The sequence below is a fragment of the Schistocerca serialis genome, chromosome 5 (genome assembly GCF_023864345.2).
Source record: "Schistocerca serialis cubense isolate TAMUIC-IGC-003099 chromosome 5, iqSchSeri2.2, whole genome shotgun sequence".
Lineage (NCBI taxonomy): Eukaryota > Metazoa > Arthropoda > Insecta > Orthoptera > Acrididae > Schistocerca > Schistocerca serialis.
Window position 1 is genome coordinate 536,591,873 of NC_064642.1, and position 72,089 is coordinate 536,663,961.

Sequence of the window (72,089 nt, forward strand, 5' to 3'; positions counted from 1 at the left end):
ATACGCTGGGGTCAACCCGTCTCCTATGGCCATGGCGACCGATTTGGCGACGTTGAGACAGCTGCCCGAAGCCACACCGTACGTGGTAATCCATTCTAGTGCTCTGTTGACATCGTCGCGATTGCGGAACACGAGAACCAGGTCGTCTGCATATGCTGTACAGCGAAATGTGACGTCACGTAGGGTAAGACAGGTGAGGCGTAGACGGAGGCCACAGAGGAACGGTTCCAGTGCCAGAGCATATAGTAACGTCGACAAGGGGCAGCCTTGACGCACGGAGCGGAAAATCTGGAGGGACTGCGAGAGACGCCCGTTAACGAGCACTTTGGAAGTCGCCCCTCGGAGGAGGCGCACCACGACGTCTGTGAATTGCTGTGGGTACTGCATGTGCTGGAGAACGGACGTTAGGTACCCGTGATCCAGTCGATCAAAAGCTTGGCTAAAATCTAGTGATGCCAGCGCTCCCGGGATGCGGCGTGCCCTGGCTAGGGCTATTAAGTCACGGTATCGACACAGTGCTGTGTGGATGTTGTTGATACCCCCTAGGGAAGTCTGATCTGGCGAGATGACGTAAGGTAGGGTCGGTCGTAGACGGTTTGCTAATAGTCTGGTGAATATCTTCATGTCGCAGTTGACGAGTGTTGGCGGGCGGTAATCTTGTATTCGAGCCCCATCTTTAGGTTTGTGAACCAGTATAATTATTCCTTCTACGAAGCTCGCTGGGAGCAGCACCGCGGGGGACATAAGCTCCCGACAGATATCTGTTAACTTGGGAGCAGTAAATACTGGAAAGTTCTATAAAACTCCACAGGGAGCCCGTCGGGGCCAGGGGACTTATTCGCCGCTCCTTTACCGATGGCGTCGATAACTTCGTCTTCCGTAATGTCGTTCAATAATTCAGTTTGTAAATCCTGTGGGACAATGCCGTAAACCGGTTGTGAGACTGCTGTCACCGTCGTCGGGTCGGAACATTGAGCAGAATAAAGTCGTGCGTAATGGTCGAAGAAGGCTGCAGCAATATCGCGTTGTGTGGTGTGATGACGGCCGTCCTCAGTGGTGATGGCATGTATCAGCGCCCGTCTTCGCAGTGTACGTTGGGTCGTTCCGTTGCGAGTCTGTCTTGTGTTCGTGCTCGGGCGATCGTCCCTTCGAGGTGTCGTGCATATGGGCTACGATCTGTGCTTTCGCATGCTGAACTGTCAACTGTCGTTCCGGTGTGGGTGGCAAGGAGGCGCATTCGCGAAGGACGGTGAAATAAAAATCAAGGTGCTGCCGCCTCCAAGCAGCAGTCTCACGACCATGCGTAATAAAGGTTCCCCGTAGGGCCGGCTTGGCGCAGGTTAACCACCAATTAGTCGACGTAGGATACGTTTGGAGGCGGCGAACGCACAAACTCCATGTATCTTCGATGGTGCGTCGACAATCCGGAGAAGCGAGATGAGCAAGGTTTAATTTCCAGGGATGTCGGCTGCACAACACCCGTTGGCGACGAAGGGTGACGGCACATATATAGGCCACGTGATCAGAAAAGGCTACTGGCCACACCTCCGCGTCACTCACCGTTGCCGCGAGAGAACGGGAGACGTAAATCCTATCGATGCGACTAGACGAGTGACTCGTGAAATGGGTGTGTCCCGGTCTATTTCCTCGGACATGTTCCCATGTATCTACCAGCTGGAAATCGCCGATGAGTGTCCCAAATTCGGGGCACGGTGAATGGCGTGGCAGCTGATCTTTAGGTGCTTGAGTGTAATTGAAATCGCCCCCTAATATCAGGTCATGGTGCCTGCCCTGAAAAAGCGGTGCTATTCCTTCGGCGAAGAAGAGCGATCGGTCACGACGGCGATTCGTTCCGGAAGGGGCGTACACATTGATAAACCGGACACCATGCACCGTTACGGCCATTCCTCTAGCGTCGGGGAGATATCGGACTTCGTCCGCCTCGAGGCCCTCTCTGAGGAGAATTGCGACTCCACTGTTAGTTGGCGAGGCGTGGGACACATGAGCCGTATAATCATACATACCCGGGAAATCGGCGACGAAGACCTCTTGAAGAAAGACAATGACAACGTCTGCTGGATTGAGCATGTCTTGGAGTAGCGACAACTTCGTACGTGTCCGAATGGTGTTAATGTTGATGGTCGTTAAGCGATAGGTCTGTAGACTGTCTCCTGCGGTGGGGGCCGCCGTCAGTGTCGCCGTAAAAGGTGGGGCCTGTGATCTGCTGGCCGCGTCCGCGCCATCTGTTCTGTTGCTACTTGGGAGGGGCCGAGGTGTGGGAGGAGAGACCCCTCTCCTCATACACCACAGCGGCCGTAGAATCGTCTTCAATGTCAACCGCCCAAGGTCCGTAAGTTAACGGTGGCTGCGGTAGAACACTTGTGGGCTGAGTGACTAAGGGTGAATCCGCAGTTGTTTCCGGTTGTGTACCAACGGCGGGCGCTGTGCTGGACATCCGTTTGACCGAGAGAGTGGAATTGGGTTTGTCAAAATCAGACAAAGTGACCGGTGAGGGCGATCTCGTGTCATCCATTTTCCTCGTCGTTTCGTCGGCCGTCCGGTCGTCAACTGGAGAAGACGTCCGCTGGAGGCAATCGTCTGAGGGTGTGCGACGTCGCTTTTTATGCTTTCTCGGTGACCTTTGTTTGCGGACGTGGGTTTCTGTGTCCGAAAGAGTTTGTGGTTCCCGTATAGCATCCCCATCAGGTAGAAAGGCAGAGGTCGGTACAACCGTAGCGTCGAGTTCCATTTTCTCGTCCGAATCTTCATGTGGAGTCGATGGGCGGCGTTCTTCAACCTCTGCAGTCACCGTAATGGTGTTGGTCAATCCAGGACCGGCGACAGGCGCATTCTAACGCTTCCTGTCTCCCGGGGGGGGGGGGGGGGGGGGGGGTTGTCGTCTGTCACGACGGTCGATCGTGTCACCTCTGCGTAATTGAGGAGGAGGGCCGTGAGCGTAGGAGGTGGTGTCGTGTCATGTAATGGAAATTGTGTAACCCGACGTTGAATACACGCTGAGCGCACATGACCCTCCTGGCCGCAACCAGAACAAGTACGAGGTTGTCCGTAGTACATTACTATTGTTCGACAGCCACCTATGACTAAGTAGGATGGCACATGTTTCTTTAATTCAGTTTTCACTTGAGGACCTGGTACATCTCCAAGGTGTTACATTTTTCGGCCACGTGGCTAATTACCGTCCCATAAGGGTGGAAAGCTGAGGCAACGACGTCCGGTGGTACTTCGAAAGGGAGTTCGAAGACTCTTAGTGTGCGTAATCCTAGTCTAGCATGGTCAACAGTAACCTCTCCGATGTGACCATCGGAGTGTTGAACTTGAGAGTGTTCGCGCATCTGTTCACAACTGCGTGACATACCTCGTCATCGACCATCCTGACGTAAACGACGCTACTTGTGATGGATAGGTGGATACCGATGATGTGCTGTGTTGGTATTTGAACTTCGTCACGGATGAATCGTTCGACTTCAAAGGCTCCTGGTCGTGCGCAGTCGGGCTGGAAGCTGATCTTGATGGTAGCTTTTCTGTACGAATGAGCCATGGCGACAAAGTGTAAACGGACACGAGTATTAGCAGCGGCGAGGAAGTAAACAAACTATGTGCGCTCGCGACTCTGCGGACGGGACGTAAACAAGACGTCATCGCCGCTCACCGGCCGAAAGCAGATTCAACCCTCTGAGCCACCGAGGACACAGAAGAGAGTGCGACTGCAGAGACTTATCTCTGGCACGCCTCCCGTGAGACCCACATTCGCAACTGATTGTCCTGCACTATAATCATAGTGCCCCTGCCCACCGTACTCATTACTCGCGGCTTCACTGCCGATTCCCGTAAGAGTTCGGCCACTGTTTGTGCATCCGCACGGAAGAAGATGGTCAAATGGCCTGTGAGCCTTAACTATATATACATGAAGGTGGTACGAAAGAACAAATACCATCTTCATATATATATATATATATATATATATATATATATATATATATATATATATATATATATAGGGTGTTACAAAAAGGTACGGCCAAACTTTCAGGAAACATTCTTCACACACAAATAAAGAAAAGATGTTATGTGGACATGTGTCCGGAAACGCTTAATTTCCGTGTTAGAGCTCATTTTAGTTTCGTCAGTATGTACTATACTTCCTCGATTCACCGCCAGTTGGCCCAATTGAAGGAACGTAATGTTGACTTCAGTGTTCGTGTTGACATGCGACTCATTGCTCTACAGTACTAGCATCAATCACATCAGTACGTAGCATCAACAGGATAGTGTTCATCACGAACGTGATTTTGCAGTCAGTGCAATGATTATAATTGCGGAGTTGGCAGATGCCCATTTGATGTATGGATTAGCACGGGGCAATAGCCGTGGCGCGGTACGTTTGTATCGAGACAGATTTCCAGAACGAAGGTGTCCCGACAGGAAGACGTTCGAAGCAATTGATCGGCGTCTAAGGGAGCACGAAACATTTCATCCTATGACTCGTGACTGGGGAAGACCTAGAACGACGAGGACACCTGCAATGGACGAGGCAATTCAGTTGACGATAACCCTAATGTCAGCGTCAGAGAAGTTGCTGCTGTCCAAGGTAACGTTGACCACGTCACTGTATGGAGAGTGCTACGGGAGAACAACTTGTTTCCGTACCATGTACAGCGTGTGCTGGCACTATCAGCAGCTGATTGGCCTCCACGGGTATACTTCTGCGCATGGTTCATCCAACAATTTGTCAATCCTCATTTTTGTGCAAATGTTCTCTTTACGGATGAGGCTTCATTCCAACGTGATCAAATTGTAAATTTTCACAATCAACATGTGTGGGCTGACGAGAATCGGCAAGCAATTGTGCAATCACGTCATCAACACAGATTTTCTGTGAACGCTTAGGGAGACATTGTTGGTGATGTCTTGATTGGGCCCCATGTTCTTCCACCTACGCTCAATGGAGCACGTTATCATGATTTCATACGGGATACTCTACCTGTGCTGCTAGAACATGTGCCTTTACAAGTACGACACAACGTGTGGTTCATGCACGATGGAGCTCCTGCACATTTCAGTCGAAGTGTTCGTACGCTTCTCAACAACAGATTCGGTGATCGATGGATTGGTAGAGGCAGACCAATTCCATGGCCTCCACGCTCTCCTGACCTCAACCCTCTTGACTTTCATTTATGGGGGCATTTGAAAGCTCTTGTCTACGCAACCCCGGTACCAAATGTAGAGACTCTTTGTGCTCGTATTGTGGACGGCTGAGATACAATACGCCATTCTCCAGGGCTGCATCAGCGGATCAGGGATTCCATGCGACGGAGGGTGGATGCATGTATCCTCGCTAACGGAGGACATTTTGAACATTTCCTGTAACAAAGTGTTTGAAGTCACGCTGGTACGTTCTGTTGCTGTGTGTTTCCATTCCATGATTAATGTGATTTGAAGAGAAGTAATAAAACGAGCTCTTACATGGAAAGTAAGCGTTTCCGAACACATAACATATGTCCACATAATATATTTTCTTTCTTTGTGTGTGAGGAATGTTTCCTGAAAGTTTGGCCGTACCTTTTTGTAACACCCTAGATATATATATATATAGTGTGTGTCCCGACATGTCAGGCCAATAGATGTTCAATGTGGTGGCCATCATTTGCTGCACACAATTGCAATCTCTGGCGTAACGAATGTCGTACACGCCGCAGTACATCTGATATATATATATATATATATATATATATATATATATATATATATATATATATATACAGGGTGAGTCACCTAACATTACCGCTGGATATATTTCGTAAACCACATCAAATACTGACGAATCGATTCCACAGACCGAACGTGAGGAGAGGGGCTAGTGTAATTGGCTAATACAAACCATAAAAAAATGCACGGAAGTATGATTTTTAACACAAACTTTCGATTTATAAATGGAACCCCGTTAGTTTTGTTAGCACATCTGAACATATAAACAAATACGTAATCAGTGCCGTTTGTTGCATTGTAAAATGTTAATTACACCCGGAGATATTGTAACCTAAAGTTGACGCTTGAGTACCACTCCTCCGCTGTTCGATCGTGTGTATCGGAGAGCAGCACCGAATTACGTAGGGATCCAAAGGGAACGGTGATGGACCTTAGGTACAGAAGAGACTGGAAAAGCACATTACGTCTACATGCTAACGCCTTTTTATTGGTCTTTTTCACTGACGCACATGTACATTACCATGAGGGGTGAGGTACACGTACACACGTGGTTTCCGTTTTCAATTACGGAGTGGAATAGAGTGTGTCCCGACATGTCAGGCCAATAGATGTTCGATGTGGTGGCCATCATTTGCTGCACACAATTGCAATCTCTGGCGTAATGAATGTCGTACACGCCGCAGTACATCTGGTGTAATGTCGCCGCAGGCTGCCACAATACGTTGTTTCATATCCTCTGGGGTTGTAGGCACACCACGGTACACATTCTCCTTTAACGTACCCCACAGAAAGAACTCCAAAGGTGTAAGATCAGGAGAACGGGCTGGCCAATTTATGCGTCCTCCACGTCCTATGAAACGCCTGTCGAACATCCTGTCAAGGGTCAGCCTAGTGTTAATTGCGGAATGTGCAGGTGCACCATCATGGTGATACCACATACGTCGACGCGTTTCCAGTGGGACATTTTCGAGCAACGTTGGCAGATGTATGTTGCAGCTGTTTGGGCCCCTGCAATGAAGTGAGGACCAATGAGGTGGTCGCCAATGATTCCGCACCATACATTTACAGTCCACGGTCGCTGTCGCTCTACCTGTCTGAGCCAGTGAGGAATGTCCACGGACCAGTAATGCATGTTACGTAGATTCACTGCCCCGTGGTTTGTGAAACCCGCTTCATCGGTAAACAGGTAGAACTGGAACGCATTCTCTGTTAATGCCCATTGACAGAATTGCACTCGATGATTAAAGTCATCACCATGTAATTGCTGATGTAGCGACACATGAAACGGGTGAAAGCGGTGACGATGCAGTATGCGCATGACACTACTTGACTCAGTCCACCGGCTCTCGCAATGTCCCGTGTACTCATGTGTGGGTTCATGGCAACAGCAGCTAACACACCAACTGCACCCGCTTCTCCTGTGACGGGCCTGTTACGGACCCGTTTGCGTGCTACGACCATACCTGTTGCATACAGTTGGCGGTAGATATTTTGCAATGTGCGGCACGTTGGATGCTCTCTGTCCGGGTACCGTTCTGCATACACCCTGCAGGCTTCAGCTGCATTTCGTCGACACTCGCCATAGATGAGTATCATCTCCGCCTTTTCAGAGTTCGAATACACCATGGTCACAGTTCCTACAACACTACACTACCACAGACGTCTGGTAACACGGTGTACTACAGTTGGTCTGCGTGCGGAGACGAATGCAGAATAACAATAGCAGCAAGCGCTACATGCGGACACTGCGACAGCTAGACCAAACCACAACAGTGCACTATAGCCACACTCGTAAACACGGTCGTCATCGTAAACATGTCCCTACAGATGCTGCTCGCCGACCGTGGCTCGTGTTTGTTACAACAAGCAACTGAACGTCGCAGGTTTCAAGCGTCAACTTTAGGTTACAATATCTCCGAATGTAATTAACATTTTACAATGCAACAAACGGCACTGATTATGTATTTGTTTGTATGTTCAGATGTGCTAACAAAACTAACGTGGTTCCATTTAAAAAAACGTAGGTTTGTGTTAAAAAACATACTTCCGTGCATTTTTGTATGGTTTGTATTAAACAATTATACTAGCTCCTCTTCTCACGTTCGGTCTGTGGAATCGGTTCGTCAGTATTTGATGTGGTTTACGAAATATATCCAGCGGTAACGTTAGGTTACTCACCCTGTATATATATAACATTGTCGGGGACACTTTCAATGAAGTGTCTGAATGTCTGGAGGAGTGACAGACCATTCATCCTCAAAAGCCGAAAGCAGCGAGGGCAGTGATTTTGGACGCTGGAGTATGGAACGAGGTTGATGTTCTAACTCATTCCAAAGGTGTTCCATTGGATTCAGGTTGGAACCCAGGGTGAGTCAGCAAAAAAAAAAAAAAAAAAAAAAAAAAAAAAAAAAAAAAAAAAAAAAAAAAAAAAAAAAAAGAAGGTTCAAATGGCCCTGAGCACTATGGGACTTAACAGCTGAGGTCATCAGTCCCCTAGAACTTAGAACTACTTAAACCTAACTAACCAAAGGACATCACACAGCCAATGCCCGAGGCAGGATTCGAACCTGCGACGTAGCGGGCGCGTGGTTCCAGACTGAAGCGCCTAGAACCGCTCGGCCACTTCTACCGGCTGAGTCAGCCCGCTTCAGGAATGTTGCTGTCGACAATCCATCGCCTAACAGATGATATTTTATCACAGAGTGCATTGTGATGCTGACACAAACAACCATCGTCACTGAACAGTTTACACAATGCTGTAAAATGTATTCATATCCTTCCGCATTTGGCGTTTTCTTAAGCGCAATAAGAAGACGCACACTATCTACGAAAAACACTCCCATAAAGTAACACCACCTCCTCCTCCCCCCTACTCCAGTATTAGCGCTACACATGATGGCAGTTAATGTTATCCAGGCGTTGGCCAGACCCAAACCGTTCCATGGGACTGTCTCAGGGTATAGCAAGATTTGTCATTCCAAATCACTCGTACCCAGTCATGCACTGTCCAGTGGGGCCGCACCTCAAGCGCCGGCCGGGGTGGCCGAGCGGTTCTAGGCGCTACAGCCAGGAACAGCGCAACCGCTACGGTCGCAGGTTCGAATCCTGCCTCGGGCATGGATGTGTGTGATGTCCTTAGATTAGTTAGGTTTAAGTAGTTCTAAGTTCTAGGGGACTGACGACCTCAGAAGTTAAGTCCCATAGTGCTCAGAGCCATTTGAACCACACCTCAAGCGTCACTTATCGCTGATTACAGACATGTGTGGTTCATATGAGTAGTTACTAGGTCATTGGGTCCCATTCCTTTTAAGTTCCTATGGACAGTCATTGTGCTAGCTGGTAACACCTTGGAACTCACGACTGATTCCTTCCGCTGGTTTCATGCGATTTTTTTATAAACACACTGCGCAATGGTCGACGGTCCCCGTCCGTCTCGACTTGAGGTCTGCCTGGTCTGTTTATTATTCCTTCACGTTTCTACTGCACAATCACGTCAACAACAGTCGATTTGGATAGTTTTGAGAGATGAAATGTCCATGATAGATTTGTCACTCAGGTGACATCCACGGACTGGTCCACGTCAGAAGAAGCACTGACCTCTCCCGGCAGACCCAATGTGCTGCTCCTGCTTCTCTGCTCACAACGCTGTACTCACCTCGTTCTTTTATACTGGTGGTTGCGGTCTTCGTCACATCTGGTTGTCAGTTCCGTATTACATGGGTGCGTCCTTATGCATTTATTCTCATTGTGTATTTCTCAATAATGCTTCATATTTATTAAACCTACTTATCTATGCTACTGTTAGCAAAAATATCTAAAAGTACCTGGCTTCAGGTTTGTCAACGATGCTGTAATGAACTTTCGGACGGACATGGGCTATTATTTGATAAATAAATGTGTGAGTAAAATTTAAAGACAGAGCGTTTCCTCAAAGTGATCTTTCAACTGTTCATGACTTTCCAACGAGCACTTCATACATAATTTGAACTGAACAACATTAGCACTAACCGTTGTCTGCTTATATTTTTAAACTATAATGTACACGTTTTCTGTTAAAGCCGACTGCGAGATAGAAGTTTCAGCTACGATCGGAAGGGATGTAAGACAGAGTGCTGTTTTTTCCCTCGCTTTAAGGTTCTACAAAAAACAGGAAAGTTTTGTTTATGGCTTGTTGGCTTATGATTAGAACACTACTAAGCAATCTGGATCTTCAGAAACTTTGTAATCCTACACATTCACAGATTAAAACTGTGTTAAATGCTGTCAATGAAGAAAATTCTGCGCTGAAAGATCCACCAGCTGGAGAGGTGTTTCTCATACCTTGTATAGCAATGCCCCATCTACCGAAGATCCCATCTACATCTAAGTGATGTATTTCCGTGCAGTGGGATCTGTATCAGATAGGAGGGACGGAGAAACATCGAAAAAGTCCACAGTAGGGCAGTTCGTTTCGTATTATCGCGAAATAGGAGAGAGATTGCCACGAATATGATATGTGAATTGGGATGGCAGTCATTAAAACGAAGGCTTTTTTCGTTGTGGCAGAATGTTCTCACGAAATTTCAATAAGCATCTTTCTCCTCAGAGTCCGATGAACCCTCCGTCAGGCACTTAATTGTGAATTCTGAAGGTTCGCCGAACTCTGAGGGGAAAGTTGCTTATTGAAATTTAGTGAGAACATTCTGCCACAACGGAAAACGCCTTCGTTTTAATGACTGCTATCCCAATTCACATATCATACTCATGGCACTCTCTCTCCTGTGTCGCGATAATACGAAACGAACTGCCCTACTCTGGACTTTTTCCATGTTTCTCCGTCCATCCTATGTGATGCGGATCCCACACCACACACAAGTACTCCAGAAAAGGGCGGATAATCGTGGTGTAGGCAGTCTCTTTAGTAGACCTGTTAAATTTTCCAAGTGTTCTGCCAATAAACAGCAGCCTTTCGTTTGCTTTTCCTACAACATTATGCATGTGATTGTTCGAATTTAAATTATTCGTAATTTCAAACCCTAAGTACTGAACTAAATTTACAGACTTTAGATTTGTGAGTTTTATCGTGTAATCGAAATTTAGCGGATTACTTTTGGTTTTTATTATTATTCTCGAGTCAGTAACATACAAATTTACAGTAACCATACACATCAATCAATATATATATCAATCTTCGTGCAGGATGTTGGGCACAAAGGGCACTGAATCATGTCTGTTGTGGTTTGTCCTTGTCCACAATCACAGGACCTATCTTTTGTTATGAAGCCCCATCTCTTCAGGTTGGCTCTGGGTCGTCCAACTCCTGATCGTAATCTGTTTAAAGATTTCCACACCAGCCAGCTTTCATTGTGTCCAGGTGGTAGTTCTTCAGCTTCTGGCATCCATCCGTCCAGGTGAAGCGTCGACTTCTTGCATAACTCCAGCCTTGCCTTCTCTGGTGAAATGGTGAGCTTTTCGGATGTCCTCAGGAAGTTCTTTCGCGAGCTCAGCTGCTGCTGTGGTAGATTATGCCCGTGCAGCGGGTGGGCACTGTTCTGTTCCACTTTCAGTCTTTCCTTGTTGGCAGCCACTGCTCTGCGTACCCACGGTGGCGCTATTCCAGCCAGGTAGTAGAGCTTATCAGTTGGGGTAGGTCTTAAGCAACCTGTGATCAACCTGCAGATTTCGTTGAGAGCAATGTCTGCTTGTCTGGCATGAGATGACCTGTACCAGACTGCAGTAGAAAAGCAGTGCCGTTGCAGGAGAGCGAATAGTTCGTTGATGTGAGCTCCACTGTGTCGCAGCTAGTTTGCGAATTAGGTTGTTTCGGGTGGAGATTTTCATTTTGGTGTTCTTTTGGTACTCTAGTGGATGACTTCACACTTTTCACTATTTAACGTCAATTGTCACTCTTCACACCAAGCAGATATCTTGTCTTGCAATTGGCTTTCATCTTCAGATCACTTTACTGGTCGGAAAATGACAGCATCACTGCAAACAATCTAAGATGGCTACGCAGATTGTTTCGTAAATCATTTATATAGATCAGCAAGGAGCAGAGGGCCCTTAACACTTCCTTGGGGAACGCCAGATACTACTTCTGTTTTACCCGATACTTTTCCGTTAATTGCTGCTAAATGTCATCTTTTTGACAGAAATCATGAATCCAGTCGCAGAACTGAGAGGATACTCCATAGGCACGCCATTTGATTATAAGTCGCTTGCGAGAAACGGTATCAAAATCCTTCTGCAATCTAAAAATATAGAATCAGTTGAAGATCCCTGTTGATAACACTTATCACTCCGTGTTTCACAACGATGATATCTAAATCGATGTTGGTTATATGTCAATAAATCGTTTTCTTGGAGGTAATTCATCACGTTCTCAACACTGAATATCTTTCATAATCCCACTGAAAGTCAACGTAAGCGGTATGGGTCTCCTATTTGCTTTCTTTGGTATTGACGTAAACTTGCCGGCCGGAGTGGCCGAGCGGTTCTAGGCGCTTCAGTCTGGATCCGCGCGACAGCTACGGTCGCAGGTTCGAATCCTGCTTAGGGCATGGATGTGTGTGATGTCCTTAGGTTAATTAGGTTTAATTAGTTCTAAGTTCTAGGGGACTGATGACCTCAGATGATAAGTCCCATAGTGATCAGAGCCATTTGAACCATTTGATGTAAACTTGTGGAACTTACCAGTCTTTGGGTGTGGATCTTTCGACAAACGAGCACGCTTCTAATTTATTTAGGTTGGCAGTTGTTCTTGATCCGAATTCTGAAATATTTACTTAGTCTTCTTTGGCGAAGGGATTTCGGAAGGCTGTGTTTAGTAACTCTGATTTTGCGGCATTGTCGTGAGTAACATCACCACTTGTATCATACAGTGAAGGTATTGATTTTGCCATGTCAATGGTGTATTTTACATACGACCAGAAATTTTTTGGGTTTTTTGGCAGATTTCGAGACAGAGATTCGCGGTGAAAACTACTCTGAAGCGCCAAAGAAAGTGGTATAGACATGCGTATTCAAATACAGAAATATGTAAACAGGTAGAATACGGCGCTGCGGTCGGCAACGCCTATAAAAGACAAGTGTCTGCGGCAGTTGTTAGATTGGTTACTGCTGCTGCAATGGCAGGTTATCAAGATTTAACTGAGTTTGAACGTGATGTTATAGTCGGCGTACAAGCGATGGGAGACAGCACCTCCGAGGTAGTAATGAAGTGGGGATTTTTCCGTACGACCATTTCACGAGTGTACTGTGAATATCAGGAATCCGGTGAAGCTATCAGTCTCCGACATCGCTGCGGCCGGAAAAAGATCCAGCAAGAAAGGGACCAGCGACGACTGACGAGAAGCATTCAATGTGACAGAAGTGCAACCCTTCCGCAGATTGCTGGATATTTCAGTGCTGGGCGATCAGCAAGAGTCAGTATGCGAAAGAGTCAACGAAATATCATCGATATGGGCTTTCGGAGTCGAAGGCCCACTCGTGTACACCATTGGAGCTCCCAGCTACTAGTTACCCCTCCTTCTGTGAATGTCCAGACCTTACAGGACCGAAAGGCTTCCTCTGGAACAGGATGGGCGACTGTATCTGGCTCAGTGACTTCGTCATCCACAGACAGCACCCGTATCTGTTCTTCAGATGAACTGGGGACGTCCTATTATCGCCCCCTGGAGAACCTTTCGCTGCCTGCCCCATCCTGGAACAACCTCCCGCTACAATTCAGCAGGAAAATGCACGACCGCATGTTGCAGGTCGTGTTCGGGCCTATCTGGATACAGAAAATGTTCGACTGCTGCCCTGGCCAGCACATTCTTCAGATCTCTCACCAATTGAAAACGTCTGGTCAATGGTGGCCGAGCAACTGGTTCGTCAGAATACGCCCGTCAATACTCTTGATGAACTGTGGTGTCGTGTTGAAGCTGCATGGGCAGCTGTACCTGTACACGCCATCGCAGCTCTGTTTGACTCAATGTTTAGTCGTATCGAGGTCGTTATTACGGCCAAAGGTAGTTGTTCCGGGTACTGATTTCTCAGGATCTATGCACCCAAATTGCGAGAAAATGTAACCACATGTCAGTTTTAGTATAATATATTTGTCCAATGAATACCCGTTTATCATCTGCATTTCTTCTTCGTGTAGCAATTTTAATGGCCAGTAGTGTTTACAGTAACTGCGAAATATAGTCGGGTTGTCTAGTAGAATTGTAAAATTAGCTAAATCTGTGTAAAAAATAAATGCAAAAACGTAGTTTGACGGGGAAGGGGTGGGGCAAGGTGGAGGGGGAAGCCGCAGCCTTGGCAGTTGCGGCTAGGGGGCAGGTTCACGTCGGTTCTGATCTAAAGCCACCGATTTGGAATGGATACAGTAGTCGCAGTCTAATTCGGAAATATGAAAAGATCGGTGAACTGGATGGATTTTTATGACAGTAGCTTGACTTTTTGGGAGACGGTAACTAAAACCTGGAGGCGTGCCCCTGACACAGCTGGTGGCGCGCTACCAACACCAACTCAAAGGAAGGCCTCGGCGCTTGTTCGTGACGTCACGTCAGCTAGGCACGGCGAACGCCAGGTCTGTTGCAGGCATACTCATAATGGTGGTGTCTCCCTCTCTGACCCAGGAAAATGTGAAACTATTGGCGGCAGTTGACCAACACACATTGTTCTGAGAAATTTATGCAAAAATGGCTCTGAGCACTATGGGACTCAACTGCTGTGGTCATCAGTCCCTTAGAACTTAGAACTACTTAAACCTAACTAACCTAAGGACATCACACACATCCATGCCTGAGGCAGGATTCGAACCTGCGACCGTAGCAGTCGCACGGTTCCAGACTGCGCGCCTAGAACCGCGAGACCACCGCGGCCGGCAAATTTATGCAATTAATTGTGCAATTCATTACACTTCTTAACAAATAGTGTACTGCTGAACTTAAATTTCCACCTGTTTTAAGGATTGACATAAAAAAACAACTTCATGGTCCAGCAGCAACACAATTCGTGCTTCTTTACCTTATTTGTAAATCTGAGGAAGTTACGTTTGTACTGGGTTGCTTTTACAAGAAACTGTGAACATATTGGTGCTCTTCTTTAGGTATCTTGGTTGACTATGGGGTGAGGAGCACTGAATGTTAATGAAATATCTTGCGATTGTACACGTTGGGGGAGGTTGTGGGGGACAAAAGCACAGGTAAAAGAGAGATACTTGTTTTATCAAATAAAATATTTTTATCTTATCAAATTTCTCCTTTCAGTTGCAAGAGATCTTTTCTAATGTGCATGTTTAAAAAAGTTTAAGGTCAGCAGTATTTTCGATGTATGAAGCTATTTTGTTTCCTGTTTAGAATTCCTTTCGTTGAAAACGACTGTAATCTAATGACTGGCAACAGTTGGACATTTACACCTCTAAATTAGTTCACATTTCCAGTGTCTATGTCAAACGAAAATAAATAAATAAATAAAAGAAACGAAATCATGGTAAGGGGGTTGGGGTAAGTTTCGATAACAAAATGGATCAAGTAAATATAGTTACTTGAATGTAAAATTTCCGAAGCTTGCAATGGGGCAAAGCATCTTCTCATACTGATCTACGTTTGTTTCGACAGGATTCAGTAATACAAAACTATGATCTTCATTTGTAGCTTTACGATAGTAAGAAAATCTTTCATCTAAGTAAAACTGCAGAATCCAAAACAATACCAAACATTTTGTCCAAAAATAAGAGATTTATAGTGATAAACACGCCCAGGCGTTTCTGCCTGCAACAGAGCTGGCGTTCGCCGTGCCTAGCTGACGTGACGTCACCAACAAGCGCCGGGGCCTTCCTTTGAGTCGGTATTGGCGCTACCCCCTGGTGCGGGTCCGCTCTGCGGCGGTGTGGGGCGCGGCCAGCGCGGGCTCCGCCACCTGCGGGCGGTCATCGGCCCGGCCTTGGCGCGCGCTCACTCCGCGGTTCGACGCCCCTGCGCGGGCAGCGGCGGCGGCGGCAGAGGCAGCTCCAGCGGCGGCTGTCGCTCCGCGCCGGACCGCCCGCCACCCGCGGAACGCGGAGTGAGGAATAAAAAAGAGCGCGCCGGCCGGCCCCTCCCGCTTTTCGCCAATATATAACGCGGCGGCGCCCACGTGCCGCGCGGGCACACGGCGCTCCGCGAACTGAGAGGCGTCACACGTTGCACAGAGTTCAGGAGCCACGGAGCTACCTTACGCGACATCTGAGCACTAGAACTGCGCACACCGTTGGATTAATAATATGGCATATAACATTAGTAATAACCTCGGCCATTCCGTAGGTGATGTACTAGGGCTAGTCGTAAAGTTTTAATTACCAACTACAAGCAATAAACTTACGTAATTATATATTAGTTCGGAACTTCCTAATGGATTAAAACTGTTAGTCGGACTGTACTCAAGACTGCACCCTCCCTCTTTCACCGGGAACTGCTCTATATACACTACTGGCCATTAAAATTGCTACACCAATGAGAAATGCAGAAGATGAACGGGTATTCATTGGACAAATATATTATACTAGAACTGACAGTGGTTACATTTTCGCGCAATTTGGGTGCATACATCCTGAGAAATCAGTACCCAGAACAACCAGCTCTGGCCGTAAAAACGGCCTTGATACACCTGGGCATTGAGTCAAACAGAGCTTGGATGGCGTGTACAGGTCAACAGCTTCAACACGATACCACACTCATCAAGAGGAGTGACTGGCGTATTGTGACAAGCCAGTTGCTCGGCCACCATTGACCAGGCGTTTTCGATTGGAGAGAGATCTGGAGAATGTGCTGATCAGGGCAGCAGTCGAACATTTTCTGTATCCAGATAGGCCCGTACAGGACCTGAGACATGCGGTCGTGCATTATCCTGCTGAAATGTAGGGTTTCGCAGGGATCGAATGAAGGGTACAGTCACGCGTCGTAACACATCTGAAATGTAACGTCCACTGTTCAAAGTTCCGTCGATGCGAACAAGAGGTGACAGAGACGTGTAACCAATGGCACCCCATACCATCATGCCGGGTGATACGACAGTATGGCGATGACGAATACACGCCTCCAATGTGCGTTCACTGCGATGTCGCCAAACACGAATGCGACCATCATGATGCTGTAAACAGAACCTGGATTCATCCGAAAAAATGACGTTTTGCCATTCGTGCACCCAGGTTCGTCGTTGAGTACACCATCGCAGGCGCTCCTGTCTGTGATGCAGCGTCCAGAGTAACCGCAGCCACGGTCTGATAGTCCATGCTGCTGTGAACGTCGTCGAACTGTTCGTGCAAATGGTTGTTGTCTTGCAAACGTCCCAATCTGTTGACTCAGGGATCGAGACGTGGCTGCACGATCCGTTACAGCCATGCAGATAAGATGCCTGTCATCTCGACTGCTAGTGATTCGAGGCCGTTGGGATCCAGCATGGCGTTCCGTATTACCCTCCTGAACCCACCGATTCCATATTCTGCTAACATTCATTGAATCTCGACCAACGCGAGCAGCAATGTCGCGATACGATAAGCCGCAATCGCGATAGGCTACAATCCAACCTTTATCAAAGACCGAAACGTGATGGTACGCATTTCTCCTCCTTACACGAGGCATCACAACAACGTTTCACCAGGCAACGCCAGTCGACTGCTGTTTGTGTATGAGAAATCGGTTGGAAACTTTCCTCATGTCAGCACGTTGTAGGTGTCGCCACCGGCGCCAACCTTGTGTGAATGCTCTGAAAAGCTAATCATTTGCATATCACAGCATCTTCTTCCTGGTGGTTAAATTTCGCGTCTGTAGCACTTCATCATCGTGGTGTAGCAATTTTAATGGCCAGTATTGTACTCGTTCTTAACTAAGAAAAGGATCACCAAAGTCTCCTTACACTCACCATGTGTGCCTTCGTCGATTAGCTTGTTCACAAAACACATTCCCTTGACACTCGTGTCATAATTTGTCATCATTCTTCACAATAACCTCACCAAATAAAATGGGTTGTTGTTGTTGTTGTTGTGGTCTTCAGTCCTGAGACTGGTTTGATGCAGCCCTCCATGCTACTCTATCCTGTGCAAGCTTCTTCATCTCCCAGTACTTACTGCAACCTACATCCTTCTGAATCTGCTTAGTGTATTCATCTCTTGGTCTCCCTCTACGATTTTTACCCTCCACACTGCCCTCCAATGCTAAATTGTGATCCCTTGATGCCTCAAAACATGTCCTACCAACCGATCCCTTCTTCTAGTCAAGTTGTGCCACAAACTTCTCTTCTCCCCAATCCTATTCAATACCTCCTCATTAGTTACGTGATCTACCCACCTTATCTTCAGCATTCTTCTGTAGCACCACATTTCGAAAGCTTCTATTCTCTTCTTGTCCAAACTAGTTATCATCCATGTTTCACTTCCATGCATGGCCACACTCCATACAAAGACTTTCAGAAAGGACTTCCTGACACTTAAATCTATACTCGATGTTAACAAATTTCTGTTCTTCAGAAACGATTTCCTTGTCATTGCCAGTCTACATTTTATATCCTCTCTACTTCGACCATCATCAGTTATTTTACTCCCTAAATAGCAGAACTCCTTTACTACTTTAAGTGTCTCATTTCCTAATGTAATTCCCTCAGGATCACGCGATTTAATTTGACTACATTCCATTATCCTCGTTTTGCTTTTGTTGATGTTCATCTTATATCCTCCTTTCAAGACACTATCCATTCCGTTCAACTGCTCTTCCAAGTCCTTTGCTGTCTCTGACAGAATTACAATGTCATCGGCGAACCTCAAAGTTTTTACTTCTTCTCCATGGATTTTAACACCTACTCCAAATTTTTCTTTTGTTTCCTTTACTGCTTGCTCAATATACAGATTGAATAACATCGGGGAGAGGCTACAACCCTGTCTCACTCCTATCCCAACCACTGCTTCCCTTTCATGCCCCTCGACTCTTATAACTGCCATCTGGTTTCTGTACAAATTGTAAATAGCCTTTCGCTCCCTGTATTTTACCCCTGCCACCTTCAGAATTTGAAAGAGAGTATTCCAGTTAACATTGTCAAAAGCTTTCTCTAAGTCTACAACTGCTAGAAACGTAGGTTTGCCTTTTCTTAATCTTTCTTCTAAGATAAGTCATAAGGTTAGTATTGCCTCACGTGTTCCAACATTTCTACGGAATCCAAACTGATCTTCCCCGAGGTCAGCTTCTACCAGTTTTTCCAATCGTCTGTAAAGAATTCGCGTTAGTATTTCGCAGCTGTGACTTATTAAACTGATAGTTCGGTAATTTTCACATCTGTCAACACCTGCTTTCTTTGGGATTGGAATGGGTAGTCAAATGAATACGAGACAGGTGGGAAAAAAACTAAGTAAACTATTTATTATTTCAAATGGAATCGCCATAACTTTTAATACATTTAACCCAATGTAAGACAAGAGAGTCAGTGCATTCACGAAAAAAATGTTTGCAATTGTCTTCGGAACTATGATTTTATCCAGGCATGTAACTCTTCGTCCGAACCAAACGACGGCCACGAATATCTTTTTTCAGGGCTCAAAAAATATGGTACTCGCGTGGGGAGAGATCGAAACTGTATAGAGGATGTGTAATGGCTTCCCAGCGGAACTACTGCACCGTAACAAATGCAAGGAGCCCACATATTGTCAAGGTTGCCTCTCCCCATGCGATTTTCATAGTTTTGGAGCCCTGAAGCAAAACGTCCGTGGCCGTCGATTTGCTTCGGAAGAACAGGTGCACATTCGACTACAATCACGGTTCCGTAGGTAACCCCACACATTTTTCCATGAAGGCGTTGACTGTTCCGTCTTGTCTCACAGTGGCATAGACGTATTAACACTCATGGAGATTACTTTTGAAATAACAAACATATTACTTCCTTTTTCCTTTCAGTCTCGTTTTCATTTACTGGCCCTCTTAAGTTCTTCTCTTGATAAATAAATAACAGAAAAAATTATATGTAAGGAGCCATCAAAAAGTTTCCGTTAGAAGGCCGTACAATCCTTAATCGGTATACCAATCGGGCAAAATGACCACGAGTACTGAGGCAATCATCCAACCGACGCACCACTTTGAAGATACCCGGTTGGTAAAACACCGTGACCTGTTGCGTGAAGAAGTCCCTAACTGCCTGCTGCACATCCTGGTCCGACAGGAATCGTCGACCTTTCAATGCCTTTTTTAAGGGACAGCAGGCGTGATAATCTCATGGGGAGAGATCAGGACTGTAACACGGATACTCGAGTGTCTCCCACTTAAGTTGGCGTAACTTCTGCTTTACGACACTTGCGATATGACGAAATATCCGCACCCAAAGACTGGAAAGTTGCACAGGTGACACCAATATTAAAGAAAGGCAGTAGGATTAATCCACTAAATTACAGGCCCATATCGTTAACGTCGATATGCAGCTGGATTTTAGAACATATATTGTGTTCGAACATTATGAATTGCCTCGAAAAAATCGGTCTATTGACACACAGTCAACACGGGTTTAGAAAACATCTTTCCTGTGATACACAACTAGTTCTTCATTCACATGAAGTGTTGAGTGCTATTGACAAGGGATTTCAGATCGATTCCGTATTTCTGGATTACCGGAAGGCTTCTGACACTGTACCACACAAGCGGCTAGTAGTGAAATTGCGTGCTTATGGAATATCGTCTCAATAATGTGACTGCATCTGTGATTTCCTGTCAGAGAAGTCATAGTTCGTAGTAATTGACGAAAAGTCATCGAGTAAAACAGAAGTGATTTCTGGCGTTCCCCAAGGTGGTGTTATAGGCCCTTTGCTGCTCCTGATCTATATAAACGATTTGGGAGTCAATCTGAGCAGCCGTCTTCGGTTGTTTGCATATGACGCTGTCGTTTATCGACTAATAAAGTCATCAGAAGATCAAAACAAACTGCAAAACGATTTAGAAAAGATATCTGAATGGCGCGAAAAGTGGCAATTGACCCTAAATAAAGAAACGTGAGAGGTCATCCATATGAGTGCTAAAAGGAACTCGTTAAACTTCGGTTACACGATAAATCATCTCAATCTAAAAGCAGTAAATTCAACTAAATACGTAGGTATTACAATTACGAACAACTTTAATTGGAAGGAACACATAGAAAATGTTGTGGGAAAGGCTAACCAAAGACTGCGTTTTATTGGCAGGACACTTAGAAAATGTAACACACCTACTACGGAGAGTGCCTACACTACGCTTCCTTTAGAATACTGCTGCGCGGTGTGGGATCCTTACCAGATAGGGCTGACGGAGTACATCGAAAAAGTTCAAAGAAAGGCAGCACGTTTTCTACTATCGCGAAATATGGGAGAGAGTGTTACAGAAATGATACAGGATTTGGGCTGGAAATCATTAAAAGAAAGGCGTTTTTTGTTGCGACGGAATCTTCTCACGAAATTCCAAGCACCAACTTTCTCCTCCGAATGCGAAAATATTTTGTTGACACCGACCTACATAGGGAGGAACGATCACCAAGATAAAATAAGGCAAATCAGAGTTCGTACGGAAAGATACAGGTGTTCATTCTTTCCGCGCGCTACACGAGATTGGAATAATAGATAATTGTGAAGGTGGTTCGATGAACCCTCTGCCAGGCACTTGAATGTGATTTTCAGAGTATCCATGTAGATGTAGATGAAGTAGCACCACGCCTTGTCGCAGGTGAGCATCACGTTTCCAACAGATGGCTGCTTCTTCAACAGCTTGGGACGAGGGGAGAATGGATGACACCACAGCATCGTCGACGCTTTCTGTATGTACTGTGAATATTCACTGCACATTTTCGACATCTTCGGAAATGCCATTTTCGGCTTTGTTACGATCATTTGAAAATGGGTCTCTGTCCGAAACTAGTCACCGAATGAATAAATAGCAAAAATTTCCAATGTGGACTGGTTTTTCGTTCTGCTGGAGTGCTTTACCGATTAATATATCGAAGCGTGACTCACGACGAGCCCTCACCGCTTTACTTGCCGCGGTATCTCACTCCTGCTTTCCAAACTTCACAGAAGTCAGCCTGCATACGTTGCGGGACTGTCATACCTGGAAAAAAGAATATTACGATGAAATGGTTTAGCCACAGCCACAGCCAGTGCTGAAAACTATCTCCTAGGTTCGGGCTATGCCGTTTCTCCGTAATATCCTGTATCCCATGTATGATAGTCCCGTCAAGTTACGCAGGATAACTTCCGTGACGTTTGGAAAGTAGGATGAAACACTGTCGCAAGAGAAGCTGTAATGGCGAGTAGTGAGTTGTGCTTGGGTATCTCAGTCGGTAAAGCACTTGCCGACGAAAGGCAAAGGTCCAAAGTTTGAGTCCCACTTCGGCACACAGATTCTATCTGCCAACGAGCTTCAGATCACAGTACACTTTACTGCAGAGTGATTTTTTTTCTGGAAACAATCTCCAATGCTGTGGCTAATCCATGTATCGCAATATCCTTTCTCTCAAAAGCGCTAGCCTACGCAGGAGAACTTTCGTAAGGTTTGGAAGATAGATACTGGCGCAAGTAAAGCTATGAAAGCGGATCGTTAGTTCTGCTTGAGTAGCTCGTTCGGTAGAACACTTGTCTGTGAAAAGCAAAGACCCATGTTCGAGTCCCGGTCCGGCACACAGTTTCAGATAAGCGCACATTCTGTTGTAGAGTGAAAATTCGATCTGGACTTTGTTTGCAGGCACATGCCTGCAGTCCTGGCACACACTGAAATCCCCACGCCTGATACTGTATATGCTTCTAGCAGAAACCAAACAAATGGCAATCCCTTTGGTAAAGTGGACAACAGCGTGGTAATTCGTTGTAGCCAACAGACTAAATGCTGAAGCTGTGTCAGGCCAACCCAAATGACATCCTTAGCCGCTTTATCAACGGGCAGTGCTATTTTGTTTTTGGCTTCCATGGCGGCGTGCTACAATACCGCGGCACGGATGTTTCCGTAGGTAACGTGACTACGAACATGAACATACGAACAGACCAATTATTAACCACCCAACTTCGTTTTTACAAGATGATGATTACAACAAGTTTATGACTATTCCTCGTAAAACGAAATACTGTCAAAAGAAAGGCTGTTCAAATGTTCGGTGAGATGTTGATAAGACTTCACAGCGTTGAAAAGATTAGCAGTTTGCTTTAATCGCTGAGAAGTTAAATTGCACGCATCACAAAACGAAAATACTTAGTATCCTTTGACTAAAATGTCAGTGAGTCACAACTGGAATCAGCCAACTCATACAAACACCTGGATGCAATAATATGTGAGAATATGAAATGGAATAATCGCAAAGGCTTAATAGTAGGCAAATCAGATCACAGACTTCGGTTTACTGGTAGGACACATGGAAAATGTAATCAGTCTGTAAAGTCTCTGCTAGTTCGACAAGGCAGAAGAATGTATGAGTCGTGCAAGTTGAACTACATCCCAAAGAGGCCAAAGAGGGATTTTTCTGACAGTTTTACCTTATTAAATATTGTTCCTGTCGTGTTACTTCCATTGCAGCGGTAGGCAATACTGAACATGTCCGACAGGAACAATATGCGGCTTTGAAATTCTGCTTCTTATTATATGAACGTTCTATGCACTGTACTCTAGTGGTGGCAGACTAAGTAGAACACTTTATGCTTTATGTTTTATATTAATCCATTCTCGAAACTTTTTAGACTGACGGGTACCATATCGAAGCGTTATATGCGGAACTGTCTGCCTCTCATAATGTATCTCTGAAGATGGATATTCTTATTATTTATTATAAAAACATAGACTCCTATAGACATTACGTCAACTTTTATGACAGCATGAAATGTAAAAGGAGGTCGTATAAACGTTTCCTAGATGACAGTGTGCGCGGTATAGCTTTGTAATACTCATGTCATTCGTTTATTTGGTCGTGTCACTTGCGCAAAAATTTCCGCTTTTGCATAAGGTATGGTCTTGTGTTTCTTTCTGCTTAGCTCGTCTGAGTTTGAAAGGTTTGAATAATCTACTACTGCGATCCGTAACCTGTACTGTTAGAGCGTGAGCACTGGCATATACACAGCTTGTTTAAGTGATCGAAATATACAGTCATTCTGATAGAAATTTGAGAGACTCTGTTAAAGTATCTACAATAGAGTCCTAAACCAAAAACTGTTCCAGATAACGTTTTCAGGATTCTTCAACACATCGAGTTCTAGTGGTTCTCTTCCCACTGTACCTGTCGGAACAGAACAGCAAGGCCAAAAAGATGTATGTACGATGGCTGTTCGATAAGGAATGATCATAATTTTTTTTGACAACATACCTTTAATTATCCTCATAATTTTGATGATCCTTCTCAAAGTAGTCTCCCATGAATGCGATGCACTTGTCCCAGCGTTTCTGCCAGTCTTCAAATACATGCTGGAGACAATTTTTTGAGAGGTCCTTCAAAATCGCCTTCGCAGCCTTCACCATTGCTTCTGATGATTGATAATTTCTCCCCCGAAGGCGTGTAGAAAAAAGTCACGTGGAGCTAAATCCTGAGTATATGGAGGTTGTGGGATGCACTTCACTTCGATTTTTGCAAGATATTCAGCAACAACATTGGCAATATGCGACCGGGCATTATCGTAGTGCAGCATCCAGCCTGCTTCAATGAAATCTGGTCTTTTGCGCCTGATCTGGACTTGAAATGTTTTTAGGACATCCCTGTAGTATTGTCCAGTTACTGACGAGTGTGCAGGTACAACATGCTGATAACCCATTCCATGAATATCAAAGAATGGGATGACCATAATTTTCCCAGCAGAAGCAACCACTTTCGCTTTTTGGGGGGTTGGTGATGAAGGAGATTTCCACACTGAGCTTTGCTGTTTGCTCTCAGGATCATAATGATGTAGCCAAGTTTCATCAGCAGTGATTAAATTTCAAAGAAACTCCGGATCTTCCTCTAACATCAACTTTAACTGCATGCAGACCTGCTCGAGCATGTCCTTTTGTTCGGGAATCAACGGTCTTGGACCCCATCCCACACAGACACATGTCACGTGTAATTTTTCTGTCACCAAAGTGTAGGTGGCACCCAATGACATGTTCAGTATTTCAGAAAGTGATCATAAGGTAATTCGTGAATCCTCTCTCAGGATGACAGCAGCAGTGTTGATGTTTTCTGCCGTAAGAGCAGTAACTGGAGCACTGGGTCCATTTCCTTTGAAATTGATTGTCTCCCCTCTTTCAACATTTTAAACCACCTTCAAGCTGTGCTGTGGGAAAGAACAGACTTTCCATAGGCCTCCCGTAACATTGTATAGGCCTCAGCTGAAGATTTGTTGAGATGCAAGCAGAATTTCAAAGCCGCATATTGTTCCTGTCGTGTTACTTCCATTGCAGCGGTAGGCAATACTGAACATGTCCGACCTTGTCTGCCTCTCAAAGGCGGGAACCAGGAGTCCCAACGATGAAACTACTACGGCGTGTTTGTTGCACATGAAGCTAACAGAGTACCATAAAATTAAATTTTAGCGCGAGAAAATATTACCATAAAAAATTTTGATCATACTTTATTGAACAGTTCTCGTATGTTAGCATGTCCTGTACTGTATGTATCAAAATAAATAAATCATACTCTACTGTATGAACAGAAATACTTAATCTGTAATGGTTAAAAATTATGAAAGCTAGCAATAACATTAGGCATTGAATATCAGTTGCAGGATCGAGACTTCTTACACAGAACTTAATGTCCCCTCTGCACGTTTTCTAATGTCATTCACCCATCAATCATTAAGTCGTTCTCACGGTGTCATAACTCCTGGAATCTGGCGTAGAGCCATATGTACAGATCATCCCATTTTAATCTTTGCAGGAGAATCTTGAGAAAAATATTTGTTCTACTATTAAGTTGAAATCTACAATTATGGATAAAGGGATGCAAGGCTAAAGGTTAGGGCCCATGCACCATCATGTGTCATTTCCTGTTACTACCTTATTGACATAAATACCTCTGAAACCTTTGCCTCCGACCGCTGTGGCCGAGCGGTTATAGGAGCTTCAGTCCGGAACCGCGCTGCTGCTACGGTCACAGGTTCGAATCCTGCCTCGGGCATGGATGTATATGATGTCCTTAGGTTAGTTAGGTTTATGTAGTTCTAAGTCTATGGGACTGATGACCTCAGAAGTTAAGTCCCATAGTGCTTAGAGCCAGTTGAACCATTTGAAATCTTTGGCAATCACAGTTTCAGTTAATTACAGCACAGATTGAGTAAGATATCATATCCCAATAATAGGGAAATAAAAACAAGTAGGCCTTGATTAATAAGAGTTTCAGTTAACGCAAATCATGAAATAGCTCTTAATTTAATTAAAAGGTAACGGCAGGCCTTCAATGATAACAGCTTCAGTTAAGTAAAATTATCAAATAGAAAACAGGCAGGCCTTCAATAATAATAGCTTCAATTAAGTAAAATTACCAAATAGAAAACAGAAAGGCTTTCTTTAATAATAGTATCATTTAAGTAAAATTATTCAAATAGAAAACAGGCAGGCTTTCTTTAACAACAACTTCAGTTAAGTAATCAAGAGATACAATTGCGTCCTCAGAAGGTTCAAATGGTTCAAATGGCTCTGAGCACTAGGGACTTAACATCTGTGGTCATCAGTCCCCTAGAACTTAGAACTACTTAAACCTAACTAACCTAAGGACATCACACACATCCATGCCCGAGGCAGGATTCGAACCTGCGACCGTAGCAGTCCCGCGGTTCCGGACTGAGCGCCTGAACCGCTAGACCACCGCGGCCGGCGTCCTCAGAAGGGGTGCACGAGAAGGCTTATACGCATGGAGCACAAGACTACACCAAATAGGAAGGCCAATAAAGGTTACAACGAGAGGACCGGCCTTCCAAGGCCCTTTTCGTTGGGCAAAGACTGGTAAAAGAAATATTAACACTGCAAAGTTAATTACGTGAAAGCAACAATAACTAGCCATACGGTATACCCGCATCACTGAAAGAAACCTAGGCTGTCGAACCCAATTATATAGCCTCAGCAATTGCAAATTTTGAGACGCAGGCACCTCCTAAGTCAATATAATTAACAGAGTGATGATGTCTGCAACGCCCGAAGGTGATGAATCGGCCGTATTACAAGAGGAGGCTCTTATCTGGCGTTCGAAGACGTCTGGCAGGAAGGTCGGCTAAAACTCAAACATCTAAGTACTGCGTGACGACAGGGGTCCGGCCACACTACAGAAGAAACAGGTTACCGTTCCACCTCAGGAAACGCCATTGGCTCACACAGTTTAAGATATCCTGTTGACGAACAACTAAGGCCAGTATCGATTCAGGAAAAGCAAACAACAGCCACAATCAAGGAACCAACTGGTGGTGAAATAGATCAGCTAAGAAATCTCAATGATCGCAACAGGCCTATAGGTATCAATAAGAAAATAACAGTTAAGATATCAAAATCCAAAGCTTAACTGAAGTTCACGAATTGAAGCTGAAGCTTGCCGGTTCCAAAGGGGGCCCAGAACTCAGAACAGCGAAACTGGCTTCAACTCTCTCCCTCGGTGTGCCTGGCTGGCCAGGCTACGCACGAAGACAGCGCTCGAAGTCAGCCACCGGTTCAAATCGGTCCACAGATATTGTATGCCCAGCAGCCACTCGCCGGGCTCCGTGCCCAAGGCGCTTGTGCAAGTGCTTGCCTTACTCGCCGTGCGGACCCCTCACACCGTCCTCCTCGCTCCGTCACCACTCCCCAACTCACCACGCCACCCTCACACCGTCCTCCTCGCTCCGTCACCACTCCCCAACTCACCACGCCACCCTCACACCGTCCTCCTCGCTCCGTCACCACTCCCCAACTCACCACGCCACCCTCACACCGCCCTCCTTGCTCCGTCACCACTCCCCAACTCACCACTCCACCCTCACACCGCCCTCCTTGCTCCGTCACCACTCCCCAACTCACCACGCCACCCTCACACCGTCCTCCTTGCTCCGTCACCACTCCCCAACTCACCACGCCACCCTCACACCGTCCTCCTCGCTCCGTCACCACTCCCCAACTCACCACGCCACCCTCACACCGTCCTCCTCGCTCCATCACCACTCCCCAACTCACCACGCCACCCTCACACCGTCCTCCTCGCTCCGTCACCACTCCCCAACTCACCACGCCACCCTCACACCGTCCTCCTCGCTCCGTCACCACTCCCCAACTCACCACGCCACCCTCACACCTTTCTCCTTGCTCCGTCACCACTCCCCAACTCACCACGCCACCCTCACACCGTCCTCCTCGCTCCGTCACCACTCCCCAACTCACCACGCCACCCTCACACCGTCCTCCTCGCTCCGTCACCACTCCCCAACTCACCACGCCACCCTCACACCGTCCTCCTCGCTCCGTCACCACTCCCCAACTCACCACGCCACCCTCACACCGTCCTCCTCGCTCCGTCACCACTCCCCAACTCACCACGCCACCCTCACACCGTCCTCCTTGCTCCGTCACCACTCCCCAACTCACCACGCCACCCTCACACCGTCCTCCTTGCTCCGTCACCACTCCCCAACTCACCACGCCACCCTCACACCGTCCTCCTCGCTCCGTCACCACTCCCCAACTCACCACGCCACCCTCACACCGTCCTCCTCGCTCCGTCACCACTCCCCAACTCACCACGCCACCCTCACACCGTTCTCCTCGCTCCGTCACCACTCCCCAACTCACCACGCCACCCTCACACTGTCCTCCTTGCTCCGTCACCACTCCCCAACTCACCACGCCACCCTCACACCGTCCTCCTCGCTCCGTCACCACTCCCCAACTCACCACGCCACCCTCACACCGTCCTCCTCGCTCCGTCACCACTCCCCAACTCGCCACGCCCCAACGCACGCCGTCCCCCATCAAAAACCTCGAGCAAACATCTTAGCAGCCTCAAACCAGAGGGACATCATACGACAGATCGAGCTAGTGACGTCAAGAATTCGAAAGGCGACGCCAGCAACTCTGCCACGGCACGGAAGTGTTTCAGACAAACTTTCTGTAGGTCAGTAGAGTCGCAAGGTAACCGCACAAATTTCGCCCTACATGGCGCTGCAGTTGGTGAACATGGGGTCAATATTACTTTCTTACTCCACCTTTTATTGAATGTCATACTACGCGTAAAAATTAAGTAACTTTTGCCTGTAACTTGTTTTCATTACCCTACTGCGTGGCGCTATGGTTGATGTAAATGGGGTGAACTTTGAAACACGTATGTAATGTAGCAGCGATGGTGAGGCATGATAAAATCTTTGACCAGAGAGCCTTTTATCGTGGTTAGTCTGCGCTTGACCGCGCGAGTGTTGCGAGCAGTACTCTGTCAGTACTCTAGTAGTCGTCGTGCAGTGCACTCTGTCGGTAGCAGTAGCTCAGTAGTTGCGTCCAGCACTCTGTCGGTAGTAGTCGTGCAGTACAGTTGCGAGCAGTCTGTCAGTGGGCAGTTGTGAGCAGTGCAGTATGTCGGTAGTAGCAGTCGAGTGCAGTTGTGTGTGACGAGTCGGCGAGCGTCGACATGGCATTCTGGTCAAGATACAGGACGAGGTATATTATTTTTTTATGCGCTCAGCTAATAATGTAAATTAACTGTAACTATTTTGTGCAATAATCGCCCCAATAATAATTTTGATTTCAAAGCAATTTTTACAAAAGAACCTTTTAATTGAACCAACGATTTCCTTCCATTTCCTTTACAGTAAAGTCTCAGTTAAATTTCAAAAAAAATTATATTATTTGCAATGCATTTCCTCCAAGCCGTGGCCAACAATAAGAGCAGAAGTTTGACATGCAGCTTCAATGAGGTAAGAAATTAATTGTGATTTTTTGCACAGGGCCAAAGACCGATATTTCGGTTTAATTGAATTTACATTGTCACTGAAGTTTCATTAGCATTGAATTGTCTTTTATTATTTTTTGGGGTAGCTTATACCAGAGTCAGATTGCGAATTTCACATTTTTATTGTGTCTGTCAGTACATTTCATTGCAAGGAAGTTACGTTTGGCTCCCAATCATTTAATATTTATATCTTTTAAAATTTTTGTGGAAAGGTTACAACTTTATTTTATCTGCATGCGATGATTGCACATAAAAATAAATCCATAAAACAAACATTAAAAGAGCTGTCAGAGATAGTAAAGGACTTCGAAAAGCAGTTGAACGGAACGGGTAAAGTTTTGAAAAGATGTTATAAAATGAACATCAACAAAAGTAAAACAAGAGAAATGGAATGTAGTTGAGTTAAATTGGGCGATACTGAGGGAATCAGATTAGGAAATGAGACACTACAGGTAATAGATCAGTTTTGATATTTGGTCAGCAGGCCGAAGTAGAGAGGATGTAAAATGCCGATTGGCACCGCAGCAGAAAACTCCAACACGTTGCCACGTTAACCCAACGACATCGTCAATTACGACTGCAGTGGGCAAGGGATCGCTGAGATTTGACCGTGAATCTTCATAAACGTGTCCTATAGTCGGACGAATCACGTTTCTTGTTACCCGAGGTGTATGATCGGTCAGGACATGCCGTCAGACAGCCGATGACTACTCGAAACGTACGCTGCACCATGGACGCAGGCCGTAGGTCATTATTATGCTACGGGTTTCGATGGGTTGGTTGGTTGGTTTGGGGAAGGAGACCAGACAGCGTGGTCATGGGTCTCATCGGATTAGGGAAGGATGGGGAAGGAAGTCGGCCGTGCCCTTTCAGAGGAACCATCCCGGCATTTGCCTGGATTGATTTAGGGAAATCACGGAAAACCTAAATCAGGATGGCCGGACGCGGGATTGAACCGTCGTCCTTCCGAATGCGAGTCCAGTGTCTAACCACTGCGCGTTTCGATGGGTCCTATGGTGCCAATGAAAGACACTATGACAGCTGTTGACTTCGGACCACATGTATTGCGCCATACTTATTGTCTCCTCCGATGGTGACAACGTCTTCCAGCAGTACAACTGTCCAGATCACAAGAGGAGAATGGTGCTGCAGATGTTTGAGTGGCATGATAGCGAAGTCATGTTGGTGTGTTGGTCACCAAAAAAGCTTGACCTGATCCTGGTGGATCATGTCGAGGAAGCTCTTGGGCATCAGATTCGCGATAGCATGCCACCAGTCCGTAATTTACAGAAACTACGTGACCCTTGCGTGACATCTGGTGACACATATCTCCGGAAACCTATCACTGTCGGATCTATGCCACACAGACACTGCTCTAGAGCGTTTCAAAGTGGGATCTTGACGCTATTAAGGAAGTGCTCATGATGCCAGATCTCTATAACATCTTTTCTTCCAGGCGTGCTAGTCTCGCAAGTTTCGCAGGAGAACGTGGAGTATGGAAGATAGGATATGAGGTACTGGCGGAAGTACAGTTGTGAAGACGTGTCGTACGTCGTGTCTGGGTAGCTCAGCCAGTAGAGCACTTGTTCCCGAGTTCGAGTGTCAGTCCAGTACACAGTTTTAATCTGCCAGGAAGTTTCAGGCTTATTGTTCCACAAAATTTCGGGAGAACTGCCGGATGTTTGTAACTTCCTGCCACAATATTTCGGGGCAGAGCTTTCTGGCAATCTTCAGGAGATACTGGCGAAAACTCCCTGAGCTCTGGTATTTAAGGCCCCTCCGGCACATGCTTGGTGGATTCACTTGGCGTTGCGAGTGCGCTACTTGATCGCGTTCGATTCTGCTGCGCCGCGCGCCCTCCGTGGTGAAAACTCGCCGCATCGATATCAGTTCGATTGTCTTCCCGCGATTGCATCACAGAACTTCGCCGACTACGGTGGCCAGTCTTTTTATGGAAGATTTTGAGGAGCGAGCATTCGCCTCAGCCACTTTTAAAGCAACAGTATTATGGAGATATGTTGATGATACTTTTATAGTTTGGCCTCATGGTTAGGATCGTCTGCGAGAGTTCCTACGCCTGAACTCCATACACGAGAACATAAAATTCGCTATGGAGTTGGAGAAGGAGGCTTGCCTGCCGTTTTTAGACGTCTTGGTGCGACGCAAGAGAGATGGCACAGTTGGTTATTCAGTATATAGAAAGCCCATTCACACAGACCTTTACTTGCACTCACTAGTTGTCACCATCCGGCACAAACGATGGGTGTTTGAAGACATTGATTCACCGAGCCAATGTCATCTCTGACACCGATAGTTTGCAACCGGAACTAGAGCACCTGCAGACTGTATTTCTTAAGAATGGGCACTCGTCCCAGTAAGTGGAGAGAGCGCTGCAGACCTCTAAACAACGGAGCAAAGAAGAGGAAGAGGTCTTTAAAACGACTGCCTATTTACCATATACTGCTAATATTTCAGAGCAAATAGGCAGAATACTAAGAAAATATAAAGTGAAAGCAATCTTTCGCCCTCCAGCAAAAATTTCGTCGCTGTTGGGATCTTTCAAAGACGACCTAGAACTGCACAAGGCAGCTGTTTACAGGATTCCGTGTGAATGCGGCAAATCTTATATAGGCCAAACGACGCGAACTGTGCAGGATTGCATCGTAGAACATCAGTGGCTTACTCGCCCTCTTCAGCCTTGTAAGTCTGCCGTCACCGAACACTGTATTTCCAGTGGTCATGTCATGAGTTACAATGAGACAAAAATTGTGGCCCATATTTCTAACTTTTGGAGTTCTATTATTGATGAATCCGTGGAAATATAGCTGTCTGACAGTGTGTCTCTTATTAATCGTGATGGCGGTTGTCAACTGAATTCGGCATGGAATCCAGTCGTCGAAAAACTTCGTGTCCTCCGTAGTCGGCGTAGTTCTGTGATGGAACCGCGGGGAGACAATCGAATTGACATCGATGCGGCGAGTTTTCACCACGGAGGGCGCGCGGTGCAGCAGAATCGAACGCGCTCAAGTAGTGCACGCGCAACGCCAAGTGAATCCACCACGCATGTGCCGGAGGGGCCTTAAATACCAGAGCTCAGGGAATTTTCGTCAGTATCACCAGAAGATGGCCAGAAAACTCTGCGCCGAAATATTGTGGCAGGTAGTTACAAACATCCGGCAGTTCTCGCGAAATTTTGTGGAACAATATGTACGCCGGGAAAGTTTTAAATTTCAGTCTCGTTATGTTTCGGCACATCAGTGTGTACTTGAGGTAAGAACGACTAGTAAACAGCAAGATTACTTCAGATATTTCTGTTTTGATTGATTTCCTTGTCGTTTAGTGTCTTGTTTCTTATTCCGTGTATTGTGTCACACAGACTGCTAGGCTGTTATTTGGACGACAGAATAACTTACAACAAAGCTTATCGACATCGTGGAGTGTAACATCCGTAGTCTGGAGAACGGAGCAGTTAATGCACCTGGAAGTCGCCGCCCTTGAGTGACCTGTCCAGTAGTGTTGTAGGACAGTAATGTCGATTGTCACATGACTTATGAACCACAATAAATAGGGCAGCTCACTTCGGAAACTAGCGGTTAAAACTCCCAGAAGAAGAACACTGCAAGATAATAACGTAAGCACGTAAATTATTTGTTTCGTTTTATGGCATGACGATTTTAATATATTATTTTTATTGGTTAGCTAATTGAAAATATTCTTTATTTATTTATTATCATAAATAAATATTCTTTATCTACATCTACATTGATACTCCGCAAGCCACCCAACGGTGTGTGGCGGAGGGCACTTTACGTGCCACTGTCATTACCTCCCTTTCCTGCTCCAGTCGCGTATGGTTCGCGGGAAGAACGACTGTCTGAAAGCCTCCGTGCGCGCTCTAATCTCTCTAATTTTACATTCGTGATCTCCTCGGGAAGTATAAGTAGGGGGAAGCAATATATTCGATACCTCATCCAGAAACGCACCCTCTCGAAACCTGGCGAGCAAGCTACACCGCGATGCAGAGCGCCTCTCTTGCAGAGTCTGCCACTTGAGTTCATTAAACATCTCCGTAACGCTATCACGGTTACCAAATAACCCAGTGACGAAACGCGCCGCTCTTCTTTGGATCTTCTCTATCTCCTCCGTCAACCCGACCTGGTACGGATCCCACACTGATGAGCAATACTCAAGTATAGGTCGAACGAGTGTTTTGTAAGCCACCTCCTTTGTTGATGGACTACATTTTCTAAGCACTCTCCCAATGAATCTCAACCTGGTACCCGCCTTACCAACAATTAGTTTTATATGATCATTCCACTTCAAATCGTTCCGTACGCATACTCCCAGATATTTTACAGAAGTAACTGCTACCAGTGTTTGTTCCGCTATCATATAATCATACAATAAAGGATCCTTCTTTCTATGTATTCGCAATACATTACATTTGTCTATGTTAAGGGTCAGTTGCCACTCCCTGCACCAAGTGCCTATCCGCTGCAGATCTTCCTGTATTTCGCTACAATTTTCTAATGCAGCAACTTCTCTGTATACTACAGCATCATCCGCGAAAAGCCGCATGGAACTTCCGACACTATCTACTAAGTCATTTATATATATTGTGAAAAGCAATGGTCCCATAACACTCCCCTGTGGCACGCCAGAGGTTACTTTAACGTCTGTAGACGTCTCTCCATTGATAACAACATGCTGTGTTCTGTTTGCTAAAAACTCTTCAATCCAGCCACACAGCTGGTCTGATATTCCGTAGGCTCTTACTTTGTTTATCAGGCGACAGTGCGGAACTGTATCGAACGCCTTCCGGAAGTCAAGAAAAATAGCATCTACCTGGGAGCCTGTATCTAATATTTTCTGGGTCTCATGAACAAATAAGGCGAGTTGGGTCTCACACGATCGCTGTTTCCGGAATCCATGTTGATTCCTACATAGTAGATTCTGGGTTTCCAGAAATGACATGATACGCGAGCAAAAAACATGTTCTAAAATTCTACAAGAGATCGACGTAAGAGATATAGGTCTATAGTTTTGCGCATCTGCTCGACGACCCTTCTTGAAGACTGGGACTATCTGTGCTCTTTTCCAATCATTTGGAACCCTCCGTTCCTCTAGAGACTTGCGGTACACGGCTGTTAGAAGGGGGGCAAGTTCTTTCGCGTACTCTGTGTAGAATCGAATTGGTATCCCGTCAGGTCCAGTGGACTTTCCTCTATTGAGTGATTCCAGTTGCTTTTCTATTCCTTGGACACTTATTTCGATGTCAGCCATTTTTTCGTTTGTGCGAGGATTTAGAGAAGGAACTGCAGTGCGGTCTTCCTCTGTGAAACAGCTTTGGAAAAAGGTGTTTAGTATTTCAGCTTTACGCGTGTCATCCTCTGTTTCAATGCCATCATCATCCTAGTGTCTGGATATGCTGTTTCGAGCCACTTACTGATTTAACGTAAGACCAGAACTTCCTAGGATTTTCTGTCAAGTCGGTACATAGAATTTTACTTTCGAATTCAATGAACGCTTCACGCATAGCCCTCCTTACGCTAACTTTGACATCGTTTAGCTTCAGTTTGTCTGAGAGGTTTTGGCTGCGTTTAAACTTGGAGTGGAGCTCTCTTTGCTTTCGCAGTAGTTTCCTAACTTTGTTGTTGTACCACGGTGGGTTTTTCCCGTCCCTCACAGTTTTACTCGGCACGTACCTGTCTAAAACGCATTTTACGATTGCCTTGAACTTTTTCCATAAACACTCAACATTGTCAGTGTCGGAACAGAAATTTTCGTTTTGATCTGTTAGGTAGTCTGAAATCTGCCTTCTATTACTCTTGCTAAACAGATAAACCTTCCTCCCTTTTTTTATATTCCTATTAACTTCCATATTCAGGGATGCTGCAACGGCCTTATGATCACTGATTCCCTGTTCTGTACATACAGATTCGAAAAGTTCGGGTCTGTTTGTTATCAGTAGGTCCAAGATGTTATCTCCACGAGTCGGTTCTCTGTTTAATTGCTCGAGGTAATTTTCGGATAGTGCACTCAGTATAATGTCACTCGATGCTCTGTCCCTACCACCCGTCCTAAACATCTGAGTGTCCCAGTCTATATCTGGTAAATTGAAATCTCCACCTAAGACTATAACATGCTGAGAAAATTTATGTGAAATGTATTCCAAATTTTCTCTCAGTTGTTCTGCCACTAATGTTGCTGAGTCGGGAGGTCGGTAAAAGGAGCCAATTATTAACCTAGTTCGGTTGTTTAGTGTAACCTCCACCCATAATAATTCACAGGAACTATCCACTTCTACTTCACTACAGGATAAACTACTACTAACAGCGATGAACACTCCACCACCGGTTGCATGCAATCTATCCTTTCTAAACACCGTGTGTACCTTTGTAAAAATTTCGGCAGAATTTATCTCTGGCTTAAGCCAGCTTTCTGTACCTATAACGATTTCAGCTTCGGTGCTTTCTATCAGCGCTTGAAGTTCCGGTACTTTACCAACGCAGCTTCGACAGTTGACAATTACAATACCGATTGCTGCTTGGTCCCCGCATGTCCTGACTTTGCCCCGCACCCGTTGAGGCTGTTGCCCTTTCTGTACTTGCCCAAGGCCATCTAACCTAAAAAACCGCCCAGCCCACGCCACACAACCCCTGCTACCCGTGTAGCCGCTTGTTGCGTGTAGTGGACTCCTGACCTATCCAGCGGAACCCGAAACCCCACCACCCTATGGCGCAAGTCGAGGAATCTGCAGCCCACACGGTCGCAGAACCGTCTCAGCCTCTGATTCAGACCCTCCACTCGGCTCTGTACCAAAGGTCCGCAGTCAGTCCTGTCGACGATGCTTTTATTTTAATTATTGGTTTAGTTATTGGTTTTAGTTGGTTTAGCTTAGTTCTTTATTTCCTTTTATCTTTACTCTCCTGAAAAATATTAATATTTCGTTTGAGATACCACAGGAGAGGAAGAGATGTACTTCGCAGTGGCGATCTCGCGGAAATTCCTCGTCGTTATCTGCTCCACCTGAAATCTCTAAAACCTTTACTCGCTACGCAGATCGTTCGGCACAACTGCTTGCCACGTTGTTTGATGAGTCTGAATGATAGGTCCAACAATTTAGCAAGTTAAAGTTTATTAATTCGGAGATAATCTTTCGACGAATTCTGACCGTGGAAAATGCAGGTTCGCACTATAGTTCCAAACTTCACCTCCGAGCGATCTACGTCTTGTAATACCTGTACTGTAACAATTAACTAATTTCGGCATGGAGATATACACACCTTGAATACTTGATGTTAGTTATTGGATTTTATTTTGTGCAAAAAAAAAAACTATTTGAACATTTACTATATACTGTAATGGCGTCTCACAACAATACAATCTCTCTCGTCCTCTCACACCTCCGATCTCTCCATTTCCTTCTCAAAGGGTCCTTAAAACAAAGTCTTTGGTTCGATAAGACACAGAGATGCGTTCGTTGCACGGAACGCCCGATTATCGCAACCGGTATATGCCATTCAGCACAATATAAATTCGTCGCACCCACCACCACCTTATTATGGCTGCACGTATTATACTCCGCCTGCAGATTGTCGTTAATTTCTACCTTTCCTTGTCTTTTAATGCACGCTTAAGACGTGAGCAGGTTATACAGATGAATCATTGCACACCGCGTCGCTGGATCCGTCTGATGGCCATGCGGGCATGTGACGTGGAGACAAATGTATGCAAGCGGAGCAGACACGGACGGCAAATCACCATAGCGAAGATATGGGCTGCAGGTTGGGAAATCTATAGAGATAAGCAGCTTTGACAAAGGGCAGATTATTATTATTCAGAACCTGTGTACTCGTATCTCGTAAAAGACGAAGCTGGTCGAATGTCCATGTCCTACTATCATGAGCATCTACGGAAGGTGGCAGACGAACAGTGAAACTACCACTGGGCGCTTTATGCCTGCTCTTACAGACAGATGGTGATCTGCGGCATCTCTGCCGGAAGAGCACAATGCTGGTTCAAGCACAGTTGTATCGGAGCACACCGTTCATCGTACACTGTCGAATATGGAGCTCCGCAGCAGACTACGCTTGCGTGTTCACATGTTGACCCAACGACATCGTCAGCTACGATTGCAGTGGGCATAGGACCAACGGGATTCGACCGTCGATGAATGGAATCGAATCGTCTCTTCAGTGAAACACATTTTTGCTACACTAGCTCAATTGTCGTCTCCACAAAAGTCGTCAGCGAGGTGAACGGCGGCTCGAAACGTGCTGCGTGCCTCTGACCCAGGCTAGTGGGAGCAGTATTATGCTATGGGAGACATTCTCCTGCGCTTGCATGGGACCTGTGGTAGTAAACGAAGACACGCTGACACCTGCATCCCTTCATGCTTGATGACTTCCCCGAAGGCGACTTCGTCTTTCAGTAGTATAATTGTCAGTGTCTCTGAGCTAGAACCGTGCTACAGTGGTTTGAGAAGCATTATAGTGAACTCACGTTCATGTATCGGCGACAGAATTCACCTGATGTAAACCCTATGGAACCGATTTGGATCGCTGTCGGGCGCCATCACTGCGTACGCAAATCAGTATTTCTTTATTTACGCGAACACATGACCTGTGTGTAGACATCTAATGCCACATACCTTCACAAACCTATCAACAACCTGTCGGGTCCCTGATACGCAGAATCAGTGACGTATTTCGTTCCGAAGAAGGGCAAACAAGCTATTAAGTAGGTGGAATTTATCGTCATTCTGTTAGTCAGTGTGTTACCAGTAGAAATTGACACACACATAAGCTGCGCAGATGTACAATTTATCTACTATATGGCGGTTGGTCTGTTTGAAATAGTATTTCACGAGATGACAGCCAGCACAATTTCTATCATTTTCCGTGCACGACTTTTATCACTTTCCGTTCACGTCCATGACCCTGCTTTCATTATCAGTGCGCATTAAGCGCGTTTTCCTCGTCTCGCGTCATGTCGCTTCAGCATGTTAAATTATTATTACCGGTGAATTATCCTCTACGAAATGTATAGCTATAGTGAATCTACAAGGTGCATGTTATAGTAAGAGCAGCGTCCATATTGCGGAACACAGCAAACGTTTGACGAGTCGTACGGTTCATTATAACTATAGTTGCAGCGAGAGAAATTATTCTGGAGCACAATAGACGTTTTGCCCTGCAATGACAGATGGCTGCAGCAGAGTGGTGAGTCAGATGAAATGTCTCAAAGAAAGCAACTGTTTCAGTTGTGTCCAGACCGACGAGGTCCAAAGATGACGGCTGTATGAAAAGCTGTTTATTTATTTATATTTTTTGAGTTACCAGTTATCTGACTGGACTGATGCGTCCGGCTTCGAATTCCTCTCCTGTGTCAACCTCTTCATCTCAGAGTAGTACCTGCAAGCTGTGTCCTCAATTATTCCCTGGATGTATTCCAAACACTGTTTTCCTCTATAATTTTTATCCTCTACAGCCCATCTAGTACCATGGAAGTTATTCCCAGATATCTTAACGGATGTCCTGCCATCCTGTCCCTTCATCTTATCAGTGTTTTCCATATATTCCCTTCCTCGCCGATTCTGGGCAGAACCTCCTCGTTCTCACCTTATCAGTCCACCTAAGTTCTAATATTCTTCTGTAGCACCACGTCTCAAATGTTTCGATTCTGTTCTGTCCCGGTTTTTTCAGGTACGTGTTTCACTACCATACAATGCTGTCCTCCAAACATACATTCTCAGAAATTTCTTTCTCGAAGTAAGGCCTACCTTTGGTGTTAGGAGACTTCTCTTGGCCAAGGATGCCCTTTTTTCCAGTGCTAGTCTGCTTTTTCTGAACCACTGACGAAAGATTAAGTACTATACACGGATAAAGCTTACAGAGGCGTCGGAAACACATGTGACTACGCCGCTGATTACACAAATAAAGCCGGCCAGAGTGGCCGAGCGGTTCTATGCGCTACAGTCTGGAACCGCGCGACCGCTACGGTCGCAGGTTCGAATCCTGCCTCGGGAATGGGTGTGTGTGATGTCCTTAGATTAGTTAGGTTTACGTAGTTCTAAGTCTAGGGGACTGATGACCTCCGATGTTAAGTCCCATAGTGCTTAGAGCCATTTGAACCATCTTCGCTCTGCACATACATAAGGAGTCAAACAATATCTTCGCAACTATTAGTACTGCACGAAAAAGACAGTGTTTTAACTTTTAAACACTTCTCTTTCTGTATGATTCTTTGCAAAGTAGACGAGAGACAGCACGTTAGAGGAGAATCTAAGAAAAATAACGAAGAAACCTGTTTGTGTCATTTCGTATCCTTCTCAAAATGACATGCTTCGGAAGAACGTGAATAGATATTTGTCTTCTCAAAACTAGTGTTACTGTTAACAGTAATTTAGTACTCCTTTCCAAAATGGATAGACAAGTTGGTCTGTTATCAGGGAAATCTTTAAACGTTAATTTTGTTTCTGTTAAAGTATCATTGGCTTCAGCTCTCCACTTTTGCAAAAAATGTCTCTAAAAATTGGAAATGAATTGGCAGCAGGGTTGTTAGGCAAAGTCATCTTACCAGAATGAGATTTTCACTCTGCAGCGGAGTGTGCGCTGATATGAAACTTCCTGGCATATTAAAACTGTGTGCCGGACCGCGACTCGAACTTGGGACATTTGCCTCTCGCGGGCAAGTGCTCTCCGCTGCAGAGTGAAAATCTCATTCTGGAAACATCCCCCAGGCTGTGGCTAAGCCATGTCTCCGCAATATGCTTTCTTTCAGGAGTGCTAGTAGGAGACGAGGTACTGGCAGAATTGAAGCTGTGAGGACGGGTCGAGAGTCGCGCTTGGGTAGCTCAGATGGTAAAGCACTTGCCCGCGAAAGGCAAAGGTCCTGAGTTCGAGTTTCGGTCCGGCAGACAGTTTTAATTTGCCAGGAAGTTTCAAAGTTATCTTCGGTTAGTAATTGACAGTCAAATCGATTTCAAACACAAAAACCTGATTATTATGCGAGAGGTAGAACAGTAACGTGCTCAGATGCCATTACAGAGCACACCAACACACACGCCTCTCCAATGAGTCGTCAGGAGCATTTTCTCTAGAGTTTTGGCACATATTCGCAATTTTGTTTTTGCAACATGTAGCTGCAGTCAGCCCATACAAATATTGCTCATTACGTCTTTCATGCCACACCCAGCGTCGATAGAAAGTGTCCATTAGTTTCTCGTTATAAACAAAATTATTTTTAAAGTGGAGTTTTACGTGTCCATTCGACAGAGTGGTCCCAAGTTATTCTAGTGCGATGATAATCAAATCGACACCCTAGCTGCAAACAGGCGTTGATATACATCATTACGGACATGTTGAAAATGTGTGCCCCGAGCGGGAGCATGCAACGGATAAGTCCTTGCAGGCGCACTATCCTCTTTGCCCTCGGGGGCTCAGATGGATAGAGCGTCTGACGTGTAAGCAGGAGATCTCGGGTTCGAGTCCCGAACGGGGCACACATTTTCAGCATGTCCCCAGTGGTGTGCACCGACGCCTGTTTGCAGCTGGGATGTCGATTTAATTATCATTTCATTCTAGAGAAGCTGCACGGTCATCAGTGGTATCTATTCATTCTGGAACAGATACTACTTTCATATATTCTAGTGCGATATTCGTTTATCAATATCTATTAACAGGGGACAGTAAAACATGAGGAATAACGAGTAATCCGGCAGCGACAGCACCGCCCTGGCCCGCACTGGCTGCTGTTGCCATGGAGAAGCGCGCTTGTCTGTCGCTGCTAGAGTACTGGTTGTTCTTCGTGTTGTACTGTTCCTGTTAATTCATATCGGTAATACGAATATCCCACTAGACCAGTCTGGCACCGCTCTATCGAAGGAGAAAGCAAAATTCCGATTTAAAAATAACTTCGTTTGAAACGGGAAACAAACTCAAGCATTCCGTCGACGCTGGGCGTCGTACGAAAGACGTGATGAGCAGAATTTGTTTGGATGACACTAGCTACAAAAACGAAATTACAGATATCTGCCGAAGCACCAGAAAAAATGCGCCTGACGACTCTTAGGAGAGACACTGTAGCGTCTGTTCCCACAGTGAGCGGTTACAAAAGGCGACTGTTCCACATGTTAGTGGCGGCCTCACTTATAATTCTAAGCTAATGCTTGAATTTTTTTATCATGGAAAGGTTTAATTATCTTTCCCCAAACTAAACTTTAACCTAAGACATGATTGTAAATTTCAAAAGGAAAACTACTCCAGGAAGTAACCAATGTTCCATCGCAGTGCAACAAGGCCTTTGGATTCTGGAGAGCCTAGAACATCATGTAAGGGATAGTCGAAGCTTCTTAGAACTTCTTCAAAGATAAGACCCTAGTAAAAGCACCTACTGGGGACTCTGAACACCAACACACTTATAAAGTTGGAAAACTAAAACACCTAAGGGACACTCAATCGACGCATCATACTTATATTAGCACTTCAAGAAACAAGGTAACTAGATGACAATGCATTTGAGTCAGATGTATACAGGATGTACAGAGGAAAACCATCCATTAAAATTTCCCATAATACGACTATATTAGGGACAGCATTTATGGTCAAACAGCAACTTACGGAATCAATAACTAATTTTAGCTCCCCATCAGAACGAATTTCATTTCTGACGTTCAAGTCAGGCAATAAACTTCACACCTTTATAAATGCACATGCACCCATCAACCAACATAACAGAACAAATGTTGAAAACGGTAAGATTTTTGGGAAATGGTAGAACACGGAACATCCAAAAGAACAAATCAAAATTGTAGTGGGTGACTTTAATGCACAAGTTGGCAAATAAATAAAATTTAAATCAGTAGTTGGAGATTATCCAGCACATGAAAGAACTAACAGAAATGGGGAAAGACTCATAGATTTTTGTAAACAATTTAACCTAAATCTAATGTCGATATTTTTCAGGAAACTTGCAAGAAAGAAAAAATCGTAGGTATTACCTAATCCAAATCAAGGTGAATATCAATTACACCATGTGACAATAACGACTCGTAACTACAAGGAAATCTTGGATGTCGGAGTTGGGAAGGGCCTAAACATAGGCTCAGACCATCATCTGACTGAAATAAAGACCATGTTCCAACCGAAGAAACCTAAAGCAAAACCAAAAAGATTTCCAAGAGTAAACACTAAATTTCTCTCTCAAAATCAGGACAAATTCTGTGATACGTTAAACGCAAGGAAAATAGATAATTGGAAAGAAATTAAAGAAACAATGCTGGAGTCAGTTAAAGAAATGGGACAACCACGAAGAATACTAAGACACAGGTGGTGGAACGAGCTGTGTGATGAAGCAATTGACAGTCGACTAAAGGCATCGAAAAAATGGAACAGTAATAAGAAACATGAATACTAGGAAGAGCATAAACAAGAAGGGGAAAAGACAGTAAAAATCGTCCGATCAGTGAAAAGAAAATATGACAAAGACAGATTAGAACAAATGGATTCAGACTTTAAAAGGAACAACACTAGAGACGTCTATAAGACTTTCAAAGAAGTTTTAACAGGATTCCAGTCACCAAGTTTACATTTTAAACATAAAAATGGAAAAATGGTTTTAATCAATAAAAAGTACCGCCAAATTTTAGCTGAATACTTTGAAAATTTATTAAATTGTGAAAAGTCTAATGACAGATTACAATTTCAAAAACCATAACATGAAAATCCACCATCGGAACCACCTACATTAGAAGAAATCGAAAATATTATCAAAGCATTGAAGAATAACAAAACACCAGGAGAGGATGGGATAATAGCAGAAATGTGGAAACTAGGAGGCTTATCAGCATGGCAGAAAATTCACAAATTAATTAAAGACATTTGGATAAAAGGAATCATACCCAGTGACTGGAAACAAGCATTGATCCAGCCTCTCCAGAAAAAAGGAGATAAAACAGATACCAACAACTACAAGGGCATATCCTTGTTATTAGTAACATACAAAATAATGTCTAAAGCACTTTTAAATAGAATAGAAGAACAAGCAGGATAGGAGATTATCAAGCAGGATTCAGAAGAGGTAGATCATGTGCAGAACAGATTCTTAATTTAAAAACAATACAGTAATTACTTTCGTAGACTTCAAGAAGGCCTCGACTCAGCTGACAGACAAACACTATTCCAGATACTTTATGAATCAGGGATAGACGAAAACACCAGAAGACTAGTTGAACAAACGCTCACAGATACAACATGAAGGGTTAAGTTTCAAGGCGAAATTTCTGAATCATTCAAAATCAAAACAGGAGCTCGATAAAGAGATGGACTGCACCCAATTCTCTTTAACTTACTTTTAGATAAAATAGTAAACACATGGGAAAGCACATTAAAAAACAGAGGCACAAAGTGTATAAGCATGGGCCAAGGAAAGAACAAATTTGAAGCGAAATGTTTAGCCTTTGCGGATGGTATGCCATTGATAATTGAAAGCAGAACAGACACAACATTTATGCTTGATCTGTTACACGAGATTGCTGAAAAGACTGGGCTAAAAATATCCTATGAGAAAACCGAGTATATAGAACACAAACATAGTGCAGAAAACTTTATGAAAACAAAGTATGCAAAAATTAAAAGAGTCGATAAATTCAAACGCTTTGGGGAGTGGATCCAAGCCAATGGACTGGATAAAACAATAAATAAAGAACAAAAAAGTTAGAATTTGCATATAAATTAACAAAAAACTACTATAATATGAAATCTATATCCATACAAACGAAGATTAGACATTATAATTCAGTTATTAGGACACAAGCAAGATATGGATCAGAGTGCCTAACATTGAATAAGAAAGTCGAATTAAGAGAACTAGAAAAAAGAGAGAGAAAAATACTAAGAAAAATTCTGGGTCCTGAGGAAAAGAATGAAAATAGGTGGATTAAAAGGAGAAATTAAGATTTATCCAAAAATACAGAAAAGATCACAGAGACAATGAGGAAGAAACGGCTAAAATTTTATGGAAATTTAAAAAGAATGGAAGAAACACGGTTTAAAATGAAAATTTTTCATTACTTTAGTAAGCTGAAAAAAACTGTAGGATGAATCGAAGCAGTAAAGAAAGATGCCAACAAAATAGGTGTTACAGAAAAAATAATACGTGACAGGAATCACTTCAGGCTACTGTTGTAGTTTTTTGTTGTTGTGGTCTTCAGTCCTGAGACTGGTTTGATGCAGTTCTCCATGCTACTTTATCCTGTGCAAGCTTCTTCATCTCCAAGTACCTACTGTAACCTACATCCTTCTGACTCTGCTTAGTGTGTTTATCTCTTTGTCTCCCTCTACGACTTTTACCCTCCACGCTGCCCTCCAATACTAAATTGGTGATCGCTTGATGCCTCAGAACATGTCCTACCAACCGATCCCTTCTTCTAGTCAAGTTGTGCCACGAAATCCTCTTCTCCCCAGTCCTATTAGATACCTCCTCATTAGTTATGTGTGGCTACAGTCCATACAAATACTTTTATAAACGACTTCCTGACACTTAAATCTATACTCGATGTTAACAAATTTCTCTTCTTCAGGAACGCTTTTCTTGCCATTGCCAGTCTACATTTTATATCCTCTCTACTTCGACCACCATCAGTTATTTGATAGAAAACGCAAACTATGAAGAAGTTGAGCCAAAACCTCCACCCAAGAGAGTGTGGGCAGATGAGCAGAGGCGAGCCATTGCTGAGAAAATGAAGAAATACTGGGAAAAAAGGAAGAAAAAGAAACACCCTAAGTGTTAAGTTGTATTCGGTCCATAGCTGACCTAATGCGTAAATTAAAAACAAACAAAAAATATGATAATTCTAACTGTTCTGCTCTTTCCTTATCCCTCTTTTTCCTTATTTTTTAATTTTTTTAAACCAAGCTGTAAAATACTCTTGGTATTAAATATTGTTTGTGTAGTATTCACTCTTTAAACTTTCGTCTTCCCTATTCGTAAACCAATAAATATGCATTATTCTCTGAAATAATATTGCAAGTGATAAATAATATATTTTGCAGTTACTTAATATTACTACAATTATTACTTGTTGTTATTATTACTACTACGTTCAAATACAGTATTTTAAGCAGTTATAATATGCAGCAACTTATAAAGATAAAAACATGGCCTACCGTATAAATAGAAGCAGTGGATGCATTAGCAGTAGGTTGTCATTCTGACAAGAGCATTCGATCCGAACTTCCAACCTGACAGAGCGCATGTTGAAAGAAAAAGCTGCGGACAAGTGCACTCGCATCATTCCCACGGCAGGCTCAGCATTTCTTTGCAACCGGTTGCTAGCCTCTCAAAAACCATCATGAAATTCGCTCGTGCAGAAACGTACGTGCTAGTCAGCTCTTGCTTTCTTCCTCCCCCAAAATCTCTTCATCATCTTTTTTCTTGCATTCTTCTGACCACGTTCTCTTAGCTGTAACACTTGGTTTCGCTTTAAACCGATGATAGTCAGTTTAACTCATTAGTCTTCCGTCTCATCCTGATTCGACAACACAAACCGAACCAAAATTTTTCCTTAGTAATTTTTTCTGTGTCTTTAGTTAATGACCTACTTCCAATGATTACAGTCTCTGATGCATATAACGCTCGAGATATGGCTACTGTGATGTAATGTTTTAATTTTACTTTAGGTGATATTGATTTTTTATTGTATCTATTCTATATAATTCTATAAGCTTTTTGTAATTTAATGATTCTCTCTTGTTAGCATCACGATTCAGTCGAGAGGACTGGATGATTTCTCCTAGGTATTTAAATTTAGATTTTTGAGATATATTGCCAAATTGTGTAAACATGGATTGGCCACACAGGTAGCGAGGAGAACCTTCCATGTATTGGGTTTTCTCATAAGAAATTTTCTCTTCACTTTTATCTGTTATTTCATGGAGTTTCACAAAGGAATTAATCGCCTCTTCCCTGCCCATAAAGATAGCCAATTCGACTGCATAAGCCAAGCATCGCAAATAAATTCTAGTTTCACGCATTATGCCATTGGTTATTCCTTTCACTTCTTTTCTCCCTGTCCAAATCAATTTTTCTAGTACAAGACTGAAAAGTAAGGGAGATAGTCTGTCTCCATATTTTAATATCAAAAGGTTCAAACATATCCCCTTGGAATTTAAATTTTAAATTGGTATCAGTTAATATTTTTTTAACCAACTATCTTGTCTTTCTATCCAATTTAACCTTTCTAGTATATAAAACATTGTACATATATCTACTGAGCCATGCTTTTCTGAAGCCTAGAAAGGTGATCACTGCCCATCTGCCCTTACGAATTTGTAAGATCGCCTTGAGATTGAGAATCTGTTCCACACTGGATCTTCCTTTGCAAAATCTGCTTGATATTGGCCAATGAGATGGTATGTTAGTACTTTAAGGGATTTTATAAGTGAATGGCAATAAGGCACTCCATCACTTTTATTCCCTTTTTTGTGTAATTGGTGGATTACAGTAAACTGCCGTTCTTTAGGGATTGTTTCCTCCAGCCACATGTCCGTAAGAACTTTTTGGTGAGGCTTTTACCACTTATTTTTCGCTTTTCTGCTATTTCTAATCTTCCCCTGGTCCTTATTATGATTTCTTCTCATTAAATCTTGAAATGGTTGAAGACAAAGTGGGCAGATGTTGAATATTTTCGAAGATGATATAGAAGTTAGACGAAAATGTATGAACAGGATTTCAATTTAACTAGACCTATGAGCTTCCCTGTATTAGAAAAAAATATGTTATGTTGTTCTCAATCTTGGAAAAGGTGTCATAAACATATTAACCCTTAGTTACTGTTCCAAACTTCTTTTTTAGAAGTGTCCCTCGTTTCTAACCAATGCTTGAAATGTTTGCATACTTCCCTTGTATCTGCTTCTTTGATGTTACTATATGGATGAACATAAAAATTCTCGTCTACTAAAGGTCTGCCTTTTCCTAAGGTCAGTGTTATCCATGGTTTCTAACCAGCATTCTAGACTGTCAGTGCCGCGTTGCACTGTCAGTTCAGCAATGTAACGTCTTCATTCCGCCTCAGACGTTTGAAATACAATTCATTCAGTGAAGAACCATAAAAAATGAATGCATGACATGATCATCATGAAAAGTATATGATTATAAATTACATGGCGGATCTTTAAATTTTTCGAATATTTCTTAGTTCTTGTTTCGTATGAAGTTAATTAAGGTGAAATCACATGTAAAAAATTCATAGCATTACATACGATCTTCATCTGCGTTTGCACAGATACTCCGCAAGCCACCGTATGGTGTGTGGCGGAGAGTATCTTGTACCACAATTAGTAATTTCCTTTCTTGTTCTGTTAGCGAACATGGCGAAAGAACAAGTGCCTATACGCCTGTGTACGAGTCCTAATTTCTCTTGTGTTCCTTGCCCTTATGCGAAATGTACATTGGCGGCAGTATAATCGTTCTGCGTTCAGCTTCAAATGCCGGTTCTCTTAATTATAGTGTTCTGTGGAAAGAGCGTCGTCTTCCTTCCAGGTATTCGCACTTCACAGAGAATCTCCGTAATACTTGCGAGTTGATCGACCCTACCAGTAACAAATCTAGCAACCCCTCTGAATTACTTCGTTGTCTTCGTTCAAACCGATCTCGTGCAGATCTCAAACACTCGAGCGGCACTAAATAATGGGTCCCACTTGTGTTCTATACGTGGCCACCTTTATACACTCATGTTGATAAATTAAGGATAATGCTGATACATGGTGAAACAACGGTCTGGTGGGCGGTTTGCGGGTTTAAATCACCTCAGGGTATAACCATGCGTTGCATTTGACCTGCGGTCGTCGCACGCTGGCACTAGCAGCAGTCCAGAGGTGTGTTGGTGCATGTCAGAGTACGGTGCAGCAAGTAAGTGTGCAGACGTTTTCAGAGGTGCTAATGGTGACTGTGTGTTGAAAATGGCGCAAAGAACACATATTGATGGCGTTATGAGGGGTAGAATACTAGGGCGACTGGAGGCTGGTCAAACACAGCAGATTGCGGCACGGGCCCTCCGTGTGCCACAAAGTGTGATCTCAAGATTATGGCAACGATTCCAGCAGACAGGAAACGTGTCCAGGCGCTACAGTATGGGACGTCCACAGTGTACAACACCACAAGATGACCGATATCTCACCATAACTGCCCGCAGATGGGCACGGAGTACTGTAGGTAGCTTTGCTCGGGACCTTACCGCACCACTGGAACAGTTGCCTCCAGACACACAGTCTACAGACGACGGAACAGACATGGTTTATTCGCCCGGAGACCTGCAAGGTGGATTCCACTGATCCCTGGTTACAGGAGAGCCCATAAAGCCTGGTGTCAAGAATCAGTACATGGTAATGTTCACGGACGAGTCCAGATGTAGTCTGAACAGTGATTCTCGCCGGGTTTTCAACTGGCGTTAACCAGGAACCAGATACCAACCCCTTAATGTCATTGAACGGGACCTGTATGGAGGTCGTGGTTTAATGGCGTGGGGTGGGATTATGATTGGTGCACGTACACGCCTGCATGTCTTTGACAGAGGAACTGTAACAGGTCAGGTGTATCGGGACGTCATTTTGCACCAGTATGTCCGCCTTTTCAGGGGTATAGTTGGTCCCACCTTCCTGCTGATGGATGATAACGCACGGCCCCACCGAGCTGCCATCGTGGAGGAGTACCTTGAAACAGAAGATGTCAGGTGAATGGAGTGGCCTGCCTGTTCTCCAGACCCAAACCCCATCGAGCACGTCTGGGATGCTCTCGGTCGACGTATCGCTGCACGTCTTCAAACCCCTATGGCACTTTAGGAGCTCCGACAGGCACTGGTGCAAGAATGGGAAGTTATACCCCAGTAGCTGCTCGACCACCTGATCCAGAGTATGCCAATCCGTTGTGCCTCCTGTGTACGTGTGCATGGTGATCATATCCCACATTGATGTCGGGGTACATGCGCAGGAAACAGTGGCGTTTTGTAGCACATGTGTTTCGAGACGGTTTTCTCAACTTATCACCAATACCGTGGACTTACAGATCTGTGTCCTGTGTATTCCCTATGTGCCTATGCTATTAGCGCCAGTTTTGTGTAGTGCCACGTTGTGTGGCACCACATTCTGCAATTATCCTTAATTTACGAGCATGAGTGTAGATGAACCACACTTTCCTAAAATTCTCCCAATACACCGAAGTAGACTAATGACTTTCCATACTTCCATACGTCTTTACGTGCTGATTCCATTTCATATACCTTTGCAGCGATACGCCTATATATTTAATCGACGTGACTGTGACAAGTAGCACACCACTTATGTTGTATTCGAATATTACTTGATTGCTTTTCCTACTCATCTGCATTAAGTTACATTTTTTTTTTTTTTTTTTTTTACATTTAGAGCAAGGTGTCATTCATCACATCAAATAGAAATTTTATCTAAGTCGTATTGTGTTCTTCTACAGTCACTCAACGACGACATCTTCCCGCACATCACAGCGTTTGTAAATACAAACAGGGAAAAACATACACAATGCAGAAACTATTGCCTGATTGTTTCGGAGGTACCTCCAGCTCTTGGTAACTGTATTGCTAAAATGCCCAGTTCCTTCTTTCGTTTTTGATTTGGTGCATGATCTACACAAATACATACTGGTGTAATAATGATACATCAGAGATGCTTGTTTGTATATCATTTATTGCTTCCGGCTTCGAGCGATGGTTCATTTCCAAGCGGTATCTAGACACAATAAAGCTACTGTCAGCACAAATATATATGTATGTGTATATAAATGTATAATATTTGATTGTATTACAATTTTTTAATTACTTTATGACATCTTAACTGTTATTATTCAAATATGAGCTTCTTTTGTTTTGTCATATTTGTGCATGGTTGTTACATTATCAATTTATGTGTCAGAGATATGGTTTGGAAGTAAATTCATATCTTTGATTAAAATCAATTGATATCTTATGAAAAGGGTTGTTTTGTTCCGAAATGTCTCTAACCAATAATAAGTCTCAATATAGTTTTTGTTTTTGAGTTACATTTATTCGTTTCAGTTGTTATTCGGATTTTTTTCCAAATGTGTATAGATTCCTATTTCCTTCAAAATGCTCTGTTTCGACTCTATGAATAATGGAAAGGACAGGGCTTATATCTACTGTGAAGTGTCGATTTTCTCGTCCATACATACTAAATGTAAAGAGATTGTTTTTGAATTTGTTTATGTGTTCTTTGTATCCTGTAGTAAATTTTCGTCCTATTTGCTCGATGCAGAAGAGTCGTTGCATTTAATTCTATATGTTACTGATTGATCGTAAATTTGAGCTTTGTCTGTTCTGTGAATTATCTTGATTCCTTGTTTATTCTCTGTGCAGAAGCTAATTTGAACATCAGTATTACGAAATGAGTTAATTATGTTTTAAGAAAATTTTCCGTAAGTGGTAGCGTAACGAATTTTTCTTTTTCTTTCTTTCTACTTTTTGCTAACGAGGTACGTGGAAAACAAGCGTTTGCTTAAAACTTGTCGCAAATTACCTGGCCTATACTCATCCACCGTTTGATAATGAGAGCACCTAGAGGCTTCCAGGGAACTTTAAACATAAATTCAGTCTTTTTATAAATATGTGCTGACAATAGCTTGGCGCTACAGTCCGGAACCGCGCGACCGCTACGGTCACAGGTTCGAATCCTGACTCGGGCATGGATGTGTGTGATGTCCTTAGGTTAGTTAGGTTTAAGCAGTTCTAAGTCTAGGAGACTGATGACCTCAGATGTTAAGTCCCATAGTGCTCAGAGCCATTTGAACCATTTTAAAAGGTGATAGATAATCTGTGAGGAGATATGCACGATGCCCTTCAGAAGAACCAGAAATGTACTATTGTACTACTACTGTGACAGGGTGCAGTACTATAAAATATTCAAACTTACTTATAAAATTTTCAGTGTCTATGCAGAAGCTGAACTAAATAATCACAACCAACATGACACGCTGTTAGTCATAATTGGCATCAAGAAGAGCCGCAGTTCTTGAGGGAATAGATGCATGTAAATAGGAGACTCTAGCCGACAGGATTTAGTAACATTTTTTGCAAAGAAGCTGCTTAAAATCCATTAGAGATGCCAGAGGAGGGGAAAATGCTTTTCCGGTATGTACGAAAATGCCTTGATGATATTCATATCTAGCGACGTTGGAGTCCAGAGAAGACCTCTTTCTCATCTAACTGTTTTGTGTGCACACTTCTCGTGATATACTCCATAATAAACAAGTTTTTAGTAGGGAACAGTAGAAAAGTAGACCTGTGGTACCATATTATATATTTCCGTTGGCCAGTAGCTTAGGTTCTGTGCTACTTGCCCCACTTAAGCTTCTTCTAAATTCAAGGATCGGAAGTTCCTGTCTGCTAAATGGTAAATAGCAGCGCTCATTGTAAAACTGCACGCCAAATGGGAGTATAATGTATATGGATGTATGTTGTTACAAGTGTAGATAACTATTTGCTTTGCAGTCTACTGGTGTAATTAAGTAATTGTTAAGCTAGCAATAGAAGATAAACACAACTCTTTAATATAAGTGAGGAAGCAGCAGCTCTTTCGATAGGAGAGTCTTTCCTGCTAACGTATTATGTTGCATTTAACTGCCGTAGCAAAAATAATATTAGAAGCATACTGAATGTTCATTATTAATATAAAGTACCGATTAAATTGCGTGGACCCAACAGAGAAACTCTGTAATTTGAAAATATGAGACAATAAAACCAAAGTTATAGCTTTTAGATGAAAATATCCCGTAGTGTCTAAAACAACGCTAAATGGAATTTCAGTAGAAAAAGTATCTCACTTTCAGCTATTATGATGTGATGTAAGTTATGAATATGATAATGATATTGCCAATAAGTTAAATAAGTATCAAATGACATGTTGCGCTATACATAGAACATTATCCAATGAAACAACGGAAGTGCAAAGACAAAATTCTACAGAGTAATGGTATCACCTATGCACACGTATAGAAGTGAGACCTGGACAATACGAAGAAAGACGAAAGAAGGTTACAATTATCTGAAATGAAATTTTCAAGGAAAATAGAAGGATGTATTCTGAGAGATCAGATAAAGAATTCTGAAATCAGGGAAGAATTAACATATCTTGTGTAATGAAAGAATAATAAACGAGATAACAAATGGAAGAACCATACTGAAAGAATACGGACAGAAGGAATAGTCAGATCTGTTATGGACTACCGACTTATAGGGAAGAAAGATACAGGAAGACAAAGGAATAGGTGGTTTTTATGAAGACGCAACAAGCATAAGACTACTCCTTGAAGTAAAGAGGAAGAACTATAGAACACGATGCATCTATGTATTCTGCGCCTTTGTTTTACGAGAGGTTTGACAGTAGCATCTCTGCCATTAATATTGTTATGTGGATATCATCGCACCCATTTGTTTGACACGATGTTTTGTAGGTGTATATTAAGTTGAGCCGTCACATTCATGAATTATTATTACATGTAGTAATCCTCTAATGTTCTACTATCCAAAAGTAAATGCCTCCTTCACCATTGTGTTTCGCAGACGAAGTGTCCCCATCTAGTTTGCATGTTTTCATACAGGAACGATCAGCCAACATGAAAAACCACACTGAAACGTCTCCTTCGCAGGTCATGATTTATACTGTCACTATTTACATTACCCTTGCGCTGGATTCACGTCCCTGTAAGCGTTTTCTAGAGGACCTTAATTTGGTTGCTCACTCTCTGACGTGTAGTTCGCCAAATGCACTCTGTGTGGATTAAAGTCACTTGTCGGTTTTATTCGTGATGTCCCTGCAAAAGATTGCTTCGATAGGTATCGCTGAAATATGAGGTTGGATGCAGCCGTCAAGAAATCATCAGATTCTGAGGTAATAGCAGATCCTATAAAATTCGGGATATTAGGAAATCGTATTTATCAGTTTCCAAAATAAACGAAATCCGGAACATAGATTATACCATTAATATAAGTGTCAAATTATAACAAATATTATTACCCTCGCTGGCGGTGCTTCTGAATCTAACTATGCCTAGAACTCGACTGAAACTTCGGTGCGATGCAAAGTCAGCTGAATACTATTGTCTGACCTCAGGAGTCATTTGACAACGATCGTTTGACGATAGCGTCATCAATTCTTTTATTATTATTACTATTATCATTCAAATTTCGTCGACTCAGGACCACGTGAAACTCCTATTTTTGGCTTCAAAATACGTCTTCATTTTCGATATTTTTTTGTTCTCCTCTTTCTTCTGTCCATGTTCCTCCTCTCTTCTTGTGTGCTTTCGTCTGGAAATCCTAGAGTTCTTGTGCCTTTTCCCTGACTCATGTCTCTTTTCTGTTTCTGTACTATTATTTCCAACTCTTTCATATCTTTCTTAACTTCTATGAACGATGAAATTTTGGTTTCTGGATTGTCGTCAAAGAAGTTGAATATTATTTGTTAGCTTCTTGTTCTTCATTCTTGTTAAATGGACGCAAAATTGTAATCCTCCGCTTTCTCACTGCATTTCTTATATTCTCAGATTTTGATATAACTCCTTGTTGCTTCGCAATCATCTCACTTTCATACGTCGAACGCATATCTTTTGGAATTGTTCTTCATGCGTCCTCCAAATTGTTCAGCTGTTTGACTGTGTTTATGGCGAGGCTTAATGAACCATAAAAACTCCCGATTATAATCACCACATTTTAATGCCTTGGATTTGTACTACGAGGGGCGTTCAATAAGTAACGCAACTTTTTTTTCTGAAAGCAGGTTGGATTTATTCAATATCGTAATACATCATATTACTCTTCTCTCTTTTTTGGCTACAAAACCCTATTCTTCAACGTAATCTCCATTCAATATGACGGCCTTGCCCCACTTTACTGGGAGGGCCTACATGCACGCATGCTACCACTCTAGTGGTCGATGGCGGAGCCAACGTCTTTAGAACATCATCCTCGCACTGATTCCAACCGAGTGCATCCTACATTCGGCCAAACTTGTTGCTCTTTATGATCTTCTGCCAGGCAGCGAGGAACCCACCTTTGAGTATTCCAGCCGGTGGAAAAGTGTGGCAGCACTACCGACAGAGACATCTAGTTGTGCTCCAAGATGTTCCATTGTGATCCGTTGATCAGTTCGAGTGACAGTGTCCACACGTTCCAACATTTATAGGAATTACAGCTGTGTGCGACCGGACGGAGCGCATAAGATTGGACAGGTTTGCGCGACCTTGTGATTATGACTGACTCTTCAGTCAACGAGGATGGCCGTGCTTTTGTTCACTGCCAGGTCTCCGTAGACATTCTGCAAGCGTCTATGAATATCTGCGATGCTCTGGTTTTCCGCCCAAAGAAACTCAATGACAGCTCTCTGCTTGGAACGCAACTCCGTTTCAGATGAAGTTTTGAAGGTTTTGTATAGCGCCGCCACCTATCAGGACTTAATGGAACTATAGGGGCTGCAGCGGGAATATTCCAGGATGTCTCACAACAGATCCTTCGCCTTTTCAACCGAAATTGTCCGAGGAAAGAAAAACGTGTTACTTTTCTTACTGAACACCTCTCTAATAGGTAACGATTTATTAAGTTTAATGCCATCTCCGTTTTCCTTTTTCTATTTATGTCCTCTTCGTTGTCAAAAGTATTAGGTTGGATTATTTGGAAAATTTCTTTTTTCTATATCTTGAGTCCATATATTTTAGGGCACGTTAGGCGGTCATGTAGTCTATGTTTTATAAATTATTATTTTTGCTGATTCTTCAAAATATAAAAACTATCCATGTTTACATTCAGATTTTCGCCTCGGTCCATCACATCGACAAGTACTGTCTTACATTATAAATAAATAATTAATAAACCATAGTATCATTCGAATCTCAATTGCAGATCCTCCCCTTACTATGACGTTTTACTGCATCTACGCTTTCCACACTGGACGATATCCGGAACTCCAGGAGCTATTAAACACATCAAAGGTCATACACGCCACCTACGGATTCCACGGAATGCGAACGTTGATGAAGCGTTCTCGACAGCTATCTAACTGTGCTCATCTGTCTCGAACAAATATTATGCTACAGAATTCGTTTGGAATAAAAAATAACCGTATTTAATAAAAGATGCCTAGTGTCGAAAGTAAATCACAACATGCAACAAATATCGAAATGCTGTTTTCGTAGCCATATGGTACACAGCGATAGCTAAGCCGGCGCCATCATCTAGACATTCCAGCTATGGTGCGAACACTGAGTTCTAGTCTATTGTCGCCTAGATGGTGCTTGTAATCTGCAAACAATTTATGCTTCCGCCTCGAAACCTTCAGAGAGTCAGCCACCACAGGGGACACAAATAGCCAGAACTACTTTATGCAACGAGATCGCGGGTGCAAGATCATTCTGTCCCTCGCTTATACATGAAGACGCGCGGTCGCACTTGGCCAACACAGTTCCTGTCCGCACAGCTCTACAGCTCCAGTCTACAGTTCCAGCCGCCGCTGATCCTCCTTTGCCGCTGTGATAGCCAGTCCCTATAAACGAAAGATCGTGTTGAGTGTTAAGTACAAGCACTCCGTCTGCAGACTACAACTGGCCCATCGGGACCATCCGACCGCCGTGTCATCCTCAGCTGAGGATGTGAAAAGGAGGGGCGTGTGGTCAGCACACCGCTCTCCCGGTCGTTATGTTGGTTTTCTGTGACCTGAGCCGCTACTATTCGGTCGAGTAACTCATCAATTGGCATCACGAGGCTGAGTGCACCCCGAAAAATGGCAACAGCGCTTGGCTGCCTGGATGGTCACCCATCCAAGTGCCAGCCACGCCCGACAGCACTTCGCTTCGGTGAACTCATGAGAACCGGTGTATCCACTGTGGCAAGGCCGTTGCCAAAGTGTGGAGCGCATTTAAACATTCTGTTTTGAGTAAGACTCGAACTGTTGAATACAGAAGTTCTTAGTGGCCATCTATAAACTGTTTACTTTCAATTTGTTAGGTTAGCTTAGCGTTAGGGCTTAAATTCCAGTTAAACTCAACTTCAATGCTCAAAGCTGAGTATTCTGTATACTTATCTTAATAAACGTTTATTACATTTTTCATATTGTGTTAGACATATCAATTGTTTTAGAGATAACGGCTTGTGAACATAGACGATCAACGCGTACAAGCTAGTTACCTTGTACAAGCAACGACTGTGCGGTGATAGAGGTGTTCGCTTTCTGCGAACTTGGATTTTGAGCAAGAGAATTCTTTTGATGAATACAACACAAAACTGAAACATAATAAAGAGTCATATGTTACTAACTGGTAATACGAGGAAAACACTGTAAACAAACGGAAATATTTTCGAATGAACGATTAATTAAGCTTATCCATTACGGATGTTGAAGAACCTGACACTGTTTATTCAATGTAAATACATAAAACTGCAACCAGTCACTTTTTTCAAATAATTAGTTATTTATTCCATGAACCCGCTTTCGAACCTTTTCAGATGAGTACAGGGAGTTACAAAGCTATTTCAAGCATAATGCTGGGTGCTGGCTCTGTGACAAGAAGATGGGACATGATTCAATGCAACGCTATGAGTATTGTTTATCTGCTGTTTGGATCCAGAATTTATAATTACTGCGACAGGTTTGTACTTACTGCGGCTTTTGTTGTTAATATACTTCTGCTTCCAGTGTGATGGCCAGCTGGTACCTGTATGCATATACATTGTGATAACGAAACTTTGTCAGCATCCATCACGTGATATACAACTGTAACTTGTTACAAATATCTTCATTCAAAGATATAACATAGGCCTTCTTTGCTCAGAGATGTTATTTGTTTTTGTTTTTGTTTGCATATGTTAAAGTCAATGTATTGGCAAATACTTCAATCAAAACTGGAGTTAACATGAAAGCCCAAAAATAAATAAATAAATTACTACAAGAACAAATTTCAAGTGATCTGGTGTCTTATTTCTGTTTTTATATCAACATATAATATAGTCAATTTATGAATAAATAGTTTATCAAGATTGTGATTAACATGAATGCCAAGGAGTAAAATAAGACAGTTATAGTACACTGTCGCAGTAAGTACAAAACTAAAGTTTGGATCCAAATTGGCAGAAGAATAGTACCCACTGCGATGCATTAAAGCATGTTCCATCATCTTGTTACAGAGCCGGCACCCAGCATTATGCTTGAAATAGCTATGTAACTTCCTGTACACCATCTGAAGTTGAGTCTGAAAAGGTTCGAAAAGCAGTTCATGGAGTGAATAAACAACTACTTTGAAAAAAGTGAGCGGTTACAGTCTTATATCTTTTTATTGAACGATTAATTTATACATAACTAATTTCGGATGCTGGTATTCACATCTTGTACAGCTTTAAATATTGCACATCCTCATGTGTTGTGAAAAAGTCAAGTTGCTTAACAGTGTACAAAAGCATAAATTTAGATTTATTACAAGGTTATAGTATTTACTAGAGGATAAAGTATTCTTTACGTAAAATACCTATTAATGCATTGCTTTCTGCGCTCCACGTTCACTTGATACAAGCTAAGTGTACTACAATGGATACATTTGTTTGTGTCTACAAGCTTATTACAGGTAGTGTTTCGTTAATTCGACAGTTAATTTCATTAATTTTTGATTGCTTTTACGTTTCAACCTCCCCTCCCTCTCCTGCCCTCCTCCTCCTCCCCCCCCCCCCCCCTCGCCGCCCTTCTCTAACTTAGCCGATAGAAGTGAACCATCGCAGAGATTGCGTTGAATCAGTCTCGCAACTAGGAAAAATACGGCTTCGACAGCAACATTGGTAGTTTTAGATTATTTTTGACGGATATGGACATGGAAACGCGCGCGCGCGTGCACAAACACACACACACACACACACACACACACACACACACACACACACACACACACACTTTTTGCGACACATTGTTCAGCTGCTCCCTGTAACACCTCCAACTATTGTTCGTCCTATATCGCTGTACCCAACCTGCACTTAGAATTTCAAATGTCTGAGTGTTCTTCAACTTCTCCTGATACATCACGAATATTTCAGCACCTCCCACCAAACATAAGATGGCCAAATCCAATAGTGGCTCTTCGACCAACACCCCAGAAAGTTAAAAAAAATGACTACAACTGACTGGGTTTATGGAACACTGTGCCCTAACAAGTTACACTGCATACACCTAAATGGTCGCAAACCGCCATCTGTTTCCATATTGTGCCCTATAAAAGCACTTACATTGGGTCCCCATTTAATAGCTGATCCCACCATCTGGGCCTCCAATCTGGGGAATTAGACATTGCATGCACAACTCAGTCACATGAGAAAATATCAAAAACAGTTCGTTACCACTCACTATGTTGAAATGATGCAATAGCCACCCCTCGATGTCGCTCATTGCACTGGCTCTTCCGACACCAAATGTAATGATGGTAGTTAAAAAAAAATGGTTCAAATGGCTCTGAGCACTGTGGGACTTAACATCTGTGGTCATCAGACCCCTAGAACTTAGAACTATTTAAATCTAACTAACCTAAGGACATCACACACATCCATGCCTGAGGCAGGAATGATGGTAGCAATGTGTCTACTCCCTCCTCTACCTAGCTCAATAGTCTCCCAACTGTGATCATCTGCATGTATAGCCCCTGCAAAACTGGTCAGTAAAGGAGGCCAATATTACTCCCATAACATGCCTGTTGTGCAGGGCAGCCTACATATCATGGATTAGAAAATTATTTTTGCAGACTACCTAGGTCTGATAAACTTTGACTGTGATTGGGTATTATGATGTCTTATGTCATATTCAAATTACTATAACGATATTTCTACAATATGCTTCACTTACATGTATTGTAAATATTGCTGTAAGTTGATATTGCCTTGAGGGTGTTACAACTATAATCACAAATTGTCTTACCTATCTCTTGATTTAGACACCATGTGTTTGCATCCCAATGCCAGGATGGTAAAATACCATGACTGAAGGTCGACCACATGCCTAACTAGGTCAGAAAAATATCCTGTTAAAAAATTTTCGTAATAAAAAAATTTTTTTTTGAAAGGCATACATAGTCGAAAACAGTAGCTGCAGCGATAGATAATAAGAAAGTATTCGATAAAAAGTGAGACATTCTAACAGAGACAATAACATAATTAAGTTATGAATTTTAAAAATGGTTAGAATTAAGTTTTCTCCTCAATGCAAGCGCACAGGTGGCGGATACATCGTTGACAAGTTGGTTCTGACCCAACAAGTAAGTGAATGGATTGTCAGTCTTGGGTATAATAAGTGTCAAGTCGTGTGAACAAAAAGTTTATGAAACGCGTGAGATCGTATGAGCGCATGTTGACTCGAAGTAGGGCGCGTGAATTGCTTTTAAAACAGAAAATAAGGGATTAGGAAAGATTAGCAATGGCAAATCGAGACCTTGACCGAATTGAGGTGGAGACCCAGCATGAAAACGGACAGAGAATAGAGGACAGTACAACAGACGATGCAGTATCGCGAGAAATAGGACATATAACGCACCATAACGAGGATAATGTACGTCAAGGCATAGAAAACGTAAGTCAGCATACGACAGAGGAGCAGGAAAGTAGAGAGACAGTCGAGGAGGATTCTGACTTGCGTCTTGAATACGTAGAACCCATAGTACAAGTAATCAGAGCTCCCTCACCACAGAGTACAAGTAACGCTAGCAGAAACGTGTCACAGCACAGTTCAATGCAATCGGTTGCGAACCAACACTTGCGCGAAAACACAGAGCGTAGGACGTCGGAAGAAAACGCAATAGGACCCACCAATCTGGCAGAATTATTACAACAAATTACGGAAACCATTACAAGGCAAAATAAAGACATAGCGAACCAAATTCAAATTCAGAATGCAGAAACCACGAGACAAATGGGTGCGATTGAAGAACAAAACAAAAAAAAATCAGTTACACCTAAGCCATATTGAAGACGAGACAAAAGAATCTCGAGAAGTGATAGGAAACTTAATAACAGGTCACAATCAGTTGAGAACAGACATTGACAAGGTACAAGCGGACGTACAAACATTTCGTAATGACATTCAGGACGAGATCAAAACATTACGTAACAACACCCAGGGAGAAGTCAAGAAACTAGAGAAACAGATAAACGAAATTACTAGACAAGCAGCAGGTAGAGAGCGTGAAGTTGTTGAAAACAGTGTGTTACACAAACGTATCACAAGAGCAGCGCTGAAAAGATATGAAAACCGCATAGTCAAAATAGAAGCGCAAAGGAAGCGACAATTTCAGAAATTGCGAACAGAGTTGTTGCAAACCATTGAAGAGCTTAGTGAACAGGATCGAACAAGCACAGAGTCTGCAACCACATCCGTATCTGTAACAGCACCGGAAAAACAAGCAATTAACGAAGATATTACGCATTTGCGATTTCAATCACAGGCGGAAAGTAACATACGTGAAATCAGACAGCCTGCATCGCAACAAACACGTTTCGAAATTCTTGATGAACAAACGGCACCACAAACACATTCAGAACCACAAATGTATGTTTCAAGACAGTCTGGATCGTGCTATGAAGCGGAAAGGTTAGCCAGACAAGATTCCGAACCAATACGTGACAATAGAAAGCCAGGTCGCGAAGAGTACAGTGCAATGCATTCAGCTACACGTTCACAACCGATGGAAGAAAATTATTGCGTACCACTCCAACGATACTACGCAAGGGTAGGCGAAAGTTACAGTGGACAATATCCAATGGATCTACCACAACCGGAAAGAACGACGGGAGCAATGATCAGAAACAAAAGTGGCGAAGAATCGCGAATTTCATATGGAACTATGACGAAGTACGACAACGATCATTTCCTCACAGTCAGAAAATTTCAACACTTTCGAGAAGGAAACTCATTACATCCACGAACTTTTATTGATCAATTCTGAGTAGGATCACCAGAACACTGGACGCTAGCACACAAATTAGACTTTATATGTGCACACATGTCAGGAACAGTCGCAGAAACCATGCAGAATGTTGCAGCGACATGCTGATCGTACGAAGATTTCAGAGAGAAGTTTCTCTCACGATATTGGTCCAGCGAAGCACAGAACAGAGTGAAGTACGAATTATTGCAGAACCCATATTTTGAAAATTCAGGAGAGAAGAGTCCCGTGAAATTTTTCGAATTAATGGCAAAGAAAAATCAATGCTTAGATGTAGCATACAGTGACGGAGAGTTGATTAAATTATGTGCGATGAAGCTACCATTGAAATACCAGCAATCATTAGTAGGTCGCGGAGGCAATGACGTCGAAGCATTTAAAGGTATTCTAAGGGAACTAGAGTTCATATTTTCGGAAGATGGCACAAGAAAAAGACGAAGCGCACGTGAAAACGAAAGCAAAAAGCAGTGGAATCCACAAGACACAATACGAAGAAACAATAATTACGAACCATGTGATAACTTCGTACCAAGAAACGACAATAGATTTCAACAAAGAACCGGTTATGGATTTAGAAGAGAATATGGCAATAACTATAATTCACCCAGGAACGGCAACAACTATTACAGAGGGAATAACGACAACCGGAACGGGTACTGGAGAACCAATAGACCGACAAATTATCAACAAAGAAACCACTATCAACAAGCTGAACAAGAAAAGAGAATACAGATAGAAGAGGTGGAGGTAAGACCACCAAACCCCGATAAACGTTCGAATTGACAGCTAAGCGCCCATGCCAAAGAGAATGACGCACCGACCCAGGACAATTGCAGCACCTTGAACAGAGAAGTAAAAATCCTATCCCGAGAAGAGAAGAAGGAAGAAACAAATCCGCAGGGACCAGATGAAAACGAAGACAAGAAAATAACAATATCGTGTTGGGACGAAATTAATTGGGAGAATACTGACGAGAAAGATGAATTATCAGAGGCATGCACAACGAATGTAGGAGGAAAGGACGAAGTAATGAGTATTGCAGAGCTATTTGAGATGGAAACCAGGGAAAGCGAATTCAATGAGGATAATGCGCAGTCGACAGAAGTTGAAAATAAGTTTTGAGTGGGCACACAACCCAACGTATATAATGAAGGAAGTTATGAAGCGATAATTAGAGCATTTAGATGCGATTATGTGGAAGTAGCGACGAAGAAGGAGAAGATAGACGAGGATGAGGAAAAAGCAGAGGATGTTGAAGAAAGCGTAAATGAAGGAAGAAATAGAGAAGAGGAAATAAAAGAGAGAGAAGTAGCAGTCGAAGCTTATCCTACAGAAAGTTCGAATTCACAAGGGAAATTCCTAAAAAGACTCATGTATGATTCAGTGGAGGGTTCGTTGATGCAAGAAGAAGAAGAACAGAACCAACCCTTTCAAATTCAACCAATTGTGAAGGCCACGGTAAAGCATATCCCAGTCAATATTGTAATTGATAGCGGAAGTGAACTGACTGCGATCGCAGAAAATTTATTCATGCAGTGTAATGCCAATGAGGAATTGCCAGTTCTGAAAACACGTAAGATTAAAGTAAGAGGTCCTATTAGAAACAATGCTGCGGAAGTTACGAGACAAACAAGGTTAACTCTTTCGTGTCAAGGTCAAAAGATCGAAGCAAACTTCGTGATTATACCTAAACTAACTGTAGATTTGATTATAGAAGCAGATTTTTTAAATGAGAGACGAGCGATAATAGGTATGGGGAAAGGTAGCGTAACATTCGAGAATGTCACATTTCTCTTTGAGCAAAAGCTAAAATTAGAAGAAATACCAGTTATACACAAACAATTAAGAATGACGCGAGATAAAGAGGATGAAGAATTAGAATGGTATGCACAAAAGGGGGAATCGCCTCAACTCATGTTAGAAGTCCATAAAGAAATCGACGAAAAATTGCAAGAAGTTCAAGGTATTTCGGAACACAGTAAAAGAGAATTAGAGGGTATTTTACGAGATAAAGCAGAGGTATTTTTACCTAAGAGTGGCAGTATTAAACACTTTCAGTACAAGTTTGAAGTAAAACAGCACAAACCATTTAGAGTGCCACCCTATACAATCCCATTAAGCTACAGGAATAAAATATTCCAGGAGATATATAAAATGTTAGATGACGATATTATTGAACCAGCTACCTCCACATATAACAGCCCGCTCCATATTGTACAAAAAAGAGATGGGAGCATCAGGTTAGTGCTTGATTCCAGACAGATCAACACAATCATAATCACTGAGACAGATCGCCTAGAAAATTAGAGGAATTGATACAAAACTTCCACGGTGCTAAGATATTTTCATCAATTGATTGACGGAGTAGTTTCTGGCAAATAGAATTGGCCCCAGAATGTAGAAAATTTACAGCATTTATCGTATTTGGTAGATGTTACCAGTTTAAACGATTGCCATTTGGTTTAAACATATCATCAGCAGCGTTTATTAGGGGATTTAATAGTATACTCAGTCCTGAAATTTTACAAAAAATTACTTGTTATGTTGTTGATGTGATTATAGCAGAACCCTCTTGGGAACATCACAACGACACATTAAATCAGTTTTTACAGATCATGAAAGAGCATGGGGTCACAGTAAATATAACAAAATCTAAATTTGGAAGGCGAGAGATCAAATTTCTAGGACACATAATTTCCGAGAAAGGGGTAATGCCCGACCCAGAAAAAATAACGGCAATCAAAGAATTCTGTACTCCATATAACAAGAAAACTCTCAGAGGATTTCTAGGTCTCACCGGATTATAAAAAATTTATTTGGATCGACTCTCTCGCAACACCACGCCTATGTGCATTGACTGGAAAGAACACGCCATGGGTATGGGATCAACAAGCCAATGAAGAATTCTTAACAGTGAAAAACGCACTAACAACAGCACCGATTTTAGCACATCCTGATCTAACACAAAATTTTTGTATGGCCACTGATAGCGCGAAAACAGGTTTAGGAGTTGTTTTATTCCAAGAATACGAACAGGCAGGGCTAAGATCATATAGAACAATTGCATTTGCAGTCGGGTACTCACAAAAAGCGAGAAAAACTATTCAGTCACGGAGCTGGAAGCATTGACCACTGTATGGGGCTTCCAGCGTTTTCGATACTTCCTATTCGGAAGAAAAACAAAAGTATACACTGACCACAAAGCATTAGAATTTCTGTTATCCGCCAAACTAACTCATGGGAGGTTAGCCGGATGGATGTTAATACTACAAGAATTTGACTTCACTATTACACACATACCAGGACCAGCGAATGTATTAGCAGATGCTTTATCACGATGTCCACAGGGTGCATCCAATAACATAGGTTTGGAAGCAGCAGAAGACCAGTTTACAATGTACTATATGAAACAAGTACCTTTCGAAAACTACATTACGACAGCATCGAAAAACATAGATAAAGAACAGGACAAGGATCCGAAATACTAGGAATCAAACACAAGTGGAGAAGTAAGGATTTTCCAGACATTCGACAGCACTATCTGGTAAAAAACAATGTTTTATTTTTTAGACGAAATGTTGCAACGAATGAATGTTTAATTTATATCCCAGATGAACTAATTAATAAGTACATATGGTATACACATTTAAGTAATGGCCACTTTGGACCAAAGAAATGCTTTTTAAAAATAAAACAAACAAGCCATTTTCCTAATATGGAAAGACGAATTAGAACAGTATTAGTCAAATGCAAAAAATGTATGAGGGCTAAACACGTCACTTTTCAAACCAAACCACCTATGTTTCCAATAATCCCTAAAAGATTAAAACAAATAGCTGCAACAGATTTGATGGGGCCCCTCCCACGCACAAAAATGTATATATTTTCATATTTGTCGTTTTGGAACTTACTTCTAAATATGTTACCGTGACACCATTAAAACAGGCAACAGGTCTTACTATAAGTAAAGCATTTAGACAAGATTTTCTCAGACAAGTAGGTCGAGTGGAACGAATAATTTCGGATAATGGCCCACAATACGAATCAGTGCAATGGCAGAACACGTTAAAACAACACAAAATAAAACCCATCTACATATCTAAGTACAAACCTAGCGTAAATCCAGCAGAACGATCTACGAAGGACATAGGCACTTTATGCCGATTATATGCAGACAAAAGACACAACACTTGGGATATATACCTTAAAGATTTTCAAGAAGTAGTAAATGAAATGCCACATAGCACTACACTACTACCTCCAGTTACTGTACTTAAAAATATTGAAACCCCAAACATAACCAGAGAAAATGTTAGATTTCCTATTGTACCACGTAGACAGCACAAACAAGTCATAGCAACAGCACTCTCCAACATCAGAAAGGCAGCCATTAAAAGAAAAGAAAGAGGAGATAGAACAGCAATTAAAAGATCATTCTCAGTAGGGCAGAAAGTATTTGTAAAAACACACCATCTCTCCAGCAAACAGAAACACAAAATACATAAGTTTTAGGCTGCATACAAAGGACCTGTCATAATTAGCTGAATTGCTCATGATAATGCAGTGGAACTAATGAACCCAAAAACAGGCAAAACCTTAGGACTTCACCATGTGAGCCATATCAAAAAGTTTGAAGATTAATTTTATTACTGGTAAATAATCAGCACAATATTTCAAGATTATGTTGCAGATAAGATCGTCAGGAGAAAGAAGAACGAAGAGAGAGGAAGGTGGGAAAAAGAAAGTAGTTTCAATAAAAACAAAAACAAAAATAACAGCAATAGTACCATAGATTAAGGTGAAGGGATAAAGCGTAGATAGTCTAACAGCATGAAATACTAAAATGCTATACACCACGAGAGCAACTACAAAATAACAGTCATTGACTATGGACTTTAGTAAAAAATAGACTATCGATAAAAATAAGTCATTAGTTCTGAAATGGACAGTATATAAAGAACAAAAGTAAGGCATAATAAACACTAAAACTATATGTCACTTATTTTCTCCTCATAAAAATAAAAGAATAATTATATTTTACTTATTTTCTCCTTATAAAAACAAAGAATAAAAAATAATCTTGTTGGATGTTCTCCCTTTTTTTTAACATTTGTTCCATTTGTTAGGATAATATCTCAATACTTGTGTAAGTATATTTCTTTGTCAAAGCAATTCTTGGAAATAATTCTTATTTGTTAGTGTAACAATGTTGAAATGAGTGTCTAGAAACAAAAACATTTTACTTGTACATGATATTGAGAAAATGTGTTAGGAATACATTTTACTCAATTACTACATTTATAAAAACAATATTTCTAAGAAAATCGATGTGAAAGACTCCTCACTTTCGATAACAAACTTCTTAAAAAACAAACTTCACAATTAAATAAAGAAAGAAAATAATTAAAAAATAATAATTATAATAGAATAAAAATATTCTTCCCTTGTCAATATAAACATATTTTTTATAATAATGTGGAAGAATATCAAACCATAAATTAGTAATACAAATTAGCATAGAACAGAATAACGTGGCTGAACAGTAGGCAACAAAATTTAGATAACGGAATAATTTTTGACTGACTTAGACAACGATTCAATCATTGCCTGACTTCAGTGCAAAAATTAAGTTTGAAGGGTGTTGATAAGTAAGGTCTCAGGCAAATCCAACACCTTCCATGAAAACCCTGACATAATAAGCAAATCCAGTAGTATGTCACATAGCTCCGAATAAATCGTGACATTAAATTAACCAAAGTAAAACGAGTAACGAGTGAGCAAATGGAATACCACAGACTAACACAAGAATGCCGAAATGGTCATACCTTCCCACCGCGAGACAGACGCAGTTCTGAGGGGAGAAACAATAACAGAAACCGAGAGCAGAACTGTGTTAAGCTGGAAGGCCCTACGATAAGGGACGGACACATACGTCGCCAACTAACCGCTAGGACCACCCCCCAGCCCATGTTTAAAGCTAGAGCCCTCCAGAAGAACAGTATAGATCTTACAATAACACAAAAAGGGCCAACCCAGCCGCAAATTTTAGCGTGAGACTTTTTCGCGTCTCTGTTACGTCAGGACCACCCCCCCCAGCCCATGTTAAAAGATAGAGCCCTCCAGAAGAACAGTATAGATCTTACGAGAACACTAAAAGGACCACACCAGCTGCAAGTATTAGCGTGAGACTTTTTCGCGTCTCTGTTATGTTGCAAACTTTAAAAACATTGCCCCACCACGAAAAGTATAACGTTTTTCATTGGGTAGACAGAATTTTTGTAGGCGGAGCTTAAGGTTAACATTGAGACCCTGATTGGTCAGATGAAAACACAGCCAGATAGTTTTTTTAAACCAACTTCAGTAAATTGTAGTAAGGAGAAGTTAGGGGAGAGTTGCTTCCGAGACGGCGAGGTGAGCGGAGCTGTGTTGCCCACCGCCCCCTGAGCAACACCGACAAGGTAATGAATGCACGCGATGCCGCATAACAGCCGATAAAGCTTCACTCAGAACTGCAGAAGTCTCATCTGTTACATCCTCTTTTTGCGTAATACTAGTGTCGATCGTCAATTGAAGCTCATGGTGTTCACATTTGCCACTTGAAGTAAAAATCTGAAACGCGATGATTTTTCTGTTATATAGTTATTGAGAAGCCACATCAGCCACTGTAATTTACGACAAGTTAGATAAGTAATTAAAGATAATTGAGGGTCACTGTAGACCATTTTGATAGTTTTCTCTTTTGTGAAACTTAATTTAAACCTAGATTACAGATGTGATATGGCATAGGTCATCCTTCGATCCATTGTAGAACTCATTCAGGGAATATTCGTTCACATTTTTATTGAACGCAGGTGGTTTTTGCCATCCTGTATTAAAACATTTCCTTTTATCAATAGTGCAAGTTATAAACAATGTTTTGTGAATAGAATAAAATTTCCAATGGTAAACTTAACTGCTTTTTCGACGTTATTTTACCAGCTAACTAAAAATAGGAAAGCCTTGAACCCCTTTCACTAAATTTAGTTAGTATTAAGATGGAGCTGACGCTGAAATCATTAAGTATTTGGTTATATCATCGCTAGTCTCAGTGAACTCTTCTGAACTCTACGTGTCATGTGTGGTCTGGCGTCTCCTTACCAGCAACAGGTCCCAGGTTCAAACTAGTCAATTCCCTAAAAAACACGCTCAGAGCGTCGTTGCGCGAAAGTGGTAGGGAGACACGATATAGAACAAACAGACACCACGCAGAATGTTAGAATGTAAGGAAGACCGTTTAAGTGGTTGAAATTAGTAATCACTGTTTTGTACATTGCGATCTAGGTCAAATAAATGTTTTAACAAAATCTACAACACTGTTCTGGCCCTCTGTCTCCTTGGTGACTACCTCAGCTGATTACAAAGTTATTAGAATTTGTTGCTATTAAATTTCTTACATTAATTGCATGGAACTTGTACTTCTCAAATTTTCAGTATGTGATTTCAAATGCTGTATTTGTATGAACTGCTATTTCTTGAACATTATACTAAAGCAATGTACAGAGAACTCATGTACAATTCTTGTTACTATATTAAAACATTTTATGTTTGTTACTTTAATAAGCAATTTAATATTACAATATTGCAACATTATGTACATTTTATAGTTATTATTTCTAAAATATTATATATCTGTCGCAAATTAAAATTAGGAGTGACGGAAAATTACATTTGAGCGGAAGGAGAGATACAGTGTGTTAGAAAAGAAGTGTTCCATATTTTGAGAGGTGGTAGTATGCACGAAAACAAGAAAAAATATCCAGTAAACACAGGCTCTAAAATGTATGTCTTAAGACTACGAGCACTTCATCTTCACTACAGTCAAACACATCTCTTCTTCTGCAAGATCTTTGGTATTATTAACGAATTACAGTCTGCTTGCTGTAAGGTACAACCTGCACTAGTAAGCATCATTAGAGGAGGAGCTCAATATGATGTTCACAGTAAGGCATGCTTCCATTATGTCGATAAGTGCAAACATAAACTACATTGTAAAAGCATTCCACTAGCTCATGACAAAAACAGATTGAATCCATTACAACTGATGTATACACTCCACTTATTCATAACTGCGAATACTGTTTACAGCAACAACACTAGCGGATGTTGAGTACATGCTGCGAGTTCTGTGTGTAAGTAATCAGACTGGAAACATTGCGAGCGATGTGACAAAGCTGTGTTACTCTGCTTGTGTAGGTCGGTGTATTCATCTTTTCTGGAGGCTCACTCCGAGTTTCAGTTCAGTACTGCCATCACGTGATTTTTGAGAGCGCCCTCAGTGAAGATGTATTTTTGCTGTATCGAATAGCGAAATGCATAGCAAGGTTATGCAATCAAGTTTCGTGTTAAGCTTCGGGAATCAGCGAGTGTAACCTTTGAAAAGTTGAAACAGGCCTACGGAAAACATTTATTATCAAGAGTACGAGTTTTTCGCTGGCACATATCGTTTTTGGAAGGCACATAAGACGTTGAAGATGAATCTCGCTCAGGGAGTCCTTCAACTTCAAAAATCAACGAATACGTCCAACACGTGCGTGCTCTTGTGAGATCAGACAGACTTTTAACAGTAACAATGAAGGGTGACGTGTTAAACTTAAACACCTTCACCGTACATCAAAATTTGACCGAAGACTTGCTCTTGCAAAAGGTTTGTGCCAAAACGATGCCGAGAAATCTCAAAACAGAGCAGAAGGGCGATCAAAGTAATGTGTGTGTTGATCTTCTTGAGATGATTGCCAATGACCATGAATGGTTCAGTCGTGTGATCACATGTGATGCATCCTGGATCTTTGAGTACGATCCTGAGACAAAGCGACAAAGTGAGGAGTGGCAGACCGAGACATCTCCAACGAAAAAAGCTCGATGAGAAAATCAAAGATCACAACAATGCTAATTTACTTTTTACAGTAGGGTTATCGTGCACAAAGAATTTATTCCTACAGGACAAACAGTTAACCAAGTGTTTTGCAAAGATGTGCTTGAAAGGGTCAGGAAAAGGGTGAATCGAGTGACACCGGCCACTGCAAAAAAAGTAGATGCTGCATCATGACAACTTGCCATGTCACACTGAATTTTTTACTTCGAAAGGCATTCATGTTGTTCCACAGCCTCGCCCGCCCCCCCCCCCCCCCCCCCTCTCCCGATCATCTGATCTGAGTCCTTGTGACTATTTCCTTTTCCTGAAATTGAAAAATGTCTTAAAAGAATGTCATTTTGGGGCTCTGAAGAACAACCAAGAGAATGTGACCGACATGTTAAAGGCCCTACCATTTGAAGCCTTTCAGCGGTGCTACCAAGACTGAACAAAATCTCCGCCGGTGTGTAGCTGCCGAAGGGGAAAGAGAAGACAATGTCGTTGCTTAAAAATCTTTGGTAGGTAAAAAATCTGTCTTATTACTTTTCTCACACTCTTCGTATATCCGTGGACAATAACCTAGGGGTTTGTTTAGTAGGCTCGTTATATCGGATTTGCAGTAGAAGAACTATGTTTCAGAGTACCGAAAATGAACAATTGCTGATAACTGTCACGGAGTGCATTTTAGATCCCATGTTTACTGGACATTTTACTCTTTTTTTGTCCACACTACCAGCTATCGAAAAACGGAATAGGGAAAACCGGGGGAATGTGGCGCACCTAAGGCATTTTGACTATAACCTTTATTCTATAATACGTAGAGGCTCTAATTCCCGTATAGCATTCGTCGTGCATGTTTACTGTAACATATCTCAAAGCCACAAATATACAGCAACACGTTTTATTTAAAAAAGGCTCGTAATTATGGTCGCAAGGAATGGTATAAGTATGTAATTCCACACATCCTATAATACAAAATATATGTATCGAATATTATGTTTATTAAAGAAAACACTGAACGACATAGTTTAAAAAATAGCGAAAGTATCAGCTTATGAAATAGTAACAAAAACGAAGAAGATGACTGGAGTATGAGCGTATTCAGTAACTGGTCCCTTGCATGTTGGCAAGACAACTAACGCTTCTGCAGACGGGAGTCACAGTTATAGTCTTCAAGATTGCACAAAAACTGCACCGGTACCATTCCTCGCCATGTTTGCCGAATTCACCGCATACTACGCACAGATCTTTGCGGCTGGTATGTAGTGCTGCATGGGGGTCTGTCTAATAGAAGTCCTATCACGGACAGCCCTGCCGTTCAAGAAGCTCTCTCTGTGTTGCGGCTGTGTGTGCTCGGCATCTGAACAGAGGAACCCATTCTTATAGAAATGATCCACCAGGTTACTTTGGCTTTCTTTCAACATACTTTAACGTATCTCATTCATTTACCTACTGAAGTGGGGTGAAATGACGCAGTCGGACTCTGTGCCTCAAATTACCCCAACAAGAATGGCCTGTATAAAACTATAGTTCCACAGTCGCCCTTTACTTAAGGAAATAATACTTTTATAATCATGGGTGTTAATGTGCAGAGATAGGCATAACAACAAAAACATGT